This window comes from Nicotiana tabacum, chromosome 11, assembly GCF_000715075.1.
Source record: "Nicotiana tabacum cultivar K326 chromosome 11, ASM71507v2, whole genome shotgun sequence".
NCBI classification, from domain to species: domain Eukaryota; kingdom Viridiplantae; phylum Streptophyta; class Magnoliopsida; order Solanales; family Solanaceae; genus Nicotiana; species Nicotiana tabacum.
The window spans coordinates 28441103-28513191 of record NC_134090.1 but is presented as its reverse complement, the minus strand read 5'-3'; the positions used below and the strand labels follow the sequence as shown (position 1 = coordinate 28513191).

Here is a 72089-nt window from a genome sequence, read left to right as displayed (position 1 = left end):
CTCGCTCTATGCCTCAGGAATACCTGTACCTGCACACATGGTGCAGGGAGTAATGTGAGTACTCCGACCCAGTGAGTAATAAATATAAATAATGACTGAAGGTAAGAAAACACGTTAAGGCACACAACATTCTATACAGAAGTAGTGAAATCATTTAAAATAACAATTCAGTGAACATCATGTGAAATTTCTTTTAAACCAGTAAAACAGGTAATTTGGCAGTAAAATGACGAGTAGAAATCTACCCCTCGGGCTCAATATCAAAACAACAAGTAGAAATCTGCCCCTCGGGCTCAGTATCAAAATAACAAGTAGAAATCTGCCCCTCGGGCTCAGTATCAAAATAATAATTAGAAATTTGCCCCTCGGGCTCAGTATCAAAATAATTAGTAGAAATCTGCCCCTCGGGCTCAGTATCTTAGAACAGTATCAGCCTCTCAGGCTCAGAACAGTATGAAGCAACCAGTCAATGAAATAAGAGCACATAATTATTATGGCAGATAATGCAGATAAGGAAAAAATGCATGAATGCAATGCAATGCATATGACGGTACCCTCTGTACCCACTGCGGCGTGCATCCCGAGCCATACATATTTATTTATCGTCGACGGCGCTCACTAGGGGTGTGTACAAACTCCGGAGGGGCTCCTACAACCCAAGCGCAATATCAAGTCATCTCGTGGCATCAAATCTAGGCCCTCGGCCTCATATCAATCTCAGTATAATCACCCAGGCTCTCGGCCTCAATATCAATGTAATCAACCAGGCTCTCGGCCTCAATATCAATATAACACTGCTGCGACACGCAGCCCGATCCATGCTCAGTCCAGAAATCATCATAAGCCCCTTGGGCATTTGTAAAACAGTAGTTCTCAGCCTGAAATATCATTTAGAAATATTATTTAAGTTTTCAAATCTTAGAAAGATGGCTGAGTTTGCAAAGCAGTATTTAAAAACTTGGACTGAGGTCAAATGATATGCAAAATATGCGAAAGCAGTGATATCAATCCCTGAAGGATTCAAATAATTGGCAAGAAGCCCAAATGTAACAATTAAATCCAAGTAAGGATGATTCTCAATTTAGTTCAAGTAGAAAATACGGTAAAAACATCTCTCGGGACGGACCAAGTCACAATTTCCAACGGTGCTCTACCCCACGCCCGTTATCCGGCGTGCAAGTCACCTCAATATAGCATTACGATGTGAATTTTCGGGGTTTCAAACCCTCAGGATATCATTTACATCAATTACTCACCTCAAGACGGTCAAAGTCTAGCTTGCTATGCCCTTGCCTCTCAAATTACCCTCCTCGTGCGACGAATCTGCCCAAAATCACAACGAATATGTCGCATTATGCTAAAGAGACAATACCCAATCGAAAGCAATCGAAAAATATCAAAATTCATGATTTTAACAAAACCCGAGCCCCAGGCCCACGTCTCAAAAAATCAGAAAATTAACATCACCAGATTCCTTGTCTCGCCACGAGTCTATACATACCAAGAACTCACAAATCCGAGTTCAAATGACCTATCAAATCCTAATTATTTGGTTTCAAAATTCAAGCCCTAGTTCTTTATTTGTAGGCTTTTATTTCATGAATCTCTAGGTGGAATTCACAATAAAAACGAGTTCTAAGTCCAAGAAACTTACCTCAAGTCGTTCCCCCTTGAATCCCTCTTTAATCTCCACTAAGAAGCTCTCAAAATGATCAACCATGGAGGGAAAATGACCCAAAATTGCGGATGAAATCTCTTTAAACATTCTGCCCAGATTTTTTTGGAAGTACTGTTCACGCGCGGTTACTGTTCACGCGCGTGATCACTGTTCACCCGCGCGGTTACTGTTCACGCTGCTAAAAAATACAGCAGCAGCCAAAGAAATTGCAGCACTTTTCTTTTTACTAAAATGGCTCTAACTCCATCATACGAACTTGGAATTCGATGATTCTTGTTCTTATGAGTCACAAATAATGATACGAACATAGTCCTTCAATCGAAACTCAATTCGGAGGTCGTTTGCTCAGTGCGATATCCATTTCGCTCGTTAAACAATTAACTCATATTTCGTGTCAAAAACCTAATCGCGACTTGATGAAATTAGACCAAACTTTCCAGATCACTCCTATAATTAATTATGTAATTTCTGGAAAGCTCGAAATAAAATTTCGATCTCTAGAACTAAAAATGGCCCTTTGGATTATTACATGCTTATGCTCAAACGGCAAAAATCTTCCAAAAACTCTTCCAAAACTTATCTGAGCCTCATGGGACCCCGACCAAACATGCCAACATAATTCATAACATTATTTAAACCTCTTACAATCATCAAAACACCTCAAACAACATCAAATTACCCAAAACTCATCGAATTCAAGCCTAATTTTCTAAAAACTTCTGAAATACACTTTCGATCAAAAACCCGACCAAACCACGTCCAAATGACTTGAATTTTGCACACATATCCCAAATCACTTAACGAAGCTACAGCAACGCTCGGAATTCCATTCCGACTCTTGGATCAAAATCTCACCTATCAACCGGAATTCGCCAAAATACAAACTTCGCCAATTCAAGCCTAATTCTACACCGGATCTCCAAAATTACTTCCGATCACAGTCCTAAGTCAAAAATCATCTCCCGAAGCTAACCGAATCATCAGGATTCAAATCCGAGCCCTCTAACACATAAGTCAATGTCTAGTTGACTTTTTCAAAACAAACCTTCCTTAAAGAGACTAAGTATCTCATTTCCTACTAAAACCAATCCAAATCAACTCGTTCACACCCAACACTGATAATGAAGCATAAAGAAATAGGAAATGGGGAAAACGGGGTGGTAACTCACGAGACAACGGGTCGGGTCGTCACACCCTCCTCCAAAAATCACTTTGTAAGATATATCCCTATGAATATTGTAGTAGTTCCTACTCCTCTAAGCTTGTAAAATAAATAAAGCCTTAGGTATATGTGTGATCGTCTGTTATTTCTAAAAGTTCAGTAGAGTCTTTCGGTTTTCCCGAAAGGGAAATCTCTCTCCTATAAGCATGTAAGTTACTCATCTTTATCTAAATTATGCTTCTGATAAATATTACCCCAGTTTTTATTTTACTTTATTTATGTTTCTATATAAGTTTATGTTTGTTCATATGTTAGATTATTTTGATAACACTCTTAGTATATGGTTAGCTTCCCAATTTCTTTATAAATATGATGGATTAACCTATAAATTCCTAGGAGAAACTGGTTAAGAAAAACCCGAAAATGATTAAAGAAGGGAATAAATGTTTAACCATGGCCGGGGTGAGGTTAAAGAAATAAAAGTTAAGAAAAGAGTTAAAATCTTTAAAAGATTGGGAAGAAGAGATGAACAGAGTGGAAGATTAAAAAAATAGTAACGGGGTAATATCAGTTCATAATTTGGATAATATGTTAACTATACAAGTCTATAGAATAAGGGAGGGAGAGTACCGAGTAGGATTTTCACAAACATAAGTTTTTAACCGCAAAAATCTTACTATTAATGTCCAATAATCGTAACAACTACACTCATCCAGAGAGCTTTGCTAGAAGCCTTACCGAAGATTAAGAAGACAAACATATGCTTGTCTTGTTCTTCTTTTTCTTGGAAAAAATTTTCGAATGTCTGTTTGATTATTGTTTCTATTTTCTCATTTTTTTTCTTTTTTGATATTATTCCTTTTTTCTTTAACATTTCTCCTTGTGTTAAGGTCTTTGGTAGTCTTCTCCTTGATGGACCTTCATCTTCACTTTTTGGCAAAGTGACAGTGTGACAACCCAACTCGTCATCTCATGAGTTACTGTCTCGTTCATCCCATTTTCTGCTTCCTCGTGTTTCTTTATCGGTATTGGGTGCATTAGAATTTATTTGGAGCGATTTTGATAAGAAATGAGACATTTAGTCTCTTTTAAGATGGTTTAAGTTGGAAAAGTCAACCGGACGTTGACTTATGAGTTAAAGGGCTCGGATGTGAATTTCGACGGTTCGGTTAGTCCCGAGAGGTGATTTGTGACTTAGGAGCAGGACCGAAAGTAATTTTGGAGGTCCGGTGTTGAATTAGGCTTGAATTGGCGAAATTAGTATTTTGGCGAATTCCGGTTGATAGGTGAGATTTTGATTCGGGTGTCGGAATGAAATTCCAAGAGTTGTTGTAGCTTCATTGTATCATTTGGGATATGTGTGCAAAATTTTAGGTCATTCGAACATCGTATAGTCGGGTTTTCGATCGAATGTGTGTTTTAGAAGTTTTAAAAGAACTTAGGCTTGAATTCGATATAATTTAATTATTTTGGTGTTAGTTGAGGTGTTTTGACGATTAGAGCAAGTTTGGAATGTTTTAAGACATGTTGGTGCTTTTAGTTGAGGCCTCGGGGGCCTCGGGTGTATTTCGGAAGGTTAACGGATCGATTTAGGCACGAAAAAAATAAAGCTGCTGCATTTTTGTATAGCACTGTGAACAGTAGTCATGAAAAGTACCTCGTAACAATATCCGTGAATAGTGCCGTGAACAGTACCCCGTAACAGTATCCATGAACAGTAACACGGGGTGAACAGTAATTCCGAAAAATTCTGGGCAGAATGTTTATATTTCATTCGTGAAAAAAACACCTCATTTCTCCACCATTTTTAGTCATTTTGAGAGCTTTTGGACGGGGATTGAAGGGAGTTTTAACTAAGATCGATTGGAGGTAAGTTTTATGAGTTAAATACATGATTTTATTGAAGAATCATCCTAGAAATCCATGAAAACATGGCCAAATTATAAGAAATTAGGGCTTGAGATTGAAATTCTAAATTTGGGATTTGAGGGGTCAAATGGACTCCGATTCTTGTGAATTTGGTATTTATAGACTCGTGGCGAGATAAGGAACATTTTGATGTAAAAATTTCTGGATTTCAAGACGTGGGCCCGGGGCTCGGGTTTTGCAAATTTCGTGATTTTTGATATTTTTCGAGTCATTTCGATTGGGTTATATTCCCTTAGCCTATTGTGATGTATTCGTTGTGGTTTTGGCCAGATTCGACGCGCGAGGAGGTCGATACGAAAGGAAAGGGCATCGCGGAGTAGTATTTGGCCGGCTAGAGGTGAGTAATAGATTTAAATGATGTCCTGAGGGTTTGAAACCCCGGAATTTCACATCGTAATGCTATATTGAGGTGACTTTCACGCCGGATAACAGGCATGGGGTAGAGCACCATTGGGGATTGTGACTTGGTCCGTCCCGAAAGATATTTTACTACATTTTTGGTTGAGACGTATACTTTATTATTGTGAATTGGGCTTATTGCCATGCTTGGGGCCTTGTGCCGACCTGTAGAACCCTTAGGGGATTTTTGACTGGTTTTCCTCACTTATTTTGTTAAAGAATTTATATCCTCAGTCATGTTTCCAATTGTAGGCTTCTTGCCAATTATTTGAATCCTTCAGGGATTGATATCACTGCTTTCGCATATTTTGCATATCATTTGACCTCAGTCCAAGGTTTTAAATACTGTTTTGTAAACTCAGCCATCTTTCTAAGATTTGAAAACTTAAATGATATTTCTAAATGATATTTCGGGCTGAGAATTACTGTTTTACAAATGCCCAAGGGGCTTATGATGATTTCTGGACTGAGTATGGATCGGGTTGTGCGCCGCAGCAGTGTTATATTGATATTGAGGCCGAGAGCCTGGTTGATTACATTGATATTGATGCCGAGAGCCTGGTTGATTACATTGATATTGAGGCTGAGATCCTGGGTGATTATACTGAGATTGATATGAGGTCGAGGGCCTAGATTTGATGTCACGAGATGGCTTGATATTGCGTTTGGGTTGTAGGAGCCCCTCCGGAGTCTGTACACACCCCCAGTGAGTGTCGTCGATGATAAATAAATATGGATGGCTCGGGTTGCACGCCGCAGTGGGTACCAGAGGGTACCGTCATATGCATTGCATTGCACTCATGCATTTATTCTTTATCTGCATTATCTGCCATAATAATTATGTGCTCTTATTTCATTGACTGGTTGCTTTATACTGTTCTGAGCCTGAGGGGCTGATACTGTTCTGAGATACTAAGCCTGAGGGGCAGATTTCTACTTATTATTTTGACACTGAGCCCAAGGGGCAGATTTGTAATTATTATTTTGATACTGAGCCCGAGGGGCAGATTTCTACTTATTATTTTGATACTGAGCCCGACAGGCAGATTTCTAATTATTATTTTTATACTGAGCCCGAGGGGCAGATTTCTACTTATTATTTTGATACTGAGCCCGAGGAGCAGGTATCTACTTGTTGTTTTGATATTGAGCCCGAGGGGCAGATTTCTACTCGTTATTTTACTGCCAAATTACTTGTTTTACTGGTTTAAAAGAAATTTCACATGATGTTTCACTGAATTGTTATTTTAAATGATTTCACTGCTTCTGTATAGAATGTTGTGTGCCTTAACGTGTTTTCTTACCTTTAGCCATTATTTATATTTATTACTCACTGGGTCGGAGTACTCACATTACTCCCTGCACCATGTGTGCAGGTACAGGTATTCCTGAGGCATAAAGCGAGTTTTCTGCTGTTCAGTTTTCATCGGAGTTATCGAGGTAGCTGCATGGCGTTCGCAGACCCGTTTTCTCCCTTATCTTCTGTTATTTATGATATCTTCAGACTTTGTTCCTAATTCCATACTTTGTAGAATTTTAGTAAACTTTGTAGTAGCTCATGACTTGTGACACCCCGGTTAGGGATGAGTTGGGTTGGATTTTCGTATTTTATCTATACTTTCCGCTATTGGATATTATTAAACCATGTTTATACTATAATTGTGTTAATTAATTGTCTTAAAAGGATGAATTGGGTTGAATGGCTGGCCTTGTCTTCATGAGAGGCGCCATCACGACCAAGTTCGGGAATTGGGTCGTGACAAGTTGGTATCAGAGCCTAGGTTAATTGGTCTCGCGAGTCATGAGCCGGTTTAGTAGAGTCTCGCAGATCGGTACGGAGACGTCTGTATTTATCCTCGAGAGACTGCAAAACCTTTAGAAAAACTTCACATTCTTGAATTCTTATCGTGCGTCCTTGATTCAGCTTGAAAAGTAACTCTTACGATTCCTTCCACATGTTCGTATGCGCGAACGAGCACTCAGTATTCGATTTATCTTGCTGGCTTGTAATTCCCCGATAGAAGGGCGAGAATGGCACGAGTGAAGGAAAATTTTTGTCAAGATGTCATGAGCTCAGATGAGCAGGAGATAAGTTTCGATGTTTACAGTAAGTTGAAATTGTCTTCAGCATCACCTAAGATCGGTGTTTTGTAAAAAGGGTTTTGCGTCCCGGTAAATGACTCTTGATCCCTCTTCAGCGTTAGTGTGATCGATGGTTTGGAGGTACGCTCCAGATATTGTTGTGGTAGGTTGTGGGAGTGTGTCCCACGGGAAGATTATATAAGTGTGGCATGTGATCACTTGATTGATTAAAGATGTAAACCAAGTATGAAGTTTGTGATGGTGTCGTTAAATTAAAGATTCATGCCTGGAGGGCACTTGGCATATTGGGTTGTGAACTGGGGAGGATTACCCCGATTGTGATGGTTGTTCTTGTGTGTTATGAGAAAAATGGGAGTTATTATGGACCTTTGAAAGGTTATCAGACTAGTTCAGTGTGATCAGAATCGGCTTGAAGTCGATGGATAGATTTAATGTGAATAATGGCTCTATATCAGGCCAGATGTGTGCATTTTAGTAATGCGGTCCTTATGGAGGAGTATTTAGGTTGATGTTTCATTGTCAGATATTTCGCGTAGTGATACATTGCGCCGTGTGAGTTGTGAGACGACTTGAGAAATTGCTATGTGTTGAGAATCTATGTAGGAATGACGTTATATGAGCATCTTGGCTCTTGAAATTCAAATTGTACATCGCACCTCAGTTGTGCTTGAGTTTTGTAGCTTATAACTCTATATGTCCCTCAGAGATATTATTATGCACTTAGCATGCTTACGACCGATACTCGGTATTTTGTTGTAATGAGCAAATTTGGCTCGATGTGCATCTCCTTATGTGAGATCTATGTGTGGATCGGGTGGCACGCCGCCATGGGTATGTTATCTTGATCGGGTTGCACGCCGCAACAGTGTGATGTTGAGTATAGTTTTCTATCTGCTATTTTGTATGCCTTGCTTCCTGTTTTCTAAGGAAAGTCTGTATTAGTGTGTGAGATTGGTAATTCCTTCCAGAGTTTGTTTTCCTTTTGTACCGCGTTCGAATTGGTAGCTTATTGGCATATTGAGGCATCATATGCGACTTTTGATTATGTCTGGGGTGGCTTATTGCCTGAGCAGTTCGTACTGGGTGAGACGAGATCATTGAATTTGAGATTAGTGCAATCTGAGTATATGAAGTAAATTAAGGAGCTAAGACCATGATTTTGCTCAAAATGAGGTGATAGTTCTTGCCAGGAGTATAGAACCAACGAATCGTTATCTCGGCAGTGGTTATGAATTTATGCATACCCCATCCGTCATGTCAATATTGTAAGAGTTAGAACAATACCTATGTACATCATGCAGAACATGAGATGTGTAGAGATTTTCTTCTAGGTGATTAGAGAAAAAAAGCTTCAGATGATTAGGGCGAATGATCTTCGGATGATTGGGGAAATAGTATTGCTAATTGAAAGTGACTTGACGAGAGTATATGTCTCATAAAAAGGTAATGTTATTAAACTAATGATATTTTTGTAGTATTGTGGCATGTTCTTGTTGGGTCCGTTGATGGTACTAATGAGCTTGAGGTACGGCTCTTTCGTTTGAGTCATTTTTCATGACTTGAGTATGTTCCGGCCGTTTCTTATTGGTGCGCGTATTATGAAAGTTATAGCTTAGGCCTGTATTGAGATGTCATATCACCAGAGTGGTGCGCTGGATTCGAGGTGATCATTGGGGTCATTGATGAATACGAACGTATTTGATTTCAGCATGTTTGATGGGTAAATATCGAGGTTCGGTTTTAAAAACAAATTGTTACTATAATTGCTAGAGGAGAAATGGCCTCATGAATGGTTGATCTAAGCAATGGTTATGATTTATTGCGTGTTTCAATTATCATTGGCAGTATATGAGAGTGTTGGAATGAGACATTGGCTAATAAGAGATTTCTATCGGTATTTGGTTGTTGTGGGCAGCTGTTGTGAATGGAAGTTATTGCTGCATTTGTTTGAGTTATTGGTATATCATACAATTGCACCTAAGGTTGCAGGCATGGTCTATTACAGCTAGTTCAAACTTATTCTGAATGTAGGTGTGAGGTTCTGATCTTGTGTATGATTCCGAAAAGGTGAAATGTGGCTCTATGATTTATGGGCTAGACTAGATTGTGTGATCTTAGTTACAACGCGTTATCGGACCCATGTGAGATAGGGTGACGTGGGATCATCCCCGGGTTTATGCTTGATAAGGTCATTCAGCTTTTGGTTGGCTTCTAGGACAACTCTGGGTACGCTCGAGAACGAGCGTTTGTTTAAGTTGGGGAGAATGTGACGACCCGACCCGTCGTCTCATGAGTTACTGTCTCGTTCGTCCCATTTTCTGCTTCCTCATGTTTCATTATCGGTATTGGGTGCATTAGAATTTATTTGGAGCGATTTTGATAAGAAATGAGACATTTAGTCTCTTTTAAGATGGTTTAAGTTGGAAAAGTCAACCGGACGTTGACTTATGAGTTAAAGGGCTCGGATGTGAATTTCGACGGTTCGGTTAGTTCCGAGAGGTGATTTGTGACTTAGGAGCAGGACCGAAAGTAATTTTGGAGGTCCGGTGTTGAATTAGGCTTGAATTGGCGAAATTAGTATTTTGGCGAATTCCGGTTGATAGGTGAGATTTTGATCCGGATGTCAGAATGAAATTCTGAGAGTTGCTGTAGCTTCATTGTGTCATTTGGAATATGTGTGCAAAATTCCAGGTCATTCGGACATCGTTTGGTCGGGTTTTTGATCGAATGTGTGTTTTAGAAGTTTTAAAAGAACTTAGGCTTGAATTCGATATAATTTGATGATTTTGGCGTTTGTTGAGGTGTTTTGACGATTGGAGCAAGTTTGGATAATGTTTTAAGACATGTTGGTGCTTTTAGTTGAGGTCTCGGGGACCTCGGGTTTATTTCGGAAGGTTAACGGATCGATTTAGGCACGAAAAAAATAAAGCTGTTGTATTTTTTTACAACACTATGAACATTAGTTATGAACAGTGCCCTTGAACAGTGCCCCTGAACAGTGCCCCATAACAGTATCCATGAATAGTGCCGTGAACAGTACACCGTAACAGTATCCGTGAATAGTATCGTGAATAGTACCGTGAACAGTACTCAGTAACAGTATTCGTGAATAGTGCGGTGAACAGTACCCCGTAATAGTATCCGTGAACAGTACCCGTAACAGTATCCGTGAACAGTAACACGGGTGAACAGTAATTCCGAAAAATTCTCGGTAGAATGTTTACATTTCATTCGCAAAAAAACACCTCATTTCTCCACCCTTTTTAGTCATTTTGAGAGCTTTTGGACGGGGATTGAAGGGAGTTTCAACTAAGATCGATTGGAGGTAAGTTTTATGAGTTAAATACATGATTTTATTGAAGAATCATCCTAGAAATCCATGAAAACATAGCCAAATTATAAGAAATTAGGGCTTGAGATTGAAATTCTAAATTTGGGATTTGAGGGGTCAAATGGACTCCGATTCTTGTGAATTTGGTATGTATAGACTCGTGGAGAGATAAGGAACATTTTGATGTAAAAATTTCTGGATTTCAAGACGTGGGCCCGGGGCTCGGGTTTTGCAAATTTCATGATTTTTGATATTTTTCGAGTCATTTCGATTGGGTTATATTCCCTTAGCCTATTGTGATGTATTCGTTGTGGTTTTGGCCAGATTCGATGTGCGAGGAGGTCGATACGAAAGGAAAGGGCATCGCGGAGTAGTATTTGGCCGGCTAGAGGTGAGTAATAGATTTAAATTATGTCCTGAGGGTTTGAAACCCCGGAATTTCACATCGTAATGCTATATTGAGGTGACTTGCACGCCGAATAACAGGCGTGAGGTAGAGCACCATTGGGGATTGTGACTTGGTCCGTCCCGAGAGATATTTTACTACATTTTTGGTTGAGACGTATAGTTTATTATTGTGAATTGGGCTTGTTGCCATGCTTGGGGCCTTGTGCCGACCTGTAGAACCCTTAGGGGATTTTTACTGGTTTTCCTCACTTATTTTGTTAAAGAATTTATATCCTCAGTCATGTTTCCAATTCTAGGCTGCTTGCCAATTATTTGAATTCTTCAGGGATTGATATCACTGCTTTCGCATATTTTGCATATCATTTGACCTCAGTCCAAGGTTTTAAATACTGTTTTGCAAACTCAGCCATCTTTCTAAGATTTGAAAACTTAAATGATATTTCGGGCTGAGAATTACTGTTTTACAAATGCCCAAGGGGCTTGTGATGATTTCTGGACTGAGCATGGATCGGGCTGCGCGCCGCAGCAGTGTTATATTGATATTGAGGCCGAGAGCCTGGTTGATTACATTGATATTGAGGCCGAGAGCCTGGTTGATTACATTGATATTGAGGCTGAGAGCCTGGCTGATTATACTGATATTGATATGAGGTCGAGGGCCTAGATTTGATGTCATGAGATGGCTTGATTGCGCTGGGCTGTAGGAGCCCCTCCGGAGTCTGTACACACCCCCAGTGAGCGCCGTCGACGATAAATAAATATGGATGGCTCGGGCTGCACGCCGCAGTGGGTACCAGAGGGTACCGTCATATGCATTGCATTGCACTCATGCATTTATTCTTTATCTGCATTATCTGCCATAATAATTATGTGCTCTTATTTCATTGACTGGTTGCTTTATACTGTTCTGAGCCTGAGGGGCTGATACTGTTCTGAGATACTGAGCCCGAGGGGCAGATTTCTACTTATTATTTTGATACTGAGCCCGAGGGGCAGATTTCTAATTATTATTTTGATACTGAGCCCGAGGGGCAGATTTCTACTTATTATTTTGATACTGAGCCCGAGGGGCAGATTTCTAATTATTATTTTGATACTGAGCCCGAGGGGCAGATTTCTACTTATTATTTTGATACTGAGCTCGAGGGGCAGATTTCTAATTATTATTTTGATACTGAGCCCGAGGGGCAGATTTCTACTTATTATTTTGATACTGAGCCCGAGGGGAAGATTTCTACTTGTTATTTTTATATTGAGCCCGAGGGGCAGATTTCTACTTGTTGTTTTGATATTGAGCCCGAGGGGCAGATTTCTACTTGTCATTTTACTGCCAAATTACCTGTTTTACTGGTTTAAAAGAAATTTCACATGATGTTTCACTGAATTGTTATTTTAAATGATTTCACTGCTTCTGTATAGAATGTTGTGTGCCTTAACGTGTTTTCTTACTTTCAGTCATTATTTATATTTATTACACACTGTGTCGGAGTACTCACATTACTCCCTGCACTATGTGTGCAGGTACAAGTATTCCTGAGGCATAAAGCGAGTTTTCTACTGTTCAGTTTTCATTAGAGTTATGGAGGTAGCAGCATGGCGTTCGCAGACCCGTTTTCTCCTTTATCTTCTGTTATTTATGATATCTTCAGACTTTGTTCCTAATTCCATACTTTGTAGAATTTTAGTAAACTCTATAGTAGCTCATGACTTGTGACACCCCGGTTAGGGCTGAGTTGGGTTGGATTTCCGTTTTTTATCTATACTTTCCGCTATTGGATATTATTAAACCATGTTTATACTATAATTGTGTTAATTAATTGTCTTAAAAGGATGAATTGGGTTGAATGGCTGGCCTTGTCTTCATGAGAGGCGCCATCACGACCAGGTTCGGGAATTGGGTCATGACAGATAGCCATCAACGGATTTGATAAGTCTTTACCGGTTACCGTTTGAACCGGACTAGCTGTATCATCATCCGATACAGTGGATCTTACTGCATTCATTGGGGAATGCACACCCTTCTCATCCATTTTTGTTTGAGATGGAGAACTCTTTGGACTGTTCATGTCTGTGTCTTGTTGAGGAATAATCTGAGTCTGCGATGTTTGTGATTGTGTTAATTCAAACCTCAACGCTTGTACCATGTGCTCTAGTATTTTTACTTGTTCTATGAGTTTTGTCTTTTCTTGTGTCAAGATGTCATTCTTTTGGTTTATTCTTCTGAAGGCTTCTGTCATCGATGAGCAGTGATCACAAAATATTATTTTGCCTTCATCTTTTCGGATATTGTATTGAGGTGTTTTTTCTGGGTTTTGTCTGAGTGCTGGTGTAATATAGTAGTTTGGTCCTAACACTCCTCTTGCATAATCTAATGCTTCAGTAAAATCATTAAATTCTTTAAATAGAGGTTTTTCTATGTCTTTAATGGAATCTAATACTTCTAACCATGTCTGGAAAATACCTTTTGTTTTTCCATGTATAACTACGTAATATTTAAATTTTTTGTCTTGATTTTTGTCTGTAAAATATTGACCTAAAGCATTAAGTGTTGCTATAAAGTATTTAGTATCTTTCTTATTATATGCTATCCACAAATTATCAATTAAGCACCTTTGGGATCTGTCTATGACACATTCTGGTAGAATTCTGAAAAACATATTTGATGGCGGAAAAAATATTAGACTATGCTTTCCAAAATTCATTCTTTCTAGATTGGTCTGTTCTGTAAAAGGATGTGGCTTAAAATGGAGATTACCTAATACTGTCTGTAAATATCTGTCTGTGGGTGAGGCTTGAATGCCTTTCCCTTTGTCTTCAGTTGTGGGGATTGTTGGTCTCATGCTGTACATATAAAATATTTTATTTTAATTAATCGTAATTTTAAGCCTACTTAATTGATCTGCTAAATTATTATCTTTTCCTTTAATATGTTCAAAAACTAAATTATATATTGATATAATATCTATAAAATTTAACCACCTCCTTCTACTACTATTTTTTGCATATATTTTTTGATGAAACTTAACTATAGCTTCACAATCAGTTCTAATTGTTACTTCTTTTTTGTTTAATATATATAATTTAAAACTATTTAATCCGTAAATTACAGCTAATATCTCTGCATCTATACTACTCATATTTCCTTTTTCTTTATATTTTCCACTTTGATAGGCACATATTTGTATTTTTATCACTATATTTATTTGGTTTTGCTTTTAAAACTGCTCCCCATCCTTCAAAACTACCGTCTGTTTCTATAATTAAGTAATCTATTTCTAATGGCATGTTTAAGTCAGCAATATTTCTTATCTTTTCTTTAACTTTTTGTACTAGTTTAATGTCTTCTGTGTTAAAATATTTTTTTCTTGTAGAGCCTGTCTTAGCATATAATGGTCCCGCTATTTTTTCTAAGTCTTTTATAAAATTTCTCGCATAATTTACTATTCCTAAAAAAAATTGTAATTCTTTGGTGTTATCTAATTTATCTGGAATTTCTAGAGCCTTTTTAGCTATATGGGGTTGTAATTTTATTTTTCCATCCCCTAAAATTACTCCTAGAAAATTTATATAATTTTTGCATAGTTCCATTTTCTTTTTACTAATTATTATTTTATTGTCTACAAATAACCTAAATACTGTCTGTAGATGTCCTAAATGTTCTTTAATATCTGTAACGACTCGACCGGTCGTTTTGAGCTTTTGCGCTTTGATCGCCAGCTCTCGGGCATGACTTTCCCCGTGTTATGTATTATGACTTATGTAGATCGTTGGTTTTGGTTTTCAGGAAAAAAAATCGGAATGAATTTGAAAGAATAGTCTCAGTTGAAAGCTTTGAATTTGAAAGGTTTGACCAAGAGTTGACTTATGTGTAAATGATCTCGGATCAAAATTTTTATGATTTGTCTAGCTCCATTAGGTGATTTATGACTTAGGAGCGCGATCGTAATTGGTTTTGGAGGTCCGGTGTGGAATTTGGCATGAATTGGCGAAAGTAGATTTTAGCGATTTCTGGTTGATAGGTGAGATTTTGATCCAAGGGTCGGAATGGAATTCCGAGAGTTTCTGTAGCTTCATTATGTGATTTGGGATGTGTGTGCAAAATTTCATGTCATTCGGAGGTGATTTGGTCAGGGTTTTTATCAAATGCGTGTTTCGTAAGTTTTTGGAAAACTTAGGCTTGAATTCGATGTGAATTGATGGTTTTGATGTTGTTTGAGGTGTTTTGCTGATTGGAAAAAGTTTGAATGATGTCATGGGGTGTGTTGGCATGTTTGTTCGGGGTCACATGAGGCTCGGATAAGTTTTGGAAGAGTTTTTGAAAGATTTTTTGCCGTTTTGAGCATAAGCACGTAATGATCCAAAGGTCCATTTTTAGTTCTAGAGATTGAAATTTGATTTCGAGACTTCCGGAATTTTGATAATGAATTACAGGACTGATCTGGAAAGTTTGGTCTAATTTCATCAAGTCGCGATTGGGTTTTTGACGCGAAACATCTGTTAATTGTTTAACGAGCAAAATGGATATCGCACTGAGCAAACGAGCTCCGAATTGAGTTTCGATTAAAGGACTATGTTCGTATCATTATTTGTGACTCATAGGAACAAGAATCATCGAATTCAGAGTTCGTATGGTGGAGTTAGAGCCTTTTTAATGAAAATAAATATTGTTGGTGCAGAAGGTTCTGATGTGCACCTGTAGCGACCAGATTTGGCACTTTTAGCGACCGGAAAGGTCTTTCAGCGACCAGAATGGGCTTTATTAGTGTTGTTCTATTTTTTTAGCTCATTTTCACGTTTTTCTTGTGAAAGAACACGGCTTGGGGCGATTTTTGAGCAAGAAATCATGGGAAATCTTGAGGTAAGTCACTTGTGATCATTTCTACTCCATAATATTGAATTATCATCGAATAATCCGACTAGATTACATGTTTTTGAGGAGTAAATTGGGGATTTAGGCCTAGGGATTTGAAAATAAGATTTGAAGATTTGAGGGTCGAGTTGATGTCCGATTTTGGTAAATTTTATATGTATAGAATCGTGGCAAGATAAGGAATCCGTTGATGTTAATTTTTCTAATTTTCGAGAAGTGCCCGGGGCTCGGGTTTTGCCAAATTTCGGGATTTTGATGTTTTTCAGTTATTTTCGATTGGGTATTGTTCCTACAGCATAATGTGACATATTCGTTCTGATTTTTGATAGATTCGACTCACGCAGAGGCCAATTCGAGAGGCAAGGGCATAGCGAGCTAGACTTTTGGCCGTCTTGAGGTGAGTAATTGATGTAAATGATGTCCTGAAGGTTTGAAACCTCGGAATTTCATATCGTAACGCTATATTGAGGTGACTTGCATGCCGGATAACGGGCGTGGGGTAGAGCACCATTGGGGATTGTGACTTGGTCCGTCCCGAGAGATGTTTTTACCGTGTTTTCTACTTGAACTAAATTGAGAATCATCCTTACTTAGATTTGATTGTTACATTTGGGCTTCTTGCCAATTATTTGAATCCTTCAGGGATTGATATCACTGTTTTCGCATATTTTGCATATCATTTGATCTCAGTCCAAGGTTTTAAATACTGTTTTGCAAACTCAGCCATCTTTCTAAGATTTGAAAACTTAAATGATATTTCTAAATGATATTTCGGGCTGAGAACTATTGTTTTACGAATGCCCAAGGGGCTTATGATGATATTTGGACTGAGCATGGATCGGGCTGCGCGCCGCAACAGTGTTACATTGATATTGAGGCCGAGAGCCTGGTTGATTACATTGATATTGAGGCCGAGAGCCTGGGTGATTATACTGATATCGATATGAGGCCGAGGGCCTAGATTTGATGCCACGAGATGGCTTGATATTGCGTTTGGGCTGTAGGAGCCCCTCCGGAGTCTGTACACACCCCCAGTGAGCGCCGTCGACGATAAATAAATATGGATGGCTCGGGCTGCATGCCGTAGTGGGTACCAGAAGGTACCGTCATATGCATCGCATTGCACTCATGCATTTATTCCTTATCTGCATTATCTGCCATAATAATTATGTGCTCTTATTTTATTGACTGGTTGCTTCATACTGTTCTGAGCCTGAGGGGCTGATACTGTTCTGAGATACTGAGCCCGAAGGGCAGATTTCTACTTATTATTTTGATACTGAGCCCGAGGGGCAGATTTCTAATTATTATTTTTATACTGTGCCCGAGGGGCAGATTTCTACTTATTATTTTGATGCTGAGCCCGAGGGGCAGATTTCTAATTATTATTTTGATACTGAGCCCGAGGGGCAGATTTCTACTTGTTATTTTGATACTGAGCCAGAGGGGCAGATTTCTACTTGTTGTTTTGATATTGAGCCCGAGGGGCAGATTTCTACTCGTCATTTTACTGCCAAATTACCTGTTTTACTGGTTTAAAAGAAATTTCACATGATGTTTCACTGAATTGTTATTTTAAATGATTTCACTGCTTCTGTATAGAATGTTGTGTGCCTTAACGTGTTTTCTTACCTTCAGTCATTATTTATATTTATTACTCACTGGGTCGGAGTACTCACATTACTCCCTGCACCATGTGTGCAGGTACAGGTATTCCTGAGGCATAGAGCGAGTTTTCTGCTGTTCAGTTTTCATCGGAGTTATCGAGGTAGCTGCATGGCGTTCGCAGACCCGTTTTCTCCCTTATCTTCTGTTATTTATGATATCTTCAGACTTTGTTCCTAATTCCATACTTTGTAGAATTTTAGTAAACTCTGTAGTAGCTCATGACTTGTGATACCCCGGTTAGGGCTGAGTTGGGTTGTATTTCCGTATTTTATCTATACTTTCCGCTATTGGATATTATTAAACCATGTTTATACTATAATTGTGTTAATTAATTGTCTTAAAAGGATGAATTGGGTTGAATGGCTGGCCTTGTTTTCATGAGAGGCGTCATCACGACCAGGTTCGAGAATTGGGTCGTGACAAGTTGGTATCAGAGCCTAGGTTACTAGGTCTCGCGAGTCATGAGCAGGTTTAGTAGAGTCTCGGGATCGGTACGGAGACGTTTGTATTTATCCTCGAGAGGCTGCAGAACCTTTAGGAAAACTTCATATTCTTGAATTCTTATTGTGCGTCCTTGATTCAGCTGAAAAAAGTAACTCTTATAATTCCATCCACGTGTTCGTATGTGCGAACGAGCGCTCAGTATTAGATGTGCCTTGATGGCTTGTAATTCCCCGATCGAAGGGCGAGACGTAATCGTTGTGAGTTTGATGTTAGGCCAGTCTGGAGGACTTGAGGCTGGAAGCACCAAACTGCTGATTGTGCGAGCAAGAGTTTTGAAATTATATGTCTGGTATTGTCCCTATTAGTGGGAATGATGGTTGGATAGCCATGTGAGGAGTATGTTAGTACTGCGAGATACATCTATATGACTTGGAGGTGACGAGGAAGGGCATCAGGATAATACATGAACTATTAAGTGTTTGATTTTCATTGTGATCTGATGTGTAGCCCCGAGTTATGGGCGCGTGAAGAATCTTTTCATGTCTCCTATTTGGAGTGAAGTAAATTTCATGTTACGGTATGAGTTTAGACTTAGGAAGACTAAGTGATTGTGTAATGTGAATGACGGTGGAAGGTATACAAAAATATTAATTAGAAGTGAAACAGGTGGGTTATCTCCTGCGGAGTGTTCTAAGGTGGTGTGATTCTTATACTGTCTATTAGAAGATCTCATTTACAAGTGAAGAATATGTGTTGAAGTCTAAATTTGGTCGCCTAGAGAGTGGGCTTTACTATTATGTGAGTGGATGCAAGAATTGCAGAAGAGTTAAAATTCCAGATGATTTGTGTTTCCACAAGCTTATGAAGGAGTGAGTTCAATCTCACTATGGTATTACGGCAATAATAGAGTATGTGTGTTATGATTTATTGAGTGCGTTTTGATCTATGTATTTGAGCCAAGTTGGGGAGTTTGCTATTAAATAAGTTGATTGCACGATTATGTGCTATATTGGTTCCAGTTTGAGGCGTGTTGGTGAGTCGGTTATTGCTTACGGGGATTAAGGTCGATCAGGCGGTGGATGGGCCTATTTTTTTATGTTATTGCTTTAGATGTTGTCATTACAGGAATTGTCCAGTCTGCCACAGAGATGACTCTGTATTATTCGATCCCGGTTCCACCTATTCTTATGTGTCCTCATATTTTGCTCATTATTTGGGTACGCCCCGAGAGTTTCCTTCTTTACCTGTTTATGTATCTACCCCGGTGGCGATACTATTATTGTGGACCATGTGTACTGGTCATGTGTTGTGACCATGTGTACCGGTCATGTTTTGTGATTATTGAGGGTCTGGAGACCCGAGTTGATCTATTGCTATTGGGCATGGATTGGTTATTTCCGTGTCATATTATTCTAGACTGTCATGCTAAGACAGTTACTTTGGCTATGCCGGGTGTACCGCGGATCGAGTGGCGTGGTATGACTGATTATGTTCCTAGCAGAGTAATTTCTTTCTTGAAAGCCCAGCGTATAGTTGGGAAGGGTTGTTGTCATATCTAGCGTTTGTGCTAGATGTTGGAGCTGAGACTACTAGTATCGATTCTATCCCAGTTGTGAGGGATTTTTCATCCATTGCATCGCCCTTGACCAAGTTGACTCAGAAGGGTGCACCGTTTGTATGGTCGGACGAATGTGAGAAGAGCTTTCAGAAGCTCAAGACAGCTTTGACCACAGCTCCAGTGTTGGTTTTGCCATCAGCTTCAAATTCATATACCATATATTATGATGCTTTACAGATGTTTTATGGCAATATTTTTGGGTTGGTGACCTACATGGCCTGGTCAAGCCAGAGGAATTCCGTTTTGATAACTTGGGTATGTGTGAGCAGATTTGAAAGTTTTCTTGATGGTTTTTACCATAGTTCGAGCCGGATATCTTCTACCGGTGCGCGGAACATATTGTATATTACGAACTCCTCCTAAATGGGAGCAAATAGAAGATTTCTAACTGCCGGAATGTAATTTTTCTATAGCCCAGAAATTTCTAATGAGATTTTGTGTTTGCAACAAGATGGCATGATAGACGTGGTGTGTGGTACATGATTAATATTTTCATGTGCAACATGTCAGTTCATTCTTAAAGGGAAGGTCACGAGTTCTGGATGGAATAGTCAGTTTCAGGTATTTAGATGAATGTTATAACTGCTCGGTAAGACCTTAGAAGGGTGCACACTATATTTTAACCAACAAATGTCTATTGGTGTTTCAACACCCACTTGGTTGATCGACTGCCAATATTTCGATCTTGCTATGTATTGTAGGAAAATTTTGAGAATAATTATCATGAAATGATCGTACTTGAGGGATGTATCAGTCATTGAGTGTTGAGGTTGTGATCAGTTACGGTGATTTATATAATCTAGGAATTTGGAGACGGGAAATTCTCAAAAATATACTATTTCGGGATTGTGGCATGTTTGAGGTAAGTGTCTTATCTAAACTCTTTGGATGCACTAGTTGAGCTAATTGATGGTGATAACTATGTGCTGTGAGCGAGAATATATGTGAGGGTTGAACCTGTGTGCAAGCATCGAGCTAATATTCATGCTCGGAAGATACGTAGGCTATGATATGCCTAGAGTGGGATATTGGGCTAAGGTATAATGTTTATCGTATTCATAACTCTGTTAAGAACTATCTGGACTATACTTGAGATTTTCAAGATGCTAAATTCCAAAACAAACTTGGTAATTACTAATTATGTGTTAACTTGCTAATTTGAGCTATGACAGCGCAGTTTGCTCATGCCTACGATATAGAGTGTTATTTATTCCAGTCAAGGAGAATGAGAATCTTGTTTCAGTTAGCATATACATGTGTACTTGTTGGATTGCTTCTATATGATATGCTTGGACTGGAGGTCTGTGACCATGCCAGGTGGATTATGTTATTGGCAGCTAAGTTGCTCGTGAGGTTGATGTCAATGTGAGCTATAGAAGAGCCAGTTATTATTATTCTATTCATATATCTTGGTTCCACTGTGATTGACGAGCCCATAGCATATCGTTGGGGTGGTACTTGTGGAACTTGCAAAGCGGCCCTTTTCTTTAAGGTATTCTCCCTTTTTAGGGTAACCGGATGGCGCAATATTGAGGTTTTCCGGTATGGAATTGTATTATGTACTTCTCCGTGGGTATGGTGATTCACTGGCGGTACTAGATATCAAATTGCGCTTGGTTGATGATTTTGAGCATGGTGACTTGGGACGTCTCATGTGAACTAGTGTCTGGATAGGGTCGCGCATGGCAGCGAAGCTATGTGGAGATATGACCTTCCGGGTTAGATTTGTTTGTTATATTTCTATGATGTGAGACGGGTTCTCAGCCTTGTGTTGTGGTGGTACTAGTGAGCTTAAGGTACAGCTCTTTCGTTTGAGTCATTTTCATGAATTGAGTATGCTCGAACTGTTGCTTATTGGCGCGCGTATTGTGCGAGTGGTGGCTTAGGCCTGTATTGATGTGTCATGACACCAGAATAATGTGTTGGATTAGAAGAGATCAGTGGGATCATTAATGAATACGAACGGATTTGATTTCAGCATGTTGGAAGGATAATATCGAGCTTCGGCTCAGAAATTTGATGTAGCATTTGCCAAAGGAGAAGTGGCTTCATGAATGGTTGATATGGAAAATGGTTATGGCTTACCGCGTGATTTAGTTAGCAATGGCAGTATGTAAAAGTGTTGAGATGACACTTTAGTTGATAAGAGTTTTTCTATCGGTACTCGGGTGTTGTGTGCAACTACTGTGATTAGAAGTTATCACTACAAGCGTTTGAGTTATGTGGTCTATCATGTAATTGCACCTGAGTTTGTAGGTATCGGTTATTACAGCTGGTTCGAGCTTATTCTGAATATAGATGTGAGGTTCTGACCTTGTGTATGATTTCGGAAATGGAAATGTGGTTCTAAGGTTATGGGCTAGATTGTGTTGTGAAATTTCAGTTATATTGTGCTATCGGAACTATATGAGATAGGGTGACATGGGATCACCCCCGGGTATGTGTTTGGTAAGGTTATTCAGCTATTGGTTAGCTTCTAGAACAACTCTGGAACGTTCGAGGACGAGCGTGTGTTTAAGTGGGGGAGGATGTAACGACCCGACCGGTCGTTTTGAGCTTTTGCGCTTTGATCGCCAGTTCTCGGGAATGACTTGACCCGTGTTATGTATTATGACTGATGTAGATCGTTGGTTTTGGTTTTCAGGGAAAACAATCGGAATAAATTTGAAAGAATAGTCTCACTTGAAAGCTTTGAATTTGAAAGGTTTGACCAAGAGTTGACTTATGTGTAAATGATCTCGAATCGGAATTTTTATGATTTGTCTAGCTCCATTAGGTGATTTATGACTTAGGAGCGCGATCGTAATTGGTTTTGGAGGTCCGGTGTGGAATTTGGCATGAATTGGCGAAAGTAGTATTTTAGCGATTTCCGGTTGATAGGTGAGATTTTGATCCAAGGGTTGGAATGGAATTACGAGAGTTTCTGTAGCTTCATTATGTGATTTGGGATGTGTGTGCAAAATTTCATGTCATTCGGAGGTGATTTGGTCGGGTTTTTGATCAAATGCGTGTTTCGGAAGTTTTTGGAAAACTTAGGCTTGAATTCGATGTGAATTGATGGTTTTGATGTTGTTTGAGGTGTTTTGATGATTGGAAAAAGTTTGAATGATGTTATGGGGTGTGTTGGTATGTTTGGTCGGGGCCACATGAGGCTCGGATAAGTTTTGGAAGAGTTTTTGGAAGATTTTTTGCCGTTTTGAGCATAAGCACGTAATGATCCAAAGGTCCATTTTTAGTTCTAGAGATTGAAATTTGATTTCGAGACTTCCAGAATTTTGATAATGAATTATAGGACTGATTTGGAAAGTTTGGTCTAATTTCATCAAGTTGCGATTGGGTTTTTGACGCGAAACATCTGTTAATTGTTTAACGAGCAAAATGGATATCGCACTGAGCAAACGAGCTCTGAATTGAGTTTCGATTGAAGGACTATGTTCGTATCATTATTTGTGACTCATAGGAACAAGAATTATCGAATTCAGAGTTCGTATGGTGGAGTTAGAGCCTTTTTAGTGAAAATAAATATTGCTGGTGCAGAAGGTTCTGGTGTGCACCTTTAGCGACCAGATTTGGCACCTTTAGCGACTGGAAAGGCCTTTCAGCGACCAGAATGGGCTTTATTAGTGTTGTTCTGTTTTTTAGCTCATTTTCACGTTTTTCTTGTGAAAGAACACGGCTTGGGGCGATTTTTGAGCAAGAAATCATGGGAAATCTTGAGGTAAGTCACTTGTGATCATTTCTACTCCATAATATTGAATTATCATCGAATAATCCGGCTAGATTATATGTTTTTGAGGAGTAAATTGGGGATTTAGGCCTAGGGATTTGAAAATAAGATTTGAAGATTTGAGGGTCGAGTTGATGTCCGATTTTGGTAAATTTTATATGTATAGACTCGTGGCGAGATAAGGAATCCGTTAATGTTAATTTTTCTGAATTTCGAGAAGTGGGCCCGGGGCTCGGGTTTTGCCAAATTTCGGGATTTTGATGTTTTTCAGTTATTTTCGATTGGGTATTGTTCCTACAGCATAATGTGACATATTCGTTCTGATTTTGGATAGATTCGACGCACGAAGAGGCCAATTCGATAGGCAAGGGCATAGCGAGCTAGACTTTTGGCCGTCTTGAGGTGAGTAATTGATGTAAATGATGTCCTGAGGGTTTGAAACCCCGGAATTTCACATCGTAACGCTATATTGAGATGACTTGCACGCCGGATAACGGGCGTAGGGTAGAGCACCATTGGGGATTGTGACTTGGTCCGTCCCGAGAGATGTTTTTACCGTGTTTTCTACTTGAACTAAATTGAGAATCATCCTTACTTAGATTTGATTGTTACATTTGGGCTTCTTGCCAATTATTTGAATCCTTCAAGGATTGATATCACTGTTTTCGCATATTTTGCATATCATTTGATCTCAATCCAAGGTTTTAAATACTGTTTTGCAAACTCAGCCATTTTTCTAAGATTTGAAAACTTAAATGATATTTCTAAATGATATTTCGGGCTGAGAACTATTGTTTTACGAATTCCCAAGGGGCTTATGATGATATTTGGACTGAGCATGGATCGGGTTGCGCGCCGCAACAGTGTTACATTGATAATGAGGCCGAGAGCCTGGTTGATTACATTGATATTGAGGCCGAGATCCTGGGTGATTATACTGATATTGATATGAGGCCGAGGGCCTAGATTTGATGCCACGAGATGGCTTGATATTGCGCTTGGGCTGTAGGAGCCCCTTCGGAGTTTGTACACACCCCCAGTGAGCACCGTCGACGATAAATAAATATGGATGGCTCGGGCTACACGCCGCAGTGGGTACCAGAGGGTACCGTCATATGCATTGCATTGCACTCATGCATTTATTCCTTATCTGCATTATCTGCCATAATAATTATGTGCTCTTATTTCATTGACTGGTTGCTTCATACTGTTCTGAGCCTGAGGGGCTGATACTGTTCTGAGATACTGAGCCCGAGGGGCAGATTTCTACTTATTATTTTGATACTGAGCCTGAGGGACAGATTTCTAATTATTATTTTGATACTGAGTCCGAGGGGCAGATTTCTACTTATTATTTTGATACTGAGCCCGAGGGGAAGATTTCTAATTATTATTTTGATACTGAGCCCGAGGGGCAGATTTCTACTTGTTATTTTGATACTGAGCCCGAGGGGCAGATTTCTACTTGTTGTTTTGATATTGAGCCCGAGGGGCAGATTTCTACTCGTCATTTTACTGCCAAATTACCTGTTTTACTGGTTTAAAAGAAATTTCACATGATGTTTCACTGAATTGTTATTTTAAATGATTTCACTGCTTTTGTATAGAATGTTGTGTGCCTTAACGTGTTTTCTTACCTTCAGTCATTATTTATATTTATTACTCACTTGGTCGGAGTACTCACATTACTCCCTGCACCATGTGTGCAGGTACAGGTATTCCTGAGGCATAGAGCGAGTTTTCTTTTGCTCGAACTCTCACCATTTCTAACAAGTTAAAATCAAATGGTGAAGACAAGGGAGATGCATGGGTCGTGGAAAAGATCTTGAGATGCATAACTCCCAAGTTCAATTATGTTGTATGTTCCATTGAGGAATCTGAGGATACAAGCACGATAACTATTGATGAGTTGCAAAGCAGTCTGCTTGTGCATGAACAACGCATGAGCTCTCCAATTGCAGATGAACAAGCCTTAAATATTGCTCATGGAGAACAATCTGGTGGAAAGAATCGAGGCTTTGGAAGGGGAGGTCATGGAAGGGGAAGAGGCAAATTTGACAAAGCTACAGTGGAGTGTTACAACTGTCACAAGCTTGGACATTTTCAATGGGAGTATCCACAAAAGGAAAAAGTGGCCAATTATGCAGAAACTCATGGAGAGATGTTGTTGATGGCGTATGTTGATTCAGGTGATGCTAACAATGAAGACATATGGTTTCTTGACTCAGGATGCAGTAATCATATATGCAGAAAGAAAAAATATTTTTTCGATTTTGATGGAAGTTTTAGAGATTCAGTGAAGTTGGGTAACAATTTAAGCTTGAGTGTCATAGGAAAGGGAAATATAAGGCTTCAGGTGAAGGAAACAACACAGGTTATCACAAGTGTGTTTTATGTACCAGAACTGAAAAATAATCTATTGAGTATTGAACAGTTACAAGAAAAGGGGCTTAATGTTTTGTTTCAATGCGGTCAACATAAGGTGTATCATCCTGTCAGAGGCTTAATTATGGGGACAAAAATGACTTCAAACAGGATGTTTGTCATGTATGTTGTATCTCGACCTATAGCATTTGCTTGTTTCAATACTATTAGGAGTCGTTTGGTTGGAATACGATTTATACCGGTATAAGTTATGCCGGTATAAGTTATATTGGAATAAGTTATGTTGGGATTAGTTACGCTGAGATTGTTGTTTATCCATTGTTTGTTATGTTGTATTAAGAATGACAATTGCATAATTTCTAAGAAGAAGGTATAAGTTATACCGGTGCTAATTACCCCACTTTCTATAAGGTACAAGTTATCCCGGTGTTAATTTAACTTATACCTGGTTTGCTAACCAAACAGAGTATTAAGGTGGTATTAAATTTTTATACCACCATTATACCTTCTTATACCTCATACCAAACGACCCTTTATAGAAGATGCAGTGCAACTTTGGCATTGTCGGTATGGACACTTAAGCTTTAAAGGCTTACAGATTCTTCAGAAAAAAGGCATGGTGCATGGTTTGCCGCAACTCAAGACTCCTCTGAAACTATGCAAAGACTGTTTGGTGGGAAAGCAACAACGTGATCCATTTCCAAAGAAGAGCAATTGGAGAGCTTCACAAGTTCTACAACTAATATACGCTGATATTTATGGTCCGATCAAGCCTATATCTAATAGCAAAAAGAGGTATCTACTCAAATCCATTGATGATTTTAGCAGAAAATTATGGGTTTATTTTTTGACTGAGAAGTCTGAAGCCTTTGCTATTTTAAAAAGATTTAAGACTCACGTTGAAAAAGAGACAAATTCTTTTATTAGAGGCTTTCGTACAGATCAGGGAGGAGAATTCTCTAGCTTTTGTGATGAGAATGGAATAAAGAGACAATTGACAACTCCATACTCGCCGCACCAAAATGGGGTCACGGAGCGAAAGAATAGAACTATTATGAATATGGTTCGTAGCATGCTATCAGAGAAGAAACTTCCCAAGACTTTTTGGTCTGAAGCAGTCAATTGGACAGTTCATGTCTTGAATCGGAGTCCGACATTGGCAGTAAAAAATAAGACACCAGAGGAAGCATGGAGTGGATACAAGCCCTCAGTTGAGTACTTTAGAGTTTTTGGCTGCCTTTCTCATGTTCATGTGCCTGATAATACTAGATCAAAGCTAGATGATAAAAAATTGTGTTATATTTTGTTGGAAGTCAGTGCGCAATCAAAAGCTTATAGACTTTATGATCCAATCTCACAAAGGATCATTATAAGCAGGGATGTCATGTTTGAAGAAGCCAGGAGTTGGGATTGGGATAACAAGCATGAAAAAACAATTATGTGTGACCTGGAATGGGATGAACATGACGAGGAAGAAGCTAAACGCGAAGATGAAGCACCTCAACCAGTTTATGTTACCGAGATAAGGGAAGATAATGAACCTGGTTCAGAAGAAATAGAGGAAATACTACCTTCCTCTATCCCTTTATCTTCAGACCATCAATCCTCTACTTCGATACAACAGAGGACTAGGCTACCACCGGTTTGGATGCAAGACTATGAAACAGGTGACACCATCTCAGAAGAAGAAAGTGATATGGTTATGTTTGGAGCCACTAATACTGATCCTATTTATTTTGAAGATGTCGTGAAGAGTGAAAAGTGGTGGCATACCATGGACATCGAGATGGAAGAAATAGAAAAAAATGGTACATGGGAATTAATAGGTTTTCCTGAAAGAGGGAAAAAATTTGGAGTTAAGTGGATTTATAAAACTAAATTTGATGAAAATGGAGAAGTAAATAAATACAAGGCTAGGCTTGTCGTGAAGGGGTATGCCCAACAATATGGGGTAGACTATACAGAAGTATTTGCACCTGTGGCGCGTATGGAGACAATTCGATTGGTAATTGTGCTTGCAGCTCTAAGAGGATGGCCTCTGTACCAGCTAGATGTAAAGTCCGCACACTACTAGAAATCCGGTAAAAGGCGACCACAAAAAGCGACCAAAGTTGGTCTCTTATAGGCTTAAAAGCGACCAAAAAGCGACCAAACATGCCTGGTCGCAATATTGTTGGTCCCTTTATTTTAGGGACCAAAGTTGGTCGCTAATTAGCGACCAACTTTGGTCTCTAAGGTAAAAGGACCAAATATTCTGATTTTGACTTTAGTGACCAACTTTGGTCACTATATTAATTTAATAATATAAATTTGGCGACCAAAGTTGGTCTCTACATATGAAATACGTTGTTTTTAATTTATCATTAATCATTAGAAAGCGACCAACTTTGGTCTCTAATCCAAATATTATATTTTAAAATATGGACAATAAAGACCAAAGTTGGTCGCTAAATTCAAGAATTTAATTTTTTTTTTAAAGATAAGCGACCAACATTGGTTGCTATATTTCCAGAAATTGCATTTTTTTAATAGAAATCTGGACAGGTAGCGACCAAGGTTGGTCGCTATTGCCCAGAAAATTATTTTTTTATAGTGAAATGCGACCAAATAGAGACCAAAGTTGGTCGCTTTTCTTGGTATATTTTTGGCAGAAACTGCCTGTTTTGGCAGCTACACCACCTGCCAACTTACCAAACATCCTAAACAGGCATTTTATGCCAGCAACAACAACAACAACAATTAAAAGCAACAATCAATAGAACTAACACATTAAGCTAACAAAACTAAGTTAACGCTTATTAAAAGCCCATTCGAACTAAAAAGAACTAACACAATAGAACTAAATTTTTTTGTCTAGTTCAAAGTATATAAAGTACTCAAGGAGTGTTCTTTCAGCATCCTCGTCCGAAAGTTGGATTGCCTCGCCCGATTCATTAGGTGGTTGACTGCGTATGAATTCTCCCACGTCAGCTGCATGTGAAGCGAACCTATATGAAAAATTATATATATTGAATTAGTATTTCAAAATTTATATAAAAGTAAATCAAAATACTTAATGAAAAGTAAAAAACTTACATGTATATAGTCGAGGTTCGACCCTCCTTTCTGAATCAGTCTCTTTCTTCTTCTTTACAATACGAGTTTCATTGAATAACTCATCTTGCTTCATTGGCATCATAAAGATGTCTGGTGGCTTTGATGATTATCCTCGTGGTACTATTACTCGGGATGAACTTGGATACAGAGAATAACTTGGATACAGTACCTAACAGGGTGTGTCTTTGATCAATTGTTGATCTCTATAGCTACAATGATAATGAGAAGGCAACGACATGTGTTTCAAAATAGTGATGGTATAGGTAGGATTTAACATTTCCTAAGTAGATAAAAGAAGAGCTTATAGAGTAATTTTGTACTTCACTTTCCAAGAGGAAAAGAAGTTTGATTGATAGTGACAACGTTGATGAAGACGGAATGTTTTCCGTTGGTCATGACAGTTCCCATAAAGCGGGGATCATAAGACTCTATGATGACAAAGATTATAGGAAGTTTTGTTCTAAACTTTCTTCCAAGCCTGATCCGTACAAGCTTAATATGATATTGGTGATATTTCTTCGGATTCAGACAATGATTTGACCGACAAAAGTATGGAAATGCTCTTAAAAAGAATTAAAGGTAAAATGTTTTTCTTGGTAGAGAAGGATGCTGAAAAGATTTTACCTTTAATTCTTTTTAAGAGCATTTCCATACTTTTATCGGTCAAATCATTGTCTGAATTCGAAGAAATATCACCAATATCACATTAAGCTTGTACGGATCAGACTTGAAAGAAAATTTAGAACAAAACTTCCTATAATCTCTGTCATCATAGAGTCTTATGATCCCCATTCTATGGGAACTGCCATGACCAACGGAACACATTCCGTCTTCATCAACCTTGTCACTCTCAATTAAACTTCTTTTCCTCATGGAAAATGAAGTACAGAATTACTCTATAAGCTCTTCTTTTATCTACTTAGAAAATACTAAATTCCTTCCTACACCATCACTATTTGAAACACATGTCATTGTCTTCTCATCATCATTGTCGCTAATGAGAAGAACAATTAAAGGCACACTTTGCCAGGTATTGTATTTTAGTTATTCTTGGTGGAAGTTCTATTGCTTGTCTAATAACGTCATCACCCTCTTCTAATAATCCTCTGGCAATCTAAAATTCCAAAACATAAACTAAAAGTTCAATTCATATCCTAAACCTTCAATTCATATCCACAAAAGTTCAAGTCATATCCTAAAGGTTCAACTAATATCGTAAAAAGTTCAAGTCATATCATAAAATTTCAATTTATATCGTACAAGTTCAATTCACAAGAACAAAACCTAAAAACTAAAAGTTCATCAATTCTTATCCTACGAGTTTAAACATAAACTAAAAGTTCAATTTATATCCTAAAGGTTCAATTCATATCCACAAAAGTTCAAGTCATATCCTAAAATTTCTATTTATATCCTAAAAATTCAACTCATATCCTACAAGTTTTAATTTATATCCTACAAGTTCAATTCACAAGAACAAAACCTAAAAACTAAAAGTTATATTCATATCCTACGAGTTTAAACATAAACTAAAAGTTCAAGTCATATCCTAAAGGTTCAATACATATGCTAAAGGTTCAATTTATTTCCTAAAAGTTCAACTCATATCCTAAAAGTTTCAACTCATATCGTAAAAAGTTCAAGTCATACATAAAAGCTTCAATTTATATCGTACAAGTTCAATTCACAAGAACAAAACCTAAAAACTAAAAGTTATATTCATATCTTACGAGTTTAAACATAAACTAAAACTTCAAGTCATATCCTAAAGGTTCAATACATATCCTAAAGGTTCAATTTATTTCCCAAAAGTTCAACTTATATCCTAAAAGTTTCAATTCATATTCTAAAAAGTTCAAGTCATACATAAAAGCTTTAATTTATATCGTACAAGTTCAATTCACAAGAACAAAACCTAAAAACTAAAAGTTCATCAATTCTTATCCTACGAGTTTAAACATAAACTAAAAGTTCAATTTATATCCTAAAGGTTCAATACATATGCTAAAGGTTCAATTTATTTCCTAAAAGTTTAACTCATATCCTAAAAGTTTCAATTCATATCCTAAAAAGTTCAAGTCATACATAAAAGCTTCAATTTATATCCTACAAGTTCAATTCACAAGAACAAAACCTAAAAATTAAAAGTTATATTCATATCTTACGAGTTTAAACATAAACTAAAACTTCAAGTCATATCCTAAAGGTTCAATACATATCCCAAAGGTTCAATTTATTTCCTAAAAGTTCAACTCATATCCTAAAAGTTTCAACTTATATCGTAAAAAGTTCAAGTCATACATAAAAGCTTCAATTTATATCGTACAAGTTCAATTCACAAGAACAAAACCTAAAAACTAAAAGTTATATTCATATCTTACGAGTTTAAATATAAACTAAAACTTCAAGTCATATCCTAAAGGTTCAATACATATCTTAAAGGTTCAATTTATTTCCCAAAAGTTCAACTCATATCCTAAAAGTTTCAATTCATATTCTAAAAAGTTCAAGTCATACATAAAAGCTTTAATTTATATCGTACAAGTTCAATTCACAAGAACAAAACCTAAAAACTAAAAGTTCATCAATTCTTATCCTACGAGTTTAAACATAAACTAAAAGTTCAATTTATATCCTAAAGGTTCAATACATATGCTAAAGGTTCAATTTATTTCCTAAATGTTCAACTCATATCCTAAAGTTTCAATTCATATCCTAAAAAGTTCAAGTCATACATAAAAGCTTCAATTTATATCCTACAAGTTCAATTCACAAGAATAAAACCTAAAAACTAAAAGTTATATTCATATCTTACGAGTTTAAACATAAACTAAAACTTCAAGTCATATCCTAAAGGTTCAATACATATCCTAAAGGTTCAATTTATTTCCCAAAAGTTCAACTCATATCCTAAAAGTTTCAATTCATATTCTAAAAAGTTCAAGTCATACATAAAAGCTTTAATTTATATCGTACAAGTTCAATTCACAAGAACAAAACCTAAAAACTAAAAGTTCATCAATTCTTATCCTACGAGTTTAAACATAAACTAAAGGTTCAATTTATATCCTAAAGGTTCAATACATATGCTAAAGGTTCAATTTATTTCCTAAAAGTTCAACTCATATCCTAAAGTTTCAATTCATATCTTAAAAAGTTCAAGTCATACATAAAAGCTTCAATTTATATCCTACAAGTTCAATTCACAAGAACAAAACCTAAAAACTAAAAGTTATATTCATATCTTACGAGTTTAAACATAAACTAAAACTTCAAGTCATATCCTAAAGGTTCAATACATATCCTAAAGGTTCAATTTATTTCCCAAAAGTTCAACTCATATCCTAAAAGTTTCAATTCATATTCTAAAAAGTTCAAGTCATACATAAAAGCTTTAATTTATATCGTACAAGTTCAATTCACAAGAACAAAACTTAAAAACTAAAAGTTCATCAATTCTTATCCTACGAGTTTAAACATAAACTAAAAGTTCAATTTATATCCTAAAGGTTCAATACATATGCTAAAGGTTCAATTTATTTCCTAAAAGTTCAACTCATATCCTAAAAGTTTCAATTCATATCCTAAAAAGTTCAAGTCATATAAAAGCTTCAATTTATATCCTACAAGTTCAATTCACAAGAACAAAACCTAAAAACTAAAAGTTATATTCATATCTTACGAGTTTAAACATAAACTAAAACTTCAAGTTATATCCTAAAGGTTCAATACATATCCCAAAGGTTCAATTTATTTCCTAAAAGTTCAACTCATATCCTAAAAGTTTCAATTCATATTCTAAAAAGTTCAAGTCATACATAAAAGCTTTAATTTATATCGTACAAGTTCAATTCACAAGAACAAAACCTAAAAACTAAAAGTTCATCAATTCTTATCCTACTAGTTTAAACTTAAACTAAAAGTTCAATTTATATCCTAAAAGCTTCAACTCATACCTAAAAGGTTCAATTCATATCCTAAAAATTCAACTCATATCCTAAAAGGTTCAATTTATATCCACAAAAGTTCAAGTCATATCCTAACGGTTCAACTCATACATAAAAGCTTCAATTTATATCCTAAAAGTTATATTCATATCCTACGAGTTTAAGTTCAATTTATATTCTAAAGGTTCAACTCATACCTAAAAGGTTCAATTCATATCCTAAAAATTCAACTCGTATCCTAAAAGGTTCAATTTATATCCTACAAGTTCAATTCACAAGAACAAAACCTAAAAACTATAAGTTATATTTGTATCCTACGAGTTTAAACTTAAACTAAAAGTTCAATTTATATCCTAAAAGTGGGCGACTCGTTGTACTCAAACAAGAGCCACGCAACGATTCGCTTAAGGCCTTAAACATTAACATTGTCTTGAACTTTAAGAGAAAATCCAAATATACTATCATGTGTCTATATTAAATATCTACCTATAAACTAATCAAGATTAAACTAAAAGTTCAATTTATACCCTAATATATATCTACCTATGAATCAAGTCTTTGACGTTAAATTAGTATCTATTGCTTACTAAAATATTGAAGGAGAAATACTCAATAAAGCCTAGCCTAAATATTCAACCCATACCCTAAACCCTAGATTTCTATAAAATGTTAAATAATGATAAATACAATCTAAACCCTAGGTTTCTATAAAATACAATGTTAAATAATCAATTGAAACACTAATTCTAGGTTGAAACAATAAACAATTGAAACACTAATTGAAACCCTAGGTTTGTAATTCTAACCTTGAATTTTTAGGAGGTGGAGAAGGAGAGACGCAACAGCGGCAGAGGCGACGGCGACGGCGGCAGCTGAGCGGTGGTCGTTGGTGGCGTGGGTGGGGCCTGGTGGTGGGAGTTGGAAGGGGGTGGGGTTTGAGTGTGAGAGAGAAAAGAGGGATTTTGGGAATTTTTTAGAAAGAATGGGAGGGGATCCCGGTTTTGAGAGTTATGTAATTAAAATAGCGACCAACGTTGGTCGCTATTTTGGTGGGTAAAACAGTTTTGAATTTTTAGACATAGCGACCAACTTTGGTCGCTATATTCTGACCGTTTGACCAAAATAGCGACCAAAGTTGGTCGCTATTTCAAATATATATATATATAAGTTGTATTCGATACGCTATTACCTAATACACTTATAGTTAGTGCATAGTATAGCGTATGTATATATATACGGTATTACCTCATACACTTATACTTAGTGTATAGTATAGCGTAAGTACATATATTATATATATATAAGCTATATTCGATACGGTATTACCTCATACACTTATACTTAGTGCATAGTATAGCGTAAGTACATATATTATATATATATAAGCTATATTCGATACGGTATTACCTCATACACTTATACTTAGTGCATAGTATAGCGTAAGTACATATATTATATATATATATATATATATATATATAAGTTGTATTCGATACGGTATTACCTAGTACACTTATACTTAGTGCATAATATAGCGTAAGTATATATATTGTATATATATAAGCTGTATTCGATACGGTATTACCTCATACACTTATACTTAGTGCATAGTATAGCGTAAGTACATATATTATATATATTATATATATATAAGTTGTATTCGATACGGTATTACCTAGTACACTTATACTTAGTGCATAATATAGCGTAAGTATATATATTGTATATATATAAGCTGTATTCGATACGGTATTACCTCATACACTTATAGTTAGTGCATAGTATAGCGTAAGTACATATATTATATATATATATATAAGCTATATTCGATACGGTATTACCTAGTACACTTATACTTAGTGCATAATATAGCGTAAGTATATATATTGTATATATATAAGCTGTATTCGATACGGTATTACCCCATACACTTATACTTAGTGCATAGTATAGCGTAAGTACATATATTATATATATATATATAAGCTGTATTCGATACGGTATTACCCCATACACTTATACTTAGTGCATAGTATAGCGTAAGTACATATATTATATATATATATAAGCTGTATTCGATACGGTATTACCTAGTACACTTATACTTAGTGCATAATATAGCGTAAGTATATATATTGTATATATATAAGTTGTATTCGATACGGTATTACCTCATACACTTATAGTTAGTGCATAGTATAGCGTAAGTACATATATTATATATATATATATATAAGCTATATTCGATACGGTATTACCTAGTACACTTATACTTAGTGCATAATATAGCGTAAGTATATATATTGTATATATATAAGCTGTATTCGATACGGTATTACCTCATACACTTATACTTAGTGCATAGTATAGCGTAAGTACATATATTATATATATATAAGCTGTATTCGATACGGTATTACCTAGTACACTTATACTTAGTGCATAGTATAGCGTAAGTACATATTATATATATATATATATATATATATATATATATATAGTATAGCGTAAGTACATATATTATATATATATATAAGTTGTATTCGATACGGTATTACCTAGTACACTTATACTTAGTGCATAATATAGCGTAAGTATATATATTGTATATATATAAGCTGTATTCGATACGGTATTACCTCATACACTTATAGTTAGTGCATAGTATAGCGTAAGTACATATTATATATATATATATATATATATATATATATATATATATATATATATATATATATATATATATATATATATATAAGCTATATTCGATACGGTATTACCTCATACACTTATACTTAGTGCATAATATAGCGTAAGTATATATATTGTATATATATAAGCTATATTCGATACGGTATTACCTCATACACTTATACTTAGTGCATAGTATAGCGTGAGTACATATATTATATATATATAAGCTATATTCGATACGGTATTACCTCATACACTTATACTTAGTGCATAGTATAGCATAAGTACATATATTATATATATAAGCTGTATTCGATACGGTATTACCTCATACACTTATACTTAGTGCATATTATAGCGTAAGTACATATTATATATATATATATATATATATATATATAAGCTGTATTCGATACGGTATTACCTAATACACTTATAGTTAGTGCATAGTATAGCGTAAGTACATATATTATATATATATATAAGCTGTATTCGATACGGTATTACCTCATACACTTATACTTAGTGCATAGTATAGCGTAAGTATATATATTATATATATATAAGTTGTATTCGATACGGTATTACCTAATACACTTATAGTTAGTGCATAGTATAGCGTAAGTATATATATTATATATATAAGCTGTATTCGATACGGTATTACCTCATACACTTATACTTAGTGTATAGTATAGCGTAAGTACATATATTATATATATATATAAGCTATATTCGATACGGTATTACCTCATACACTTATACTTAGTGCATAGTATAGCGTAAGTACATATATTGTATATATAGACACACACGCCCACTTTTGTAGTACTATTCATCCCTTGTATTACAAAATTATTAACGACTTACATTTATATTATTTACATAGTAAACACAAAAGTGATTTTTAAATTTGACCATATAGAGACCAACTTTGGTCGCTAACTTTAAATGAATTTAATTTAGCGACCAAATGGTCACTAAATGTACATGAATTTAAATTAGAGACCAAATTTGGTCACTAAAATTTAATCAGATTTATTTATATATTATATAATATTTAAATTAATAATAAAAATTATTAAACGTTAGAACAGGGTCCCACATTGGCGACCAACTTTGGTCGCTAAATTTTGAATTATATTTATTTATATTTTATAAAATTTTTACATAAATATATATTTATTAAAATATTATAACTGGGTCCCACTTTAGCGACCAAAGTTGGTCGCTATCTTCTTATCCTTCAGTTAGCGACCAACTTTGGTCGCAAGTTTTAAATTATATATATTTATATTTTATAAGTTTTATAAAATAATAATAAAATTATTAAAAAAATTTGTGTGGGTCCCACTTTTGCGACCAACATTGGTCGCTAAACTCATTGTATCTTTGACCAAGCAAGTCTGACCAATCCAGTCAACAGTTTGACTAAATTTGCGTCCAAATAGCGACCAACTATGGTCGCAATTATTTCAAATATTTTTTTTATTATTTTCGGTAGTTTCGCGACCAACTTTGGTCGCTTTTCTTAACAGACCAAATTTGGTCGCCAATATTTGGTCGCTTTTTGGCCGAATTTTAGTAGTGGCATTTTTACACGGAGAATTGCATGAAAATATTTTTGTGAAACAACCTTGTGGTTATGTGCAAAGGAGAAATGAACAGAAAGTATATAAGTTAAAAAAGGCACTTTGTGGGCTTAAGCAAGCGCCGCGAGCTTGATACTGCCGCATAGAAGCTTATTTCATGAAGGAAGGTTTTGAAAAGTGTAACTACGGGCATACATTGTTCATCAAGACAAGTAAAGATAGCAAAATATTAATTGTAAGTTTATATGTTGATTATCTTATATTTACTGGCAATGATGAGTTAATGTTTGCAGAATTTAAAGGTTCCATGAAGCATGAGTTTGACATGACAGACCTTGGAAGAATGAGATATTTCCTTGGTTTGGAAGTTTATCAAAGATCAGATGGAATTTTTATCACTCAAAAGAAATATGCATTGGAGGTACTGCAAAAGTTTGGGATGGATAAAAGCAATTTTGTCCATAATCCAATTGTTCCTGGCTTTAAACTTATGAAAGATGCGGACGGGATCAAGGTGGATAAGACTTATTATAAGCAAATTATAGGTAGTCTCATGTATCTCACGGCAACTCGACCGGATATGATATTTGCGGTGAGCCTTATTAGCAGATATATGGAGAATCCCACTGAACTTCATTTACAGACGGCAAAAGGGGTGTTAAGGTATTTAAAGGAGACTGTTGAGTTTGGCATATTTTACAGGAAGGGAGGAGATGATGAACTTGTTGGTTACACTGATAGCGATTATGCTGGCGATTTGTAAGATTGAAAATCACATATGGCTATGTGTTTTTATTGAGCTCAGGGGCAGTATCTTGGTCTTCAAAGAAACAACCAGTAGTGAGTTTATCTACTACAGAAGCAGAATTTATAGATGCTGCTTCATATGCATGCCAAGCTGTTTGGTTGAAGAGGGTATTAGAAAAGTGCATCCCAATCAAGGCAAGACATCTATTATTCACTATGATAATAGTTCTGTAATTAAATTTTCAAAAAATCCAGTTATGCATGGTCGCAGCAAGCACATAGATGTGCGTTTTCACTTCCTGCGAGAACTCACAAAAGATGGCACTATGGAACTGGTTTACTGCGGTACAAAGGAACAATTAGCTGATGTGATGACTAAACCCCTCAGGTTGGATGTCTTCTTGAAGTTGCGAGAATTGTTGAGAGTTTGTTTTAAGTCTAAGATAAACTGAGTGCTCATAGCATTCAATTTAAGGGAGGAATCTTTTATTGTTTAGCTTCCTAATGTTATTAGAGTTCTTTGTTTATCGAGTTCGTCACGTCATCAGAACTTGTTAGACTCTAGGAAACATAGTTTTAGCTTTAGACGTCGGTTATGTAAGGCTATATATAGTCATATTTGTTTCAATAAAATCATCGAGTTCCTCCTTCATATTTCTTCTCTATGTATAAGTTTTCTTTGGTTTTCAACGTCAACTTATGGAATGCATTATTTTATAATTTTGTCTATAACAATCTCGGAATAACTAATCCAGACATAACTCGTTTCTCAACCAAATGACCCTTAGTGTTGTTATTGTCCCTGTAGCAAGGGCACTTGTCTTGTTCCCATGTCCCAGAAGGAACGAAACTCCTCAGATTAAATCCCACAATACTTCAAGCATATATCATGTCCTTCTCTCTTTGAACACCTAAGCTTACACTTTAAAATTTAAATCACAAAAATCTTCTAAAAATGCAAACCCATCTCTTTGTTCCTCGCATTTATATCTCGTACCTGCCCCTACGTACAGGCTAAATGGCTTTAGACCATTCTATAAACTACCACCTAACAGACAATGAACATACTGGAATACTTTTCATTCTCTTGCATTAAATAAATATAAGTACAAAAGAACTTCAATTGTAAAGGAAAATAATGAACATATTGGAATAAACTCAATAACTCAATGAATATATTACAAAAATATTATGACCATGCAAATTAGGTTTTTCTCAAATTCCTATACTAGTCAGCCAAGCTTTCACTTAAAAGTTAAAAGTGAATGACTATGATTTATGCAAATAAAATTTTACCAGGAATATAGCGCAAAGACATTTCATAGTGCCAAAAATATTCCCTCCACAAAGAGGGATTGTTCTGACTTTATATTTTTACTGATAATGACTTTTGAGTATGAAGGAGTTGTCGTTCCCATTCAAAAGGTTAAGAGGTGTATAGTTTTTTAACCCTTAAAAATTAAGAGGATAAATTAAATTGTACTCACACACAAAAAAAAACACCAAGATTTTAATATGAAAACTCCTTTTGCCTTGGGAAAAAAATCATCAACCGATCGGGAGAAAAGTCATTCACTATCGTAAAAACATTTATACTAAATAGTAGTAAGTAAAATACTTAAAAGACTACTACATGTTTAAAAAAAATTATACTTAGTAGTACTAAGTAAAATACTTAAAAATCACTACACACTTAAAAGAAAAAACTTTCTTTTAATTTTCTCGCATCACTATAATATAGCTCACACTCTTTATTTGTTATCTAAGACTTTCCTTTTACGGTATCTGTAATATTCTCGCTCTTGTTTCTAATCATCTAATGTATCAACTGAAGAGAAACCTCCTATATTTATAGCAGTCGTGGCCTCCAACCACATATTCCATGCCTTGGCCAACAAAGATGAATTTTGTCCACAGAACTTGATCAGCAAAAATCATAGGCACATGCCATATTTATTTTGCTCTACAATGGATGGACCCCACATATTAATTTCAATTATTAAAAGAAGAAAAAAAGGTGTCCATGCCTAAAATCTCAATATATATAGTTTTTCTTCTCTGTGTTCACGGCAAGATGTTGAAGCTGCAATTTCCCCTTTTTCTCAATTGAAAATTCAGTTCGTTTCTAATAGAAAGGCTGCTCTTAGAGTTCTTGATATATCAGAGTTAGATTTTGATCACTCTAACAAGAGTGGTCAATTCAAAGATTAAGTGCCTTTTTTATCATTGGCGAAGTATTAATACAAAGTACAGCCACCAGATCAAAAGTAAGTACTGTAATTCTTTTGTTTCTTTCCCTTTCAAGAATATAATTCATTGTCTTTTAGTTATAAAGGGAAAGTTGAGTAGAGATGGGGTGAGTGGCCCATGAAAAGGAAAATGGACGTAATTGTTCCTATAGTTTCGCATTAATCAATGGGTACAATACGAATTCAAGTGGTCTAAACTTTTTTTAAGAGGGAAACCCGCATTCGCTACAACTTCTGTCACAGCCTTTGCCCTTCGGGTGATGGTGAGTACTTTGTGCGCACTTGGTAAACCTCCCCATGTGTAATATGCCTGCAAACCACACAGAGAATATAAACCGCACTAGGCAAGCCCTGTGCGACAGGCTCAACCAAAAGGCATTGAGGGGAGATTCGATCTCAGGTTATCCCTCCGAACCAATTGAGCAACCCCGAAGTGTAAGTGGTCTAAACTTAGGAAGCAAGATTTACGTACTTTTAACATATTCCAAACTTGTTATAGATTTGTAGTCCTATATATAATACTTAGATTGTTTTAAAATAGTAATTAAATAGCATTTTAAGATGTAGACATATATATAGTTTAACTTTTGGATCACTCTCATGTTAGATTTAATTCTTGAAATTTTATCGATAAAAGGTGAAATACGAGTAATAGATAAAAGAACATTATTGCTTAAGAAGATTAATTTTCGCAGCTATGTAAAACTATATTAAATAACTGTTTTAAATTAAAATTTCACATATTCTAAAATTACACGAAGAGTGTTGTAAGGTATAATATCTTTATTGTTAAGCAACACATGGTCAAAACTCAAATGTTTCGTACTTGAATCTACAAAGGTAGTATTGGTCTACTATTTGGGTAAACAGGTAGTATGAATTTTTTTTACTCTCCGTCTATACAAGTTAAAATCTTTTACTAAAAATTCATTTCAAAAGAGTTAAATTAATACTCACTATAGTATAAAGAATTTTTACATTATCATGTCACTTTTATTTATAGCAGCAGATGATCTGCCTTATTTTCAGCATTATAAATTATGAATCATAACTTGTAGATAGTTTTGAATGACCTGATAGTGTAAAAATATATCTGACGTTATACCATTTAAATATTCTAGTACTAGTTCTTCGTCTGTTGCTTCTCGAGAGGAGTTGAGGAGTAGAATTGAGTCATTTCATATGCTAGGGAAGGATGGTGCTTCCAAGAGTGACTCTGCAGAAAAGAAACTTTCATGGCTGCGTTCTCAGATCATTGGTGAAAATATCGATTTTGAGACACCCTTTGGGAAACGTAGGCTTACTTATGCTGATCACACTGCCTCTGGAAGATGCCTTCGCTATATTGAAAATTACATCACTGACAACGTCCTTCCTTTTTATGGTAAGTTTCCTTTAGTTCTTTCTATATATACCCCAAAATTTTTACAGTCAGTAGTGTAATTTACCTTCTTGATTTTATTTTGTAAAGGTAACAGTCATACCAGTGACAGTTATGTGGGATACCAAACCACGAAAATAGTGAATGAAGCAGCAGCCTACGCGAAGAAATGCTTAGGGGGAGGAGAAGAAGATGCTATCATATTTTGTGGTTCTGGTTCAACTGCAGCCATTAAAAGGCTCCAAGAAGTCATGGGGATATCAGTCCCTTCAATCCTAAGAGAAAAAGTCCTCACAAAATGCTTCCGAAATGAAACAAAAGAGAGATGGGTGGTCTTTGTTGGACCTTATGAGCATCACTCCAACATCCTTTCATGGAGACAAAGTTTAGCAGAAGTTGTGGAGATTGGTTTGGATGAAAACGGTCTTGCGGATATTGAAGCTTTGAGAGCTCAGCTTGAGTTCTATAAGTCTACGAATAGGCCATTGTTGGGTTCATTCTCAGCCTGTAGTAATGTCACTGGAACTTACTCTGATACGAGAGCCATCGCTCGTCTTCTTCACAAAAATGGAGCTTATGCTTGCTTTGATTTCGCCACAAGGTATGTAACACCGTCAGTGTATAGAACTAACCCCTTATAACGTAACTATAATTAAATCTTTATGATAAAATATTACTTCGTAACCTGATTAAAGAAAATCGAATACCAATTGAAGTAGAGGGTTTCTTCAAACAACCAGCGGTAGGGACAATCATTCAATGATATTAAGCATGCTTCCCATATCTTCTGGAAAAACAAGTAGGCTATTTCTTTGCAAAACTATGCTCAATTTTATATGTAGCAATTCCAGCAAGATCTCAATGTGTTCGAGCTTGCTCCAGAGATGTATTAGAAATCATATCTTGGGACTGTTGTAAGGCTAAACAAATTGCTTCTGATCCACGAATAGAGAACTGTGTTAGTTGTAAGATGTAAATCCACCTGCTATCATAGGTTAAACTACATTTCTGGTTTACTGTATGCAACTTAAAACCTATTTGTTGTCCTATTTCCACTTTTTTTTAGTTTTGGGTATATATTCTTTAACCATTTGTTCTCATCATGCAGTGCCCCTTATGCAAAAATAGACATGAGATCAGGAGAAACAGATGGCTATGATGCTGTTTTCCTTAGTCCCCACAAGTTTCTTGGAGGGCCAGGGACACCGGGAATCCTTTTAATGAACAAGGCACTCTATCGGTTGAGAACTTCACCTCCATCAACTTGTGGTGGTGGAACTGTTGATTTTGTCAACCCCTTTTATGAAAAGGTATGTCTTTTTATAAGCGGATACGCCTTAAATAGCGCTATAAAACTACCTTCCCCCCATAATTACTCACAAATAGCCACTTTTACAACTGCTATTTGAAAATAAGCCACATTTCCAAAACTAGCCGAAATTTAGCCATTTTCATTGGGAAAATGATATTTGGAACAATAATTACACCCAACTTAAAGCAGCAGAGACTCGCCTCTTCATCTTTTCGCTTTTTTTGAACTTCAGGACACTGTCCAGGAGTTCAGGTTTTGTATCTTAAAACTCCAGGACATAGCGCTGGAGTTTGAAACTGAAGAACAAGCTACAAAGGGACATTATCCTAGAGTTCAGTTTTGTAAATTAAAACTCAAGGAAACTTTTGAAGCTGAAGAACAAGCTTTCCTCAGTCCATCAGAGTTGCTTTAGACTAAGATGCTAAGCTGCAGATAGCACTGAAACGGAAGCTAAATGAAATGAGCAAAAGAAGCTGGGATGACAAAACCAAATAAGTGGCTGCAGGTGAAATACTCAAATGGGTGCATTCTCATTTGTCAGAGTTGATAATTGTTTCAGCATAATATACTTCACTAGACACCCAAAACTAAAAAGAGAAAAAGAAAGGGAACAAACCATGGATCTTTATGTAAATATTGAGCAGCAAAAAAGAATTAAATGAAAGTCGTTGTTGGGAAGGCCCTGAAGCGCTTGGTGCCATTGCTTTTTATCGATGCAGTCAGAAAGTATTCTGGAGAAATTTTGAGGACACTGTCCTGGAGATTTAAGTTGCAAAAACTGAACTTCAGGACAGTATTCTATAGTTTCACATGCGCCCAAAAAGTGGTCAACACATGCTATTTTTACACCCTTCTCCACTTAAATAAAAGACTTGGTATGCGGCAGGGTTCGAACCCGTAACATGCGCCTAACCCATACGTCACGCATTGCACTCTTTACCCACTAGGCCAAAGCCATACCCACTAGGCCAAAGCCCTGAGGGCTGCTTTTGCTTTCTTTCTCTTAGTTACAAAAAGGCACTCTGCATGGGGCAACACCATATCATCCCGAATCTTTAAAGAACAAAAACTATAAATATCAAACTAGATTATGTAAACCAGACTAAACTTTTCTCTGGTTACAATAAAAAATACTGGAGAAGATAAATTATATAACTAATTGACACATCTAACTGTTTTTCTTCAGAAAATGTTTAGCTTTTCTGTTTATTTTCGTCTCTTTTCAGCTCAGCTCTAAGGATAGTTACTTGATTTTTATGGTACAATTACCAGGATACAATCTATGTGGAGAACATTGAAGAAAGGGAGGAGGCTGGAACACCACCAATCATCCAGAAAGTGAGAACAGCTCTAGCATTTTGGGTGAAAGAGTTCATAAGTCACAAAGTAATCGAAAGAATGGAGCACGGCTATATTCAACTTGCACTAGAAAGGCTTCTCCTGAACCCTAATATATGGGTTTTGGGAAATGTAACAGCGAAGAGACAAGCTGTGCTTTCTTTTCTCATTTATACCACAACTTACTCTTCATCAAGTGATAACAGTGGTGAAAACAACAAGCTTTACCTATGGAGAGAGACGGGAAACAAGAAAGATAAGCCTCTTCACGGCCGTTTTGTCGCTAAACTGCTTAATGACCTATTTGGTATCCAGGCTAGAGGAGGGTGTGCTTGTGCAGGACCCTATGGACATACCTTAATCAAGATTGATGAGCCTCAGTCGCTTGCCTTTAAAGCTGCAATCGAATTGGTGAGCCTACACTTTACACAAATGTATCTTAGGTAGTTCACTAAGTTTTCTACATGCCATCTCTATATGGAGGGCATATTTGGTTAATAGATTGTTGGGTACACTATAATTGAATTTCAAGGTTTAGACATTCAGTATTTATTTGACATTTAACAGGGCTATACTGGAGTGAAGCCGGGATGGACAAGGGTCAGTTTTCCCTACTACATGTCCAAGGAAGAATTTGAGTTCATTATAGCAGCAATAGAATTCATAGCCATTTATGGACAGAGGTACCTTCCAATTTACAATTTCAACTGGAAGAGTGGTGCTTGGACTTTCAACAAAAAGGCTTTCGAGGAGGCACTCATTGGGAAAGATCAAAATTGCCATTTTTGTGGCTTGCCAATGAAGGGATTGAACCTAGATTGCCACAACACAAAAAACCACAACCATGGAGAAGGCATCACAAAAGAAGGCCTAATTTGCAGGTATGTAAAGTACCTTGAGACAGCCAAGCGCATTGCTGGCCTCCTTCCCAAGTTCCCGCCTCAACGATCGATACCTGAAGAAATAAACCCTAATCTTGTACAATTTAGAGTCTGAAGATTGTAAATCACATTGCTGAACTTATACTATTGGAAAGAGAATGCTTGTTCTCATTCTCCAATATGATTCTGCAGTTGTCTAATATTTGGTAGGGTAAATACAAGTGTTATTATATGTAATAAACTAGAAGAATAAGATGGCCTAAACTATATTTTAAAGATTTTCTTTTTTCTTATGATTGTTATGAAATTCATGTTTAATCCATTAGAAACAGAATGTTCATTCTCATTGTTGGAAAAGATCGTGTCATTGTCTAACATTTAGTTGGACAAATAAACTAAGGAGAATATGGATTAAACTAGGAAGAAGAGATTATTTTGAAGATTTAGGTACCCCCAGAGGCAATTTACTAAGAGATTAAACATTTTTTGCTCCTGATTCCAATATATCATTATTTGTTTACAAAGATAAATACTGGAAAAAAAATTGGTGTAAGAGGGATTGAGGAGTGTGAGAGATGGACAAGAAAAGGCCATATTGCATATGTACCAAGATACTTAATCACTAGTCTAATGTACAAAAATTGAAAGCTTAGTTACCACCATAGCTAAAATGGCCAACAAATAATCAGGAACAGAGAAACTGAAGTTGAATAAGATGGTTGAAAATATATGATTTCAGGCATTTAGATGACTGAGAACAAGAGAGACCTGCTGGCTGGAAGCAGACAAGAAGTAACCCCTTTATTTTCTCACTCTGGTTCTAGAACTGCATATACACTCCGGATATGGATTTTGGTAAAATGGCTCTTCCAGTCTTGATCTTGCTCGACCTTTGACTCCCGGGGGAGCACCAGCTCTTTTTCTTGGAGCGCCTTGCCTATAAATTGCAATATGTGTAATTTATTAATTATAAGTCAGGAATTTATCAGTTATCAAGCAAACTTTAACATGGTTGTAATTGTTGAAGGCTTTACAATTCCCTCCAAAACAGTTTACAACCGGTTGTTGTTTACTAGGTACATAAGTTTCCTGGAAACAGGTTGAAAAGCCTTTAAATCAAGAAGTTTTTGAAATGATTAGTCTTGCTCGACCTTTGACTCCCGGGGGAGCACCAGCTCTTTTTCTTGGAGCGCCTTGCCTATAAGTTGCAATATGTGTAATGTATTAATTATAAGTCAGGAATTTATCAGTTATCAAGCAAACTTTAACATGGTTGTAATTGTTGAAGGCTTTACAATTCCCTCCAAAACAGTTTACAACCGGTTGTTGTTTACTAGGTACATAAGTTTCCTGGAAACAGGTTGAAAAGCTTTTAAATCAAGAAGTTTTTGAAATGATTAGTTGAAACGTTTTTCTTTGGAAATACTTTGACAAGATTCCAGCTTTAAATTAAGATTTCTGCTGCTTGAATCAGAATGATCTAATATCTAATACCAGAATGTGAAGAGCACGTGGTAGGATTAAAATGTGAAAGAATATAGTATCAAACCCAAAATCTTACAACAATGGGTGAAATAATCCCAAACCGTTACAAATCCCTTGGAAAAACCATCTAAAACTGACATGGGATGGTATTTATCTGTAACATCATCTTGCATGTATAACCCAGATTTACGGGTTTAGACGTGTACTGAAGATAATTTATTTTTTGGCTTTTCTTGTTTTTTTCTTTTCCTGTTTTCTCTCGAGTCTCAACTATATTTTAAGGAGCTCACAGAGGTTCAACAGGAAAAAGAGTGGACTTGAGATGAGCGATAAGCTCAAGAATCTAAGAAAGGGGGTCTGAAACAGAGAGAGAGAGAGAGAGAGAGAGAGAGAGAACAAGCTCAACGGACTGAGATGCTGACATAAAGCAGGAGTTAGTAGCTTGATCGATTGCGTTGAGAAAGAAGTCCAAAGCAATAAAATAAAGAGAACAATAAACAACTGGTCAGAGTGCAAAGAAAATGATTATGAGAGAGGAGCTATACGTGAGATAACGAACTTAACAAATTTTGGTGCTCATACAATGTGAAAAAAATCTAAGTTTTCTTGGACCTATACGTGAGAGAACGAGCTTACCAAATTTTGGTGCTCATATTATGTAAAAGAATCTGAGTTTTGACCATTATGAACCCCTTAGAAGCTCTTGCACAATCGATGTGGGAGGTTATATATCTCCCAACATAAAATTATTCTTTAACCAGGAATCTAGTAGCAGCCAATGCCAGAGTAAAGTCCCTTGGTTCAATTCCTGAAGTTATTACTCCCAGGGCCCATGGTTGCATCCAAGTAACAGAAACAGAGAGAAAAAACTTTCGACAGAAACAATTACATGAACAAGTGCAAGCGATAATGTGAGTATCCATTGCGTATGTATTATCACCTGTTCTTATGCAAATGCTTGACAAGATGTGAAAATGATGGTCCTTCAAGCTGACCAGCTTCCAGGTTATCAAATATTTCAACTAAGCCTTTCCTGCATAATTTAGCAATTACGTTGCTTTAAATATGTAGATGAAGAGTCCAAGGCCACAAAACTTAATCCAACAAGCGCAATTTCAAAGTTTTAAGGACTTCTATATGACTCTTCCCTATAAGAATGCTAAGCTGTTCCCCAATAGCACCTCCAACATGCCAGTCAAGATGAACTTTCATGTTACCATAGCACTCCCTGATTTGTAGGTGAATTTTTCAACTATTTCTATCCCATGTACTCATAGCCTCTTTGTGAAGCATTTAAATAAAAAAGAATGGTTGATTTGTGCCCTAAATGAAGGCACTGGTAACACCTCAATAAAGAAAAATTCCAAGCTTAGCAGTGCTAAAAGAAAACTTGAAAAATCACCCTTCTAAAATTGATAAAATCAAACAAAAAAATCACTTGCAAACCACACGAACTGAAACTCTATACCAACCAAAAGCAACAGCAAAATTTCATTAATTACTTGAGTACCTGTCAGGAGTGATTGTTTTTTGGTGGCCTAAGAATCTGCGGTGCCCCTCAACTGCTCTTGCCATATTACCTGAGTGTGATGGAATGAAAACATCACTCTCTACAGAGATGAGATAATCGAGTGCTGCAGTTTGTGAGGCATGATTGGCAAACCCTCTCAGTTCTTCTGGCGTTGCCAGCATTTCCTGCCATCAGTAAGACATTTGGTTTGGTAGGTAGAATACACTATTTGTGAAAGAAATTAACTTCGAGCTGCATGACTGACAGAATGATAAGGTGCAGGAACAAACCTTGAAAATAACATTAGGAAAGTGAGATGTGAGCTCTGAGAGGTGAGTGTTACCACCATAAATTTCTCCAGCAGCAATATAAATCAATGTTGACGGAGGATAACCAAGAGCCTGAAGAAATAATCCAACCTCCTTCGGAGTGAGAGGGCAGAAACCATCAATTCTCTGTTCAGTTGAGTTGATAACCTTAATCTTCCAATGATTTGTATTCTCTCTAGTCATAGATGAGTAACATTAGATATTACATAACACATTGGTTGTCATTCTAAAGATCATTGCTACAAGCCTACAACTGAAGAAAAGGGAAAAGATCTAAGCAGAGTCCGCCCTCTTACAAGAAACCATGAAACCAGATGAATTGGAGCAGTTGCTTTGATGTTAAATAAAATACATAGATGACATTTTGACATGCATAGTATAGTATGTGTCTCACAGAGCCTGTGTATGAGTAAGTTGTACAGAAGAAGAGCTTCTGAAATTTCACAATTCAATCTGAAGGCTCTAAATATCCTGTGTTAGAGAATACACTTGTCCTCGTGGTTGTGTAAGGATTTCCAAACGAAACATAAAGTCCTAGGCCACTTCACTCATTGACGTAAGGTTTTTGGTTGGATGCCCAGATTCTTTCAAAATAGTACCAGAGAGGCAACAAATTTTACCGCCACCCATTATTGAAAAGAATTTTTACGTGCTTGCACTATGAAAAAGAATCAGGCCCGCACGTTAGGGGATGTGTTGAAGACATATTTAAGTAAATTAAAAGTGTGATCTCTCTAAAAGCTTAAGTTTTTAGACGAGATGGTCACACATTTCAACTTAATATCGGCGCCAAACTCACTCCAGTTATTGTGTCTCTCAATGTTGGACCCCCATATTATGTTGTCCACGCTCCAATTGGCAGGCTTAGGTGTGTGGGGTTTTAAGTGTCTCATATTGGTGGAAGTATAGGTTGTTTGTCTCCTTATAAGGTTTTCGGCAATCCTACCTCATGAGCTAGCTTTTTAGATTGAGTCAGGCCCAAGGTCGATTTCTTTACATGGTATCATAGCAAAACTTTGGTGAGCCCGTTTGCATAACCGCATTCTCTCTTCTAGTTTATTGCTCTGGGCTTCTCTCCCTCAACTCAACCTATGGAGTTGCGCTGTGCTTCTCTCTCTTTATTCAGCCCATTGAGCTACAAACTTTGCTCGGCCCACTTCTTAGCCTGCTGAGCCTACTATCCTCTTAGTTCCAGCCCACTCTTTAGACTGTTGAGCCTAATCTCTCTCTCTATACATTAGGTCCACTCTTAAATCTTCTTAAAAAAAAGGGACAAAATTCAGTGCACGGTTAAACGCAACGGGGTTACACATGCAAGAAGGTGTTAAAGAATACACTCCCCTCATCTGTTATGTAAGAGTTTCCAAAGGGGTTTATCAAGCCTTAGGCCACTCCATCCATTGCCTTAAGGTTTTGGGTTGGATACTCTTCTTTCACCGCCTGTATGTATAAACTTGTGATCAAGGAACTTGCCGCTCCTAAATAACCTACAAGCCATGATTGTGATCAAGGAACTTGCCCTCCTTCATGCAAATAATCATTAATACAATGAACTTAATTTAAGGCATATATTATAGGAAAATCACGACAAAATATGATAGTGATAATGAGAGAGTTATAGATAACCTCCCTTATACAAATAAAAATAAAGAGTTACAGATAACCTCATCACGCGAAGCTCCTCCGCTTCTGCATCAGTAAGACCGTACGTACAGCCAGTAAAAGATAGCATGTCCTTCTCATATCTCAAATGAGAGAGTTATAGATAATCATTAATACAATGAACTTTTTTTTTATAGATAGCATGTCCTTCATGCAGATAATCATTAATACAATGAACTTAATTTAAGGCATATATTATAGGAAAATCACGACAAAATATGATAGTGATAATGAGAGAGTTATAGATAACCTCATCACGCGAAGCTCCTCCGCTTCTGCATCAGTAAGACCGTACGTACAGCCAGTAAAAGATAGCATGTCCTTCTCATATCTCAAATGGAGTGCAACATATCTACTTGCTCTTGTTCGGAGCCGGTTCACAAGCTTCTGTAGTTTCATCATATGTATTACCAAACCCTAATTAATGAGGAATTCTAGTTGGAGACCTTACAAATGAGATCCAAAACATAAAAGGATGTAGATAAACTTGTATTTAGGGGGAGCAAACGGGTGGATCGGGTCGGATATGGGCGGGTCGAAAACGGGTAATGCAAAAACGGATACAATATCTGGCCCGACCCAGATTTAATACGGACAAAAAACGGGTTAACCGGCGGATCATATGGATATCCATGCCTCCTTGAATATGATCACTTTTGGAGAATTCCTAGTCTCCCAAAATTGAGGAACCCCCAATTTAAGGCTATACAAATGTATAAGTTAAACCCATTAGTTATCCGTTGGTTATCCATTTTCTAAGTGGATATTATGGTTCTTATCCATGTATGACCCGTTTTTAAAAAGTTCAATATCCAACCCATTTTTTAATGGATAATATGGGTGAATAACTGTTTTCTTTTAATCATTTTGCCAGGATAAACAGGCATGAGAATCCTACACCTAATATACAGCATATTTATTTCATAATTTGAATGCCATTCTTAATCAAGGAGATCTGGACACCAAAAAAATTAGTGGAAATACCATAGCCAACAAAAAGATCCAGTGTAGTGTGACTATCCAAAAGGGGATTGCAAAACTACATACTCCCTCCGTTTCAGTTTATATGACGCAATTTGACTTTAAGGGGGGAAAGAAGATTTTTGAAACTTGTGGTCTTGAAGGTTAAAGGGTAAAAGCCTTGTGGGACCATAACATTTGTGCGGCTATAAAAGCTTCTCATAAAGGGTGAAATGGGTAAAATTAAAAGTTTAAAGTTAGATTATTGCCAAATATATGTGTCGCTTTTTTTTTAAACGGAGTAATAAGAAAAGTCTATCATACAAATTGAAACGAAAGGAATAAGTGTTTCTGGTGTGACCAGAACAACTAGTCCAAAACTGTAAGCAAATTTCTCAAATGATTGTTCTAACCTTTCCAAGTCTCTCAATAGGAGGAGAGAAGCGGAGAGCATTATATAGAGCACGACATCTTAATCTCTGAATATCAAGAGGCAGTTCATTGTTTGCAAGGCGAGAATCAGATTTAGCAACATGAATTACCTGCAATTAAGATGCAATAAGCCAATTTTCAATTTCAGACATATAATTTGCTAGAGAAGACAAAAGAAAATTAGGATCAAGTCCCCCGAACAAAAGGAAATGGAAATAGAGACTCTTTGATTATGGATTATATTGATAATATCAACATAATAAACTGATAAGGTTAATAAAACAACAACTCAAATCCCCTCCAGGATTTGATAATTTTGGGATTAAATGTCATCTCTCTGACATCTCATAGCAGCTGATAATTTTAGAAGGGCTTTAATAACTGACTATCGAAAAGAAAGTTATTTTTTTCTTGCCTAATAAATTCCAATGGTAAATAACAGCCTTCCATGTACAACAAGGAATCGAACTGATAAATATTCGCAAGTTTTTGGTAGTAATGCATCCATATGTTAGGACCACCTCGAGTCAAGCATTGGCAGTGATATAATACACTTGAATTTTTTTTTATTTTCTGCTAATAATGGGTGAAGATGTCCCTTATTTTCCATTGAATTGAATAAGATAACCGAAGGTTATTTATCATATTAGTTGTTTGAAAAGAGACACTATCTTACATGGTACAACAAGAAAAACTGAATCGCTACGACCACCATGAACACTACTAACATGTTGAGCATATAGATATATAATACAGTTCAACTAGAGAACACATTATCATAATAACTTCGCCAACAACATCATGTTCCATGGTCGTCCATTTAAATATTAACAATTTCCCTTGACAGCAAGCAAGGGCAACAAGGTAGCAACAATTTCTTGTTTTGGGTCCATTGCAAGAGAGAGGTTAAGATAATCTACTTTTAAGAAGAAGGTGATAGGAATAAGATTACATGCCTGATGCTCCTTCCACAATTGTGTCATTTCTTCATAGTAACCCACTCCTGACCATGACGTAAAGTGCTTCCTAGCTCGAGGTAATGATTCTATTTCTTTGGGAAGCTCTTTAATAATCCTGAGGTCCCCTTGTAATGTTTCAATGAAATGGTTCTCATCAAATATATCTGAAAATGTACTGTACATTAGCCCATTAGAACAAACAAGAGTAAGTATGTTTAGATAAAGTGAAAATAAAAAAGAATTGCTAGAGATTAAAGCACTCATCAGCATTCTAGAAGAAACAAGAAAAGGCCACAAACAGTCTCAGGCAATGTATAAAAACATTTCTAAAAGAAAGACAAGCAATGTAAAGTTGTGAGAGACACAGTAAAGAACAAAATATGACCTTGAATCTTGCCAGAACGATCGCTTGTCCAATTGAGGAATTACCAAAGTTGCATTCATTACGTGTGCCACTGCCACCATGTCAGCTATCTGTAAGTAAAAAGAAGAAGAAAAGCAAATTGACACATTAAGACTGAAGGGAAAAATTCATCAACTTACAAATATTTGGACATATTTGCCTAAAAAATGGGCATGACCATGACCACAATGATATTAATAATGAGATGTGACTACATCCACAATCAACAACATGAAAGATTCGCGAGTCAGCTCTCTACAAGTCATGATATAATCGTCTTATCAACGAAACAGCAAATTAGCAAAACTTAGAAGCTTACTGGACACTAGCTCTTAGAAATTCAGTTGAGACTATATCTTTCACCAAAAAGTAAATCTTGTATTATTTTCCAGCTGTACTTCTCCAATAAAAACTAAATTCTCTTACCAATCATGCCAGGCTTTGTCTTATCTTCTATTCAGCTATTTTACCCAAAACCAATATAGAATTTATTCAGTTATTTTGCCACAACTTCGTATGAGACTGTTTTTCTTGTTAACTTCTCTTCTCCCTTTATCTATGGATGCTACTTCCTAACATATAATTCACTCCAAAACTGTGAATAGACTTTAACCACATTTCCAAGCTGAAGGTTTCTAAATAGCTCATCTTCAATCATGTCAATATGTTAAATGATACCCCAGGAATCTGCACAGAATCATATACAAGCTACCACATGTCCACTAGCATTTCCAAGGTGGGCTGATCCAAAATGTTTAGCTTGTTTAACCGTAGCCCGAATAGAACAAAAGCTATTCCGTTGAAATTTGTGGTTTAAAACAAGAATTATTTTGTGTTGCACAGTTGGGTCTACAAGAATGGGAAGAGAAGTCCAGGCGTCGAAGTTTGCACCTCTAGACATTATGTGGGTGATATGGAAAGAGAGAAATAGCAGATTTTGAAGGGGGTGAGCTAGACGTTGTAGAGTTGCAAAATAGTCTTTTTTCTCTAGTTTATTTTTGGTATACCTATGAACAGGGGCGGATTTAGAGGGGCGCAAGGGGGTACCCGAACCCCCTTCGCCGAAAAATTACACTGTATATATAAGGCAAAATCTGTTTTTTACCTCTATATATTAAGTTTTGAACCCCCTTTAACACAATCCAAAAGTGTAGTTTAGTGGTCAAGGGGGTTCAAAATCTACATAAGGTCATGGGTTCAATTCCCACTAGCTACAAAAAAACATTTTGAACCCTCTTTGTGGAGATCCTGCCTCCGCCACTGCCTATGAGGTATCTATTTGTATAGATGATTTGGTTTCCTTTGTCGAGAACCATATTTCAGTGTAGGTTCTCTTTGTTCTGTATACAGCTTGTATATGGGGTTCTCCCCTTCTTTTAATAAAATTATTTACCTTATCCGGAAAAAATACAAGAATGATTATGTAACATACAGAAAACGGAAAATAGAAATAAAAAAAGATCGAACTTACACCCGTCCTCATTTGATTTAATCCACCATTACTTTTAACAGTCAAGTAGCGATTCCATCCTAGAGCAGCTGGATAAGAAGGATAAATTCTGCATAAGACTTTCGAGCGGAAAAAAGTTGTGGCACATAGAAATTTCATATTGTGCCTGAGGTGGTACAGGTCAAGGAGATTGAGAGAGAGAGAAAGCAGAGGAAACAGCACAGGCATGATATTTTTCTTTTATGACCGAGAAATCTGCTGTTTCAGCTTTGAATCAGCACATGCATGAACTGATAGCACCATAAGAGTAGATAGAAAAGAAATTGTTTCCCAAAATAACTATGAACTCCCCCTCTCCCAAAAAAAGAAAAATCAGGAAAATCGAGATCCTGAGAAAATCCAGATGAGTATCTCCTTTATAGAACATAGAAAAGCGTTAGTGCCCCCAAAAGGAAATGGAGATACTATTTCCAGTTTAAGTTGCAGGTAGCAGAAGAGGCACAAGCTATTCTAATAGAGTTTAACCTTTATATCTCACAGTTGGCTTGACGCATGGATGTAAACCATGGCTGTGTGAAGCTTCCCAGACAGAATTATCTGCATTCTGCAAAAGACAAAAGGAGACATTCTCACTACCAGGAGTCTATAACAGTTATCATTACGAGAGCTAGTCACTGATGCAAGCAAGACACCAAACACTACGCAGACACAACTCCAAGCATTTTCAAACTGGCCGGACAAGTTACACCAAGGACAAATGAAAAATATTCCTTAAGATTCTAATTTATCTGTTATACAAGTACATAATTTACATATTCACTCTTTGTATATAAGTTGGAGGAAATAAGTTGAATAGGGTTGACCCTAAAAGAAATAAAACTGATAAGCAGAGGAAAGGACGAAACAATCCCAAAGCAAAATACATGTGGAAACTAATTAAAAACTCATTCCTTAGAACTACAAACATGTATACTTGAAATATCTAGCTACCATAATGCTGATGAATCCTGAAACGAAATTTCTCAGCAACTATCCCAGTACAAAGAAAAATCATAGAAATGGAAGAGAGAGATAAAAACCAATAGCATGACACAAACTTGTTATTTTCCTTTCTTTTCCAAAAGGCTCCTTATCATTCTTCAATTGCTTATTTTGCAGGAAGCACTTAAACAAGTACAATTAAGACAAGCCACAAATATACAAAAGGTGAAATACATAAATGGCCCCTTTATAGCTATATGTTGTCCACAACGACCAAATAGACACCTCAACTGACCGTATTACCAATTACACACTTCTTCCCGACTGAGGTGAGACCTCGTGAACCCCTCACGCTGACATGGCAAAGTGTGCTTTATATTCACATTTGAGTGAAACCCTTAAAATTAAGTTTTTTTCTTTTTCTTTTTTAAAATTAACCTGACTTTATGTGAACCCCACTTACCTTCATTTTCACACTTCTCCTTCTTCAATTTTTTCACCTTCGATTATAAGTTACGAAATCTATTTTTGTCATTTATGAAACCAAGTTTTGTCATCTAATCATTCTCACAGTGTCTGATTATAAGCTATAAAGAAAAGGAAAATAGATTTGAAAGAGGATTAATTAGGGTGGAAAATGGAGGTGGGAACTGAAGGTGACAGTGGGGGGACTTGTTGGCCAGGAACAGAGTCGTTGTCGCCGGATATGTTGTTGTAGTTGTCTACTGCTGCTTTGATGCTTTAAATCTCTGACCTTTACGGGCTTGACCGCTGTTGATTTAATTTTGTTATTTCCAATTTGTTATTATTTCTACTGGATATTTTATTTATTTGTGGGGATACTATGATGTATTCATCTCAGCTCGCCTCATTTGTGTATGTAGTTGTTCTGTGAGCATTCATATATCCACCAAGAAAATTTGACAATGACATATGGGCATTGACGAGATCAGAGAGCTTTTGCTCGTGTAATCTCTTGCGTACTTGGGTTGTAGGAGCTCTGTCAATTCAAATTTTTGGTCAGTCCGGTGAGACTCCATTTTTGCAGGCTGGGAACTCGCCGGAATTTTGGATTAATTTTTTGGTTGTTTTTTTGTTTTATTAATTACAAATTATACTTGTCGTTCTTTAATTGGTTCATTTGATATGTCATTGGCAAGTGTAACTCACGCAGATGTTTTGCTGCACCCGGGTGTTTATGTGATACACTTAAGCCACTTGAATGTTTTGACCGATCTATCTGATCGTTGAGGACAACTTTTCTTTTGATAAGGTAAATAATTTTATTAACAATTAGGAACTAACCCCTTATACAAGCCGTATACCAAAAAAAGAGAACTTACAAAATAAAGGGGTCGTTTATGTATTTCGCCTATACAAAATAAAGGATCACACATAAGGCACTTATTTTACCCTTTTAAGGTACCAAAACCTGTTCACACTATTTCATAAAATTTAAGGAGTAAAGCTCATCCTATAATTTGAAAAAATTTAGGAACTAAAGCCCTTGTTTACTATCACAAATGTCGTCTCTTTTTCTTTCTTTTTTCTTAAAACAAATTGAAATTTCACTTCATATAACAAACAGAAATAAAACTTGAAATCTATCCAACATATTGTTGGATAAAAAGAATTGTGATAGGTCGATGGCCAGCATAAAAATAGTTTAATCATGATGAATCCTATGGAAACTGAACATAATGGATTAAAACTATTCATCCAGTTCATCATAACAAATTTGGAATTGAGGCGTAACTGATTGATTGAATATTCATTGCCTTTCTTGCCCCTACACTTTCTTGTTGATAATTCAAATTTCTTGTTGTGTTGTGCCAAGGAAAGCAAGCAAATACTGAATCAGAAAGCTCTTACCAAATTGAAATGTGAAGACACAAGATAAGCATAATTGCCACAAGGCCTCTTTACATACTACCAATTTCAGTTCAATGTTAGGTTATCACCATTAGGCCTCTTTCTTTAAGTTCAAAATATGCCCATTTTGCCTTGTTTTTTTCTTTTATATCGTTTACCCATGTTAATCCAAACTAGGAGGTCCAAAAACTATGTCAATCCACAAAAGCATTAAGTAGGAAGATAACAAACTTTCATTTTTTATGACGAGTCGCAAGATAACAAACTCAGGAGAAAGCATTTCAAAGGTATCCCATACAAGCGAAACCAACTGAGAAACTAAAGAATTTCAACAGAGACAGGTAAGGTTTTCTAAGTCTTAAAGTGTCTGCAGCATTGTATACATACATAAATAATGTAATCTGGACAAAACAAATGAATTAGAATGTTAGCTTGCAACTTACTTAGCACTTGAACTAAGTTAGCTTGCAACATCACTTGCGACTTAGGGTAAGTTGACTGGCAGAAAGTTGGCTAGCAACTTGATTCAATATTAAATAAGTTGATTTGCAACTTGATTACTACTCAGAGTAAATTGGTTCACAACTACTAGCTTACTGTTTGCAACATAATTGGCTGAGAATGAACTTTATAAGAAAATATTAGAGAATGAAGTGTTAAGATACAGTTTGATTAAACATAATTGGCTGAACCACCTAAATCCTTGTGCCTCTATTTCTATTATTATTGTCATATTTTGTTTTCCTGTGTCAAACAAATGTAATTTAGCTCCAAAATGCTGACCACCAATTTCAATCCAAATAAGAAGCTAAAATTCTCAGAAATTTAACAAATTATCCAGATGCTTTGTCGTCCAAATTACAAAAAATCAGCACATATCACCCAATTCACAAATACAAATAAATGAATAAAAAGTATATAACAGACCTCTTCGGATTCGGGCTCCTTCTTCTCCGATATTACGAGAGGATTTCTATCATCTTCTGATATATCTTTAGAATAGAAAAAGAAAACGAATATTGAGAAAACAAAGAGGAGGAAAATGTAGAGAGTGATTGAGAAATGAGATGTTCTTCTTGTTGTCCTATGGCCTCTGTTCACCATTTTTTTCTTAAAAAAAATCGAAAGAACTCTGCTGCTATATTTCTAGGCTGATCAATGGCTGCATAATTTAGGATTATGTTGCTTAAACTTTAAGGTATCAAATTGTGGGGAATTTATTGGTTTAGGTTGGGATTCAGATTCAGTGTTAAGAGTTGGAAGACGATATCAGGGGATGTTTAAGTTTGAGAAAATTGCATTTTTGCACCCCCCACCCCCACTTTATAGATAATTCTTAGATTGCCCGGATTTCTTACACCTGGTGCATCTCAGCTCCATTTCTTCTTCTTCTTTTTTTTCTTTTTTTAATCAAGGAAATGTAACATGAAATATATAGTGCATGTTTTACAAATTAATATATCTATCTATATCTATATTATTATACTAAAAGCACGAAGGCCCTTAGCGAAATATCGCTCGCCTTTTTTACCCTTTAAAATAAATTTTATATTAGACAAAATAGCCATTTAATTACTTATTAGGAGTATTAAATCAACTAAATTTTAACTATTAAAATCTAATTTCCTTATTTAGACTATGTAGGAATCTAATATATAAGGTCATTAAATCCCACGAAAATAAAAAGTAGCTTCGAAATACCCTAACAAATCACCAAAGCATAATTCCCCCAAGAAAGTTCATGATTGCAGAAAAAAGTCAAAGATTTATAGTCTGGAACCCTCAACAACATAACAAGGCTGGTGCAAAAAAAGAAGCATATGAGTTTTGCATGTCCGAAAGGCCTTCTAGCTCAGGTTCTTCCAAATGTCCACAGAAGTATCTTTTGTTTTATTTTGTTTTCAAATTTTAATTGGCCAAACTTATATTCAGAGAGCAGTTTCCATGATTAGTAGCTAATTGTAGAGTTTTCTTTCAAATAGTCGTATAGGGGTAGGTGCCATTCTCCTTTTTATATTTTTGAATAAACAGTTATTTATTTGATAAATGTAATCCGTGTATATATTTCTTTAGAACGGGAGTGTTGTTATAGATAGGCTATATTACTACCTAAACTAATTATATTCATTAGCTTCCGACCAAAAAAATATGTTCATTAGCTTGGAAAGAACGTATTGTTTGTCTTTTTTATCTTTTAAATACATAATTCATATTGGACAAAATTATAATTTAATTACATTCCTAATATGTAGGATTTTATAATTGGTTGCATTCCTAATATTTAGGACTTTGTAAGAAATTCTAATACTTGGAGTGTTAAATGAATAATATTATTTATCCGCGTTTAGATCTTCTTGAAGTTGTAAGCATATTAACAACAAAAATGAGCAACATTATTATTTTTCCAAGTTTAGTTCTTGTAGAAGTTGTTAAACCAAGCAAATTTTTATCATGGATAAGGAGTGCAAAGTTTATACGTGAAATAATGGGTAATACTTTAGAAGTTATCCCTCCCTTGAAATCACCTAAAATATTCGTTAAATCTTTATATTGGACTTTAAAATCAATTAATATTTTATTATCTAATATAATTTTTTTATTTCAACAATGTAACATTATTGTAATTCCTTTCATAGTATTATATATGAATATAATAGCCTATTTTAGAAGAAAATTTATTTGAGTTGTGTTTCTTCTATACAATTTTTTATTGATTGACGTGAGGCTCACGTGCAACGCACGTACACAAAGACTAGTCCTATATTAAAAGCACGAAAGGCCTTTAACAAAATATCATTCGCCTTTTTTACTCCTTTAAAATATAATTCACATTAGACAAAATAGTCATTTGATTATCCTAATATTTAGGACCTAAAAATTCATTGAAATTTGATTATTAAATCTTTACTTATTTAAACTAGGTTCCTAATTTTTTTTTGCCTTAAATAAATGATTAAGAAGTCAATTATTTAGATCATTAGTACAAATTTTGTACCCGTTCTTTTCGAGTAATTTCTATATGGCAATTGGAAGATGACTGTACTTTACAATGAGTAAGTTTTTAGAAGCATTTTTTTACTTAGTATTTGCAACAATGTATATTAATTTTATCGTAATTAAGTGGTAAACAAAAATTAAAAACTATTAAACATATAGGAAAATAACATTTCACTTAATTTTGTCTTCTTCAATCAATCCAGACTATTATAAAAGTACGAAACTTAAACACAAAATTAGTCGACCTTTTCATCAAACAAAATAAATTTTACATTGAATAAAATTAATGTTTAATTAATATTTTTTATATTTAGGACATTAAAATTATCTAAAATTTTGATTATTAATTTTTTTTATTTGAACTATATAAGAACTCCTAATATTTAGGAATGTAATCCCAATAATATTATTTATATAAGTTGATTAAGTTAATTTTCACAAGAATAGATAAGGAATTATTATTTCACCTGGAATAATAATTAAGGTGACATTAAAAGTCTTCCATTTCAAGATACCAAGAGATGAAAACTTAAAGTAAAACTCAGGAGCTCACAATTATTTTCAAATTAGCTAAAAATTTAAAGATTTAAGGTGAATAATGTTAAAAATATTAGCTATTTCAAACTATTCTTTAAAAAAATGTTAATAAAACACTTTCCAAAAGTGTTGTGATAAAGTTTCGTAATTTTTTATAGTGTCGATAAATCTATCTAGCGGATAAATATTACATGTAATTGAAATAAATATCAAATTAGGGATATGTGGCTAACTGATATACCCATCATTATTGACCTAAGGAAGTAATGGTATTTATTAGTATGTATAATCTCTTTAATTATCATGATAATGATTGAATCTATCTCTTTATCATGATAAATCTATCCCTAACGAAAGTCCAAATAATAAGGTATTTTGTAGAGCTGAGTTGTTCTTTATCGAGTTAGATAAATGTGATTAATGTTCATCATTTTTTCAGGAACTTGGATTTTTTTTTAATTTTTATTTAATAATTCAGACACTTTTGTAAATAATATCTATGTAATTTTTATAAAGTTTATATTTATTGATATAAAATACACACGCGGCGTGTACTCTAAGACTAGTTGATTTAAATGCATGAGAAAATAATCAAGTAGAATAATTATTACGAAATTTTCAGCCAGAATAAATATAAAATAATAGAAACAAAAATAAAGATCATTGACTATCAAAGTGGAGAACGGATTAGAATATATAACTTGTAGGAGCCCATGAAAAAAAACATTATCTTTACAAATAACATTTATTAAAATTTTATAAATCCAGAAGCAAAAAATGTTTTATCTATTGGGATATAGTCTCATAAAAAAAAATCTGGTGATTCTCGGGGATCGCAACCAGAGATAGTGGTTTAATTTATACGTACGTCCATTGATTAATTGAAATTGATGGTTAATATTATTTTTTTCTCCAACTTTATCAAGTTTCTTTTCCTTATGACCATTTATAAGTTATAACCAACCATATACTGTCTTAAGTATCTAATAGAAATAACCATATACTGTATTAAGTATCTCATAGGAATAAATTTACTGATTAATTTGAACAACATTGTTAAAGTCACAACTCGTTCATGCACCGTCACCCATTCGATTTTCTTTCTTCTCTCAGTTTGGTTCTCTCGTGCTTTTTTTATATGTTATTGAAATCAAACTTATGACATTATAATTCGAATTATTACCTCTTAACCATTAAAATGTTCTGTTGAGAACATGGAGAAATTTGCATAGATAGTCCTTTACTAGAATTATGAGTTTGTGTCACATTACAAAATGAGCAGCGGTTGTGATTATTATGGACGCCATAGGAGGAGGAATTAAGGGGAAGAAAAAGGTAGGATGATGTTTGTTCACTTGTTAGGACAGGTTGAAAGTTAAATGTAATGTAACAAGCACAACAATGCAAGCAATAAGTTGAAAATCAAGCTATAATTAAACATTGCATATGAAATTTTGCCTCACGTGAAAAGTAAAAAGGACAATATTTCAGCATATTACATATTACATAATGCGAGTTAATTTGTTTTCTATATGTGGATTCAGATAACTTTCTCGACCTTTGGATAACATCAAGTGTACGAGTATTTAGTATTTATAGGGACAAGGCACATATATAGCATCTGGCAATAAAAAGTCTTGGCCAAACCAATGTCAACTTGTAAACCTTAATACTAATCTTCCTCTTTGAGAACTCTTCAATAACTCCAAAATATACAGACATGGCCATCTTACTAACTCTTTTGAAGAACTTCTTCAACCTTTCCTTGGATCTATTCTTTCGAGCAAAATTGTAGCTAGTGAGAAATGCCCTTCTACCCTGCCAATATGCATAATCTCCAATATTATAGTAGACTCCATTGATGGATCGAAAGCTTTCACTCTTTATAGCATCAGAAGGGAAGATTGGGCAGACCCTTGTACTATGGATTGAACTGCAATTATTCATCCAAGCCATAGTGTCCATGCATGCAAGGAGCACTCTGTGTTGTGTGTGTTTTAATTTGTTTGTATTTATAGTTTATTTATATAAGTAAAGCTTACAACATCATGTGAAAATTTCTTGAGTAGTTGAACAAAGCTAGTTGTTACATACTAGATTTGGTAGCTTTTGTTGCACCCATCAATTGTCCACCAATAACATGGAGTTTAGACTAATAAATACTAACCACTTACTAAGTTGAACTTAGTCTCAAAGTTCATTTTTTAAAGGTAAAAGGGTACATCATTCTATATATTAGGTTATTTACTTGATGATTTGTTGACCATATATGAATAAGAATTTATGCGCATACGTAAAAAGAAAAAGGCTAACTAATGCGCATGCAAATTATGATTCCATTATTACGCAAGACAACATGAGAGAGAGAGAGAGAGAGCGCAACCTACGAAACAAATTAGTTTAAGTAAGAAATGTTGTAAGAGAAAATTAATGGAGAGGCAAAACGTTCGAGGTGAGTGATTTTGGTTCACAGACCATTTAGCAAAATCTTAGCTCTTTCCATTCTTGTTATTTCCTATATATTCATGACCCAGGCTCAAGATTGGTTCGTTGTGAAATTGATAAACTACATAATAACTTAAAGAAAACGATCATTCCATTTAATGAGTCCCAAATTTCCAAGAACTGAGATCATATTCCAATGCCAATGGTAGGACGCAAATGTGCCCTTAAACATATGTTGCATATCACCAACAAAACAAAGGCCACAGTGAGAAAGAAACTGAACAGAGCCATTTCAATTATCCAGCTCACATCAAATGCAACTGACTTTACTCTTTATTTCAAAGTTCAAAACGACATACAGTTACTTCCACGTCTTTTGGTTGATAAAACCATGTTTTCACAATCAATGTCAGTGATGACCACCACCACCGTCTCCACCTTCTTTTTTCTTTTGTGAAGCAACTCTTAACTGGCGCTGCTCCTCTTTGTAGATTCGGTTCCTACGTTGATACTGCAGTAAAGGAAACAACCCTGTAAGTAAGGAGTATACTGAAAAGTACCAGAATATATTACGAATATACTTAACTCATCATTTTCTAAGTGTTTTTGACCTACAAAATTCCGACTTTTGCCACGTCAAAATTAAAAATAAGGATTAAAAAGGATCATAAAATTCTCTATTACTTCAAAAAAAAAAAATTAGAAGGAGCCAGTCATTTACAGCTACGAGCAAGAGGAAGGTGAAGAGAGAGATGAACATATATCCTTTTATTTTAATAAGTGGGAGATATCCATATCTATTCTTCTCGTTATTCCTGTGGGACTAAACCAGGCTGAGCCATAACTGAGTTCAGAAAACTACACTGTTTTAAACATTGACAGCCGCCAGCAGTAAAGAGTTTTCAGAGTCTGTTTCTGAAAATAAACTATACACCACTTGTGCTGTTTGATCAAGAACCTTATTAGCTAATGCACCTCCAAGGTTTCAACATCTCCTGATCTTGATTCGTTACATATATCAAAGAATCTAAGCTCTGTACTTTGCTTTGTTGTTTGATCTACCATAAAATACAGCTTAACATAAAAGTAAAAAGGAGTAGAATTCCTTCCATTTAGAAAAATTTAAGGATTTCCTGAATCTACAACTTGGAAGCCGAAAGATTAAAGGGCTGACTGGTGCTTATTTTTTGGCTAAATCAGAAGGAAGATCAATCAAATTTAATAAGTTCTAGTAGCATTAGAGCATGGTTAACACTGAGGAACATTATGAGAGCTGGGAAGAAGCAATGTCCTGGAAGTGAACACATTAACCTTTAACATACACACGACCGTAGACTAGTATGCTAGTAGTCTGGACATCTAAGTATAATTAAGAGCTGCAAAGGATCCAAAGAAACTGACAGAAGGTTGAACTACAACACACGAAGAGTGAAGTTAAACTAGCATATTGGAGTCTGACATGCACCAGTAGATTAGTAGAGGACTAGGGAGCACAGACATGATACCTAATTTAACATATTTTAGTCAGACACTAGAAGTCACCAGCACGCCTCAGAAAATGACAGACACATTTGTTTCCTTTTATATGTTATGCTTTCAACATGCATGGGCTACTCCTGGACACCAAATGGACACTTTGCCTTCCAAATTCGACCTAATTAAAAGGAACATGGACAGATAAAATTTTCCCTAAAATTAATTTTTCAAAATGTCAAGATATGTAAGTCCATATATGTGGAGCATTCGCTACTTGCATCCCTCCGATTCAAGATGCAAGTGCATTAGACCAGAAACATCTTCATTAGTCAAAAAAAGAGGACTCTGCAAACTCATGTCTCCGAATGCCAAAGACAAGAGAGGAGGAGGATGGTATAAACAGGGAAAAAGATGTCACTTTCAGTTTAGCAGTCATATCCGTTGAGATTATTCTATAATTTTATCACATTTCCTTATCCAGAAAACTGAAAAGTATTAAATAAGTCTATCACACTCTTTTCCCTTTTTTGTTCTTTTGGGGGATGGGAGTTTCATGTTAGATGCAAAAGTTTTTCTACATACGATTGCTTAAGGCTCAGGGATTAACAAATATTGACCTTGATGGCTTGATCAAAGATATTATAATTTATTTGGCACCATTAAAAGTAGTATAAAGTATCTTTCCCACCCGACTAGTGCAATTGAGCCTAAGAAAGCATAGTTTCCTTGACATGGATAATCTCTTAGAGAGCTTAACTTGGAAAAGTGCTTCCACCACTAATATATGTACTCCCAACACGAAAACTGGAAGGAGGGTTTGCTGCTTTATTGGACATCTACAAACAGCTGAAGATTCTTTCCTATTAATTCCACCAATTCCTAATCTTTCTTTCTCATCAATTAAGGAGGCTTATACGTCTCTGCAGGATCATAAAACTCCTAACCTCAAGCCCCCAACTTAGGAAAAAAATATGGGAGAAGCTTGAGGCACTTTTAAGAGACAAAACAACAATGCTTGTAAGTAGAATAGATAAAAATGCAGAGAGCAACAAGGACATGAATTAATGAAAGAGCCATAATGAGATAAGAGGAGACAGTAGCTGAACAAATCAAGCATAATCTCTTTCTGGGGCTCAAACAATTAGCTTATGTCATTGTGTGTAATCTTTTCTACAGATAAAGGACAGAAGTTGACGCACACAGGGGGTGCTTTACTACAGATGTTCCAGTTTAGCACTTGTAAATCAGCTAGACCCGATTAGACCATTTCCAGCTCATAGAACTAGAAGTGCCTTTGCATTCATGCCTTCTCTAATAAACCATTCAAGGGAGCCTAAATAAGACTAATCAAAGAGGTACGTCCACCCGACTCTAGAAATAGACAAAAAACGGAAATCTGCATCTCTTTTACAAAGAATGAGCGAAACACTGGTAATCTAAAGAACTCTTGTCAAAATCATTAAAGTAGATCAATCAATCAAACAACTAAGCCTCAATTACAAACTAGATGGACTGACAATATAAATCCTTCATATATGCTCTATTCATGCCAATTTCATTTCAATACTGGCGAGTAATTCGGCTTTAGGCAAAGTAGAGGTTCTTTACATCTTGCACTTATCTCTGTCCAAACCTAATGAAGATGTAACACCAATCAACTAACTTTAACACACCTAGTTAATATCACTTGTATGGATCCTTTACTTCCATTCTATTCTATTTTTAGCTAAATTTGTATTGGTTTGGTTCTACAAATTTGCAGATCTTTTAAGATAATTTTACACCATGTGATTTTAGGCCTATCTCATCTCATTTTAACACCTTTGTAGTGTAATTGGACTAGTGTATTTGAAGATCTACAGTATGGATGGAAAAAACATCCCAGCAATTTTTCTCATTTTATGTCTCTGTGTGCTACTTGAACTATCTCTAATGTGCGTTTCTAATCCAATTTTGTATGATCGCATATCCATCTTAACATCTACATTTCTATGTTACTTAGCTTGTCAATATGCTGAGACTTAGAGGCTCAACATTATCTTTTGAGAAAGGACTTAGAGGTTGGTCTCACAACTGTTCTATAAAAGTTAGTAGTATATTCCTATAACATAGCAATCATGTAGCACCTCCTCCACTACAACCATCCTATTTTAATTATGTGTTACGTCTTCATCTATCATATCATTCTCATGTAAGACTGGACTCAAATATCTGAATTTTTTTCATTTAGGAACCACAGTCTTATCCAATCCACTTTACTTTTGTTCTTATGGGAGCTATACTCATAGTTTTGTTAGCATCTATTATGTTTTACTTCTACAAAACCTTGCTTTTCAGAATACTTTTCCATTGTTCTTGCTATTAATTAACACTTTCACTTGCTTTGTCATTAACAAAATGTCATCTGCCAGTAGCATCCATTATGGAACCTCATCTTATATAGTATTGGCTAACTCATTAATAACTTGAGTAAACAAGTAAGATCGCAAGATCGATTTCTAGTGCAGACGAACGGATATGGAGAACTCCTTCGTATCTCCTCCTACAGTTCTCATACTTGTTATTGCCCCTCATACATATCCTTTATGCTATTCATTTATTAGATATCTCAAGCACCCCATTCAGCTTATAACCTCGTGTCATCTAATGTAGTTGGAGAAAATGAAAAAATTCATGCTTTGATGGGATACAAAGCTGAGAATCTATTACCGGAAACTCCACAGAACATGATAATCAAATTCTACTAAATATTTATTCACCAATTCAACTTATAACATACATGATAATGAAATTCTACTAAATATTAATTCACCAATTCAGCTTATACCATATCAAGTTTCTAAAATCCTATCTTTCTAATGTATCGCTTTTTTATCTTTCCTTGTTTTGTCTATGAGTACCACTAAAACTATCCTTCTAATGTGTCGTTTCTAATGTTGACCAATTTTGTAACAGCATATCTATTTTACCATATGAGGAGAAAGTCTGTTGCAAAAATGCAAAGTAAGGTTGCGTACATAAGACCTCATGTGGTCCGGCCATCTCTGGACCCCGCGCATAGCGGGAGCTTAGTACATCGGGGTTGGGCTACCATCTTATATCTATCTTACCATATATGAAGTAATATTTTTGGTCCCACAATCGTTCTATAGAAGTTCCCCCTTGACTTTGTCAGGTGTTCTTTTATCACATAGCAGTCATGTAGCATCTCCTCCTCATTAGCCATCCTATTTTCATTATATGTCCTACATCTTCATCTATCATGTCATTCTTATGTAAGACTAGACACAAATATCTGAATTGTTTGCATTGAGGAATCACAATCTCGTCCAATCCCACTATAACATTGTTCTTCTTATGGAGGTTGAACTTTCAGTGTTGCCTGCATATATTCTTAATTCTATTTTACTTCCACAAACCTACTTTCCAGAGTGCTTCTCCACAGTTCCCGCAATTAATTAACTTTGTCGCTTGATTCATCAATTAATGAAATGTCATATGAAGATAGATGGAACCTCATCGTGTATACTATTGGCTAACTCATCCATAACTAGAGCAAACAAGTAAGATCTCAAGACAGATTTCTGGTGTAAACACACGGTTATGCATAACTTCTCTATATCTCATTCTACAGTTATCACATTTGTGACCGCTCCTTCATACATATCATATACGGCATTTATTACTGTATGTGATATCTCAAGCACCCACCAAATTCAGCTTATAACGACATGTATCTAACGTTGTCGGAGGAAATGACAAAATCCATAACTCTATCGAATATTTATGCACCAATACAGCTCATAAGATATCAAATTTCTAGAACCCTAAATATCCTAAAAAACAGCACAGTAAGAATTATCCACGGTACAAGGAACCACTGACTAATTTAAATCTTCACGACTAGAGCGATTTAAGAAAGGCGAAAGTACCTAAGAGAACGGAATCGAATCAAAAAAATAAAAATCGGAACAAATGGAAATGTACCTCTTTGGAATGATGAAGGCATTCGAAGTAGTCTTCTCTAAGAAGGGAACAGTCTTTTGGCTCCCTGCATCGAGACATACACTCACTGAAGTCCATCCAGAAATCATAGCATCGCCCTTTGTTCCCTGTTATTCCCCATCCTGACGCCATTGAAGCAAACTCTTGTTCCTCTTCCTCTGAACTTCTGCGATAGTAATCGCGTATGTTGCGATCAGAATCGGATGTTTAAGGGCTAAAGTTAGGAGTAGCTGATGTACGGGGCGGATCTACATTTGGGCCAAGGCCCGGCATCTTCTACAAATCGAGGCCCAAACTGTGGGCGAAGTGCAACAATAGCCATTTTTAAGCCCGCTATTTAAAATATATTCACAATTTACAATGTATTTAAAGATTAGTCAATTCATCCAATCCTGAATTTGGAAATTCAAGACTTACTGTCCTGAATTTTTGAGTTGTTAATTTGAAATCCAGAATTAAGTGTCCTGAATTTATGAACTACTAATTTAAAATTCAGGACATAAGATTCGAACTTCTAGACACAATTTTCGAACTTTAGGACATGATGTCCTGAAGTTTGAATTTTGAGGTTTAAACTCTAGGATATCGTATCCTGAACTAATTTTTAAATATATTGTAAACTGTGGATATATTTTAAACATACTTAAAAGTGGCTACCTGGTGTCATTTCAACCCAAACTGTTGCCCATTGAATTTAGGAATTTTTACCTCCTATAGCAAAGCTTAACACCTTATTTATTTTAAATAAATATCATTTAAAAAAATTATATTCTATAGATACCTTTTAAGGTTTATAGCAAAATATTTAATTTTGGTTACCTCCTAGTCCTAAGTCACTAAATACGCTAATCAGTTACAATATTTTCTCTCTCTACTTTGATACATCTCATTCTCTTCCCCCATCCCATTAAAATTTCCGATATTCTTCCTCTTCTCTGTCTAGTTCGCTTGCGATTTCTCCTCCGTCGATATCCTCCATTTTAGTAGGAGAATTGTTAGCAAGAAGCCGATATCCTCCATTAATTGATTCCTTCTCTGCTACGGAGGTAACCAATATATCTTGATTGGTCCCAAACCAGCCAATTCCGTTAAGAGGCAAGAAAGCAACAGAGGAAGACACCTGAAGAGCGGATCATTATATATATGAGTAGAAGACTATTAGGTAATTACTGAGAGTATGTTTTTGCTGTTTAGCTTTGTAGATTTCTAACTACCCCCATTTTTTTTTTGGATCCATTCTATTTGGATTGAGTAGCAAGTGTCGGATCCTCCATTAATTGATTCCTTCTTTGATACGGATCAAGAAGTTGTCTTGCGGCAGCATATTTCCATGCCCGCAAACATCAACGTTATTGTTGGAATTCTAATGGGGACTGTGTAGCAAGTGTCGAATCCGCCAAGGCTTGTCACTGTCGTTTTCCTTCCCATTCACCTCCTAAACTCGTTCCTCACTGTTGTATAAGCTGGCTCCACTAGCCTCGTGAATATCGTCCCTGCCAATTGAAAAAATTGAGATATGGATGTTGTAGGATGATTTTTTGTTAATATATGTCAATGTATTTCATTGTATTCATTGTATTTTTTTCCATTGTATTTCAATGTATCCCGCTGTATTCTATGTATTCATTGTATTCACTTAGCTCTAACAGCAACAAACAACAACAACAACAACAACCCAGTATAATCCCACTTAGTGGGGTCTGGGGAGGGTAGTGTGTACGCAGACCTTACCCCTACCCTGGGGTAGAGAGGCTGTTTCCAAATAGACCCCCGACATCCTTCCCTCCAAGAACTTCCCACCTTGCTCTTGGGGAGACTCGAACTCACAACCTCTTGGTTGGAAGTGGAGGTTGCTTACCATCAGAGCAAACCCTCTTGTCTCCCCAAGAGGGGAGGGTAGTGTTTTTTTTAATTAATATAATTTATGTATTCAGATGTATTATATAATTTCTCTGAAGATAGCTATGTTTTTGGAGTATTTTTCGATTGAGAATGTTTTTTATAACTGAAAATACAAAATTTGTGTGTTATAATTGAGTTTGTTGAGTTATATTAGGAGTCTATTATGTTAATTGATTCACTTTCCCTTTTAAAAACAGTGTCATCCCCTATTTTCACGTCGTGAATACAATCGAATACAGGCAAATACAATAATCTGTCCAGCTGTAATCCCATGTTTCACTCCATGAATACAGTCGAATACACTCGAATACAACAACTGATTAGCTGGACTTCCCTGATTCACGCCCATTTTTGCTATTATATTCATGAATACAATAGCTTAAATACATCAAATACATCTTATAACCACATAAAAGGTATCTATAATCCGTAATATAGCAAATGGTATCTATAGATGACTAATTGCTACTAAAAGATAGTGCTTTATGAAAATTTTCCTTGAATTTAAGGCATTTTCTTTTGAAAAAATAATAATAGAGAAATTTTCATAAAGCACCATCTTTTAGTAGTAATTAGCCATCTATAGATACCATTTGCTATATTGCGGATTGTAGATACCTTTTCTGTGGTTATAAGATGTATTTGATGTATTTAACCTATTGTATTCATGAATACAGTAGCAAAAATAGGCGTGAATCAGGGAAGTTCAGCTAATCAGTTGTTGTATTCGAGTGTATTCGACTGTATTTATAAAGTGAAACATGGGAGTACAGCTGGACAGATTATTGTATTCAACTGTATTCACGACGTGAAATAGGGGATTACATTGTTTTTAAAACTGAAAGTGAATCAATTAACATAATAGAATCCTATTATAACTCAACAAACTCAATTATAACACACAAATTTTGTATTTTCAGTTATAAAAAAGATTCACAACTGAAAAATACCCCAAAAATCTAGCAATCTTCAGATAAATTATATAATACATCTGAATACATAAATTATTTTAATTAAAAAAAAACTTATGAATACATTCATGGCATATAGCGAGATAGTGAATACAATGAAATACACAGAATACAACGGTATACATTGAAATACAATGAAAAAAAGACAATGAATACAGTGAAATACATGGGAATACAGCGAGATACATTGAAATATATTAACAGAAAATTTAAGTTGCTCAGCCCCAAACTCCGTCGTCTTTGTTCAAGAACAACCCTAATGTCGTCTCGTCAAGCGGGAGGATAAGTAGAACCAAATCAAGAACCCAAAAAAGAAAAGGTCCCTTTTTCCCTCTTTTCCTCTCAATTTCTACTCCAAAAATGGAGAAAATCGCTATTTCTACTCATTTGTGTCCTAGCCTTAAGCCTTTCAATTCTAATTGAAGTTCAGATGTAGGGTTTTCCTTGCCTTGCCTCACTTCTGTATTCCCAAATCAACGCAGAAAGATATTGGCTTGAACAGCTTCAGTTGAACAGCTTTATTTACTCCTCTTGGTCTTCGAATATTTCGTAAGGAATTTGGTTGTTTTATGAAAGGGAAAGAATCGTTAGCTAGATAGAGAAGAGGAAGAAAATCGAAAATTTTAATGAGATGGGGGAAGAGAATGGATGTATCAAAGTAGAGAGAAAGAAAATATTGTAACTGATTAGCGTATTTAGTGGCTTTGGGCTAGGAGGTAACCAAAATTAAATATTTTGCTATAAACCTTAAAAG

General features: G+C 35.8%; 3 protein-coding genes across 4 annotated transcripts; 1 reads left to right on the top strand and 2 right to left on the bottom strand.

Moving 5' to 3' along the window:
• Positions 1–39850: 39850 nt before the first annotated feature.
• Positions 39851–45247, top strand: LOC107823888 (uncharacterized). 2 transcript variants are annotated; one of them, XM_016650592.2, is made up of 6 exons: positions 39851–40065; positions 41169–41431; positions 41519–42029; positions 42537–42738; positions 44013–44489; positions 44646–45247. In XM_016650592.2, the coding sequence occupies exons 2-6, from the start codon at positions 41230–41232 to the stop codon at positions 45072–45074; spliced, it is 1821 nt and encodes a 606-aa protein (XP_016506078.2). In that variant the 5' UTR covers positions 39851–40065; positions 41169–41229; the 3' UTR covers positions 45075–45247. The 2 variants fall into 2 exon arrangements, with proteins under 2 accessions (XP_016506078.2, XP_016506079.2); XM_016650593.2 differs by lacking the exon at positions 39851–40065 and adding an exon at positions 40074–40482.
• A 162-nt stretch (positions 45248–45409) lies between these two features.
• LOC107823889 (O-fucosyltransferase 38) lies at positions 45410–58287 on the bottom strand. Its single transcript, XM_075224950.1, has 11 exons — positions 57930–58287; positions 54675–54753; positions 54171–54238; positions 52682–52770; positions 52294–52471; positions 51319–51447; positions 50196–50332; positions 48245–48458; positions 47955–48139; positions 47385–47477; positions 45410–45896 (listed from the first exon to the last, which is right to left on the bottom strand). The coding sequence occupies exons 1-11, from the start codon at positions 58104–58106 to the stop codon at positions 45761–45763; spliced, it is 1485 nt and encodes a 494-aa protein (XP_075081051.1). The 5' UTR covers positions 58107–58287; the 3' UTR covers positions 45410–45760.
• Positions 58288–63114: 4827 nt separating this feature from the next.
• LOC107823891 (NADH dehydrogenase [ubiquinone] iron-sulfur protein 5-B) lies at positions 63115–68660 on the bottom strand. The gene is made up of 2 exons (XM_016650597.2): positions 68445–68660; positions 63115–63492 (listed from the first exon to the last, which is right to left on the bottom strand). The coding sequence occupies exons 1-2, from the start codon at positions 68592–68594 to the stop codon at positions 63391–63393; spliced, it is 252 nt and encodes an 83-aa protein (XP_016506083.1). The 5' UTR covers positions 68595–68660; the 3' UTR covers positions 63115–63390.
• Positions 68661–72089: the final 3429 nt, after the last annotated feature.

Excerpts from the sequence above, each read along its gene's own strand:
- LOC107823888 (XM_016650592.2), top strand. The coding sequence starts at position 41,230 with ATGCTAGGGAAGGATGGTGCTTCCAAGAGTGACTCTGCAGAAAAGAAA. Across the intron at positions 41,432-41,518 it reads CAACGTCCTTCCTTTTTATG|GTAACAGTCATACCAGTGAC; the intron begins GTAAGTTTCCTT and ends TATTTTGTAAAG. Across the intron at positions 42,030-42,536 it reads TGCTTTGATTTCGCCACAAG|TGCCCCTTATGCAAAAATAG; the intron begins GTATGTAACACC and ends CTCATCATGCAG.
- LOC107823889 (XM_075224950.1), bottom strand. The coding sequence starts at position 58,106 with ATGGTGAACAGAGGCCATAGGACAACAAGAAGAACATCTCATTTCTCA. Across the intron at positions 54,239-54,674 it reads GCCAACTGTGAGATATAAAG|CTGCTCTAGGATGGAATCGC; the intron begins GTTAAACTCTAT and ends CTTCTTATCCAG. Across the intron at positions 52,771-54,170 it reads TAAATCAAATGAGGACGGGT|ATAGCTGACATGGTGGCAGT; the intron begins GTAAGTTCGATC and ends TTTTACTTACAG.
- LOC107823891 (XM_016650597.2), bottom strand. The coding sequence starts at position 68,594 with ATGGCGTCAGGATGGGGAATAACAGGGAACAAAGGGCGATGCTATGAT. Across the intron at positions 63,493-68,444 it reads GCCTTCATCATTCCAAAGAG|TATCAACGTAGGAACCGAAT; the intron begins GTACATTTCCAT and ends CCTTTACTGCAG.